The 72089-nt window shown below is 36.6% G+C and overlaps 3 protein-coding genes across 3 annotated transcripts in view; all 3 read left to right on the top strand.

Moving 5' to 3' along the window:
* The window catches only part of LOC140146117 (acid phosphatase type 7-like), an 83537-nt gene extending 74611 nt beyond the window's left edge, over nt 1–8926 (top strand). Inside the window, exons 11-14 of the mRNA XM_072167866.1 lie at nt 430–497; nt 2600–2671; nt 3429–3563; nt 4813–8926. Of these exons, the coding sequence (XP_072023967.1) occupies nt 430–497; nt 2600–2671; nt 3429–3563; nt 4813–4878 (341 nt within the window). The 3' untranslated portion in view covers nt 4879–8926. The remainder of the gene's footprint in view (nt 1–429; nt 498–2599; nt 2672–3428; nt 3564–4812) is intronic.
* A 3254-nt stretch (nt 8927–12180) lies between these two features.
* LOC140146116 (acid phosphatase type 7-like) lies at nt 12181–36258 on the top strand. The gene is made up of 13 exons (XM_072167865.1): nt 12181–12403; nt 13230–13345; nt 17252–17452; nt 18004–18192; nt 19216–19339; nt 21786–21854; nt 23236–23344; nt 24589–24705; nt 27491–27527; nt 32301–32368; nt 32891–32962; nt 33663–33797; nt 35497–36258. Exons 3-13 carry the CDS (start codon nt 17266–17268, stop codon nt 35560–35562), a joined length of 1173 nt encoding a protein of 390 aa, XP_072023966.1. The 5' UTR covers nt 12181–12403; nt 13230–13345; nt 17252–17265; the 3' UTR covers nt 35563–36258.
* Nucleotides 36259–42724: 6466 nt separating this feature from the next.
* On the top strand, nt 42725–69483 carry LOC140146115 (acid phosphatase type 7-like). The gene is made up of 13 exons (XM_072167864.1): nt 42725–42780; nt 44006–44122; nt 47037–47237; nt 51100–51288; nt 52755–52878; nt 56270–56338; nt 57126–57237; nt 59984–60097; nt 61226–61262; nt 63026–63093; nt 66027–66098; nt 68396–68530; nt 69424–69483. Exons 2-13 carry the CDS (start codon nt 44023–44025, stop codon nt 69481–69483), a joined length of 1281 nt encoding a protein of 426 aa, XP_072023965.1. The 5' UTR covers nt 42725–42780; nt 44006–44022.
* Nucleotides 69484–72089: the final 2606 nt, after the last annotated feature.

Below are 72089 nucleotides of genomic sequence, written 5' to 3'. Positions count from 1 at the left end.
CGGTTAGCGTGGTGTAATGGTAAAGTTTTCGCCTGCCACGCATAGGGTCCCGAGATCGAGTCCCACTCTTCTTCACATTCATTTTGAATCCAAAAATATTTATTTTTATGTGAAAATGTACATTCACTGAGAAATATATTTTGTGCGGTTTTTTTTTCTGTAAAGGGGCCAATAGAGCTAAAAACACAACTCGGCACGGGGTGTCCAATGTCCAGGCAGTGTTGCCGTCATATTGTCTGTTTTGTTTACGATATTGGCTGTTGCCACATGAATAATGTCGTCCACCATCGTCTGAGTAGGTGTAGTTACTGAGCAAGTTAGTAATGGTAGTAACTCATTTGTTAACATTTCCGACTTTGGCCTGAGTGGATCAGATCAGGTTTCAGCTATACATTGTGATTATCATTCTTCTTGATTTTGTTTTTTTAGGTGTTGATTTATATATCGGGGCTCATGAACACAACTATGAAAGGATGTGGCCCATATATAATAACAAGGTTAGTCACATTCTTTTTGAATTTATGCAAATTAGCTCATTATTTATGCAATTATACAAATTAGAGGGTGGAACATAATATAACACATAATAAAAACATTTTGACTAAGTTTTAAAGCTAAAGTTAGACTATGCCATAGTCGAATTTGGATTTAAATAAAAATATGTTATTATATATTATTAATCATGATGAACGCATCCTGTTGGAGCTCAAAATTATACTGATGTGTATTATAATTAATAGTAAAATGGTCATAAAGCGTACGGCTGGTGACAAAGCATTTCACGTGGTTGGCCCATATCTTTGGAACCAGCTTCCTGTTGGCATCAGAGAGACGGCGTCCGTCCAAATCTTCAAACGCCATCTGAAAACCCATTTATTCCCTAAAGTTTAGGGATTTGTTTATTATGTGCTTCTTTTTGATTTTTGCTTCTTGGTTTGTTTGTAATTTTGTATTATTGTAAGGCGCTGTGATCTCTGTAGAGCGCCATATAAGTATTCGTTAATAATAATAAAATAATAATAAAAGTAAGTATACTTATGTTATTGAATGCAACATATCTTGAATAATGGCTCACTTTAATACTGAACAATTCTGATTTTGGAATCTACCAGTTTATTCGCGAAGGCCCAATTAAAATATTCGACTATTCGACTATGTGCCTCGGGACTTCGTTCTCTAAAACACACTGTCAATCATACTTGTTTATCAATCAAATCTAACCACAAGCACAAAGGATGGTGGTACAATATGCGCTAGATGCGTACATTCATCCACCAACTTTCGCTACCAGCACAAAAGCGCCAGCATTCCATAGATAGTTGTGTACCATGTATAGTTAATGGTAATGGCACGTGCCCGGAGGATTTAAACAATAACAAGATCTGGGCGACCAATCACAAGCCAGATTCATTTAAAGATGCATTACATCATGACCAATTTTAGTTAGGCCAGAAATTGGCCTAACGCTCCATAGAGTCCTGTATTAAAAATGTTAACCGCAAGTCAAAGTCAGTAGTCCACTTGGGAAGCTAACAAACAGAGGGAGTACGGTGACTGAACTAAAGATCAGATGTGAAAATCTATCAATTGTGCACAAATTAATTAAATCAGAGTTTTAAGCTTAAATGCAATAGCCAGAATATGCACAATGGGCAAGTGGACTACGGAGAAGTCTAAGCTAAAGTATGCAGAATTAAAGTACCCTGAACATTGATGCATTGACATGAGCAAAATATTGGCAAAATTACATATTAGTGACTGTTGCTTTTCAGCTTTCATTTTAGCTCATTTGATTATTGATAAAAAAATGTATCAGGGATGTAGCTACAGTGAGTGGTGGTGGGCGGCACTCAAGTTTTGGAGCCCACCACTCAGCTGCAATTTAAGCACATGAGCCCGCCACTCAGAGGCCAAAATTGCACCATTTTATTGAATTAGTCAAGAATTTGGTCCATTTTGGCAAAAAAATTGCCAAATATGAAAGATTTTCATCAAGTGCCACCCAGCTCTAAAAATATCCTAGCTACAACCATGAAATGTGTTATGAAAATTATGTCCGATTTGCTTGCTTTAAATAAAATTCATATAGATCAGTGTACTTTGCCTTACTCAATTAATCTATTTAAAAACATGCTCAGAGCATTTCGTAATTTCCAGAAATATCCTCATATTACGTTGTACTTCCAAGGTAAACCATTATAATGTAAAGCCATCATTTCTCTGTGTCACAAAATTTAAAATCTATGTTACAAATTGGACGATTTCCGTGATTTTCCGTTTTCCACTATAAAGCACTGAAAAGTTCAAACAAACATGTTTTAGAAGTGTATTTTGTCTTGCATCATAGGCCTAGAATTAATGCTATAATTGATTGTTTAGTGGTTGATTACTGTTAAAAATCACTTTTCTTTTGTTTTATTTTTGTGCCATTTTGTGGCATTTTCAAATTTCCATGACCAAACCCCTAATTCTGTGAATTTTTCTGTTTTTCCGTATCACAGAGAAATCATGGCTTTATTATAATGCTTTAGCGAGGATTCTGTTATGTATATAGTCTTTTTGCCTGAACTGAACTTTTATTTCTCACTCTCTCTCTCAGATTTACAATGGCAGCATGGATGCCCCATACACAAACCCTAAGGCACCTGTGCATATTATCACAGGCTCTGCGGTAAGTCATGTCATGTCCCCATACACGAACCCTACGGCACCTGTGCATATTATCACAGGCTCTGTGCATATTATCACAGGCTCTGCGGTAAGTCTTGTCTTCAATTTTATACATTTTTGGGTGTAAATGATTTATGTTTGTGCTATATGATGTATGTTCGAATGTTCCCATTGCAGATCGAAGAATGTAATTAAGTCTTAATTACACTGTACATTTTTAAAAAAGTGGGTTAATCTACCAGTAATTGTACCACATGCATCCCCCTCCCAAAAAATCATACAAAAACATATCAAAGTCCTGGAAAATACAAGCAGTGCCTAATTTGCATAAATCCAAAATGGCCACTTTTGCAGGGGTGACAATATAAAGTTGGTCAAATCTGGTTCAAATCCATAACAATATACTAGTATTCCTAATTATAAAAATTCAGAAAAAAACATAGTTTTACTATCCTCAACATACAGTTTTTATAGGCAAAAAGGTCAAAGGTCAAATTTTAGGGTCTACAATAGAAAAATGCTGTGATTTTAATCAAAAATTGTCTCAAATTGTTTCAAAATAAGAACAGTTGTATCATTTTCCCAGCTTTCCACTCTATTGATTAAGGCTACACAGTGTGTAGTATACACGCATGATGATTAAGTGTGAATTCCACCAGCATCGATTTTGAACAGGTGTTCAACTTCCAAGGTATGAAAACTTCACTTATCAATTACATTATTCTCTTTTCATCTTCTGTTTGTTCCTCTTTTCACAGGGAAATAAGGAAGGACAACATTTTTTGCTTCCGCCGAAACCATACACTGCATTCCAAACCAGAGACTTTGGTTATACACGCTTCTTTATTTTAAATTCCACTCATATTCATGCAGAACAAGTTTCAGATGATAAGGTAATGTTTGCTGACTTTTTCTTTGTTAATTGTTTCTTTGTTTGTTTCTTTCTTTGTTTCTTTCTTTGTTTCTTTCTTTGTTTCTTTCTTTGTTTCTTTCTTTGTTTCTTTCTTTGTTTCTTCCTTTTTTCCTTTCTTCCTTCATTCATTCATTCCTTCCAATTTCACCCGTGCAAATCCAAAATACATGGCACAATCCTGTTGCAAGGTGCTCTGAGGTGATCTGCAACAGGCAATGCTTGGGAAATTGCATCATGTATTTAATTTTTAGCTTATAGAAAGTACAAGATGACACAAAAACTGGACCACTGACCCATCTCCTACATCTTTAAATGCATTGGGCTATTCCAGTTGAAATCTATACACCTCCATGATATGACCCTCATCTCTCACACAGGGGGTGTAGATAATGTCATATGGAGTCACCCATCCAGGTAACCCCATTTGAAATGCACCCTCCCTGTCTGGTAGATTAAGATCATGTCTTCCATAGTGGGTGTATGGATGTCAACTTTTATAGCCCATTCATGCTGCACATCATCTCTAGTGTACTACTGTTGATGTCAAAATTTCACTTAGGTGCAGTAAATTTGCTTCAGTACATTCTGATCAATTCTTATATTTTTTTTGATAATAATATAATTATCTTTAGTTATCTTTTTATTATTATCTTTATTGTTATCTTTTTGATTATCTTTTTTTGTTTACCTTATTACCGTAAAAGCTTGATGGTTAGCATATGTGCTTACTATTGAGCGCTTTTAAAGCATGCAAACATGAAGTGCCCCATCCACAAAAGTGTTAAGGGTTTTCAGCAAATCATCGATACACATAGTTGTATACGAACAAATAAACCTGCAAATTTGTGTCTCAACCCCATTAGCTCAGTTGGTTAGCTAACTATCAAGTTTTTATGGTATTATCTTATTATTATCTTTATTGTTATCTTTATTTTTATGATTTATATCATATTTTTATTCTGTACTGTTACCTTTATTATTATTATCTTTATTTTTATCTTATTTTTTTCATTATTATTATCTTTGTTGTTATCTTTATTATTATGATTTTTATCTCATTATTATTATCTTTGTTATCTTTATTATTTTTTATCTTTATTGTTATCTTAATTATTATTATCTTTATTGTTTTTTATTATTATTATTATTATCATCTTTATTGTTATCTACCTCATTATTATCTTTATCATTATCTCTATTATTATTATCTTCTTAATTCTTTTTCACAGGGTGGACAAATCATAGATAAATTCACACTCATCAAAAATCTACATGGACCAGAAGCATGGCTCTAGCTGTAAGAGATTGATGACATACTTATCTGAAATATGCAAATGTTTTAAACATTTGTGCGAAGTACTATGGATGGGAGAATAGAACAAAATTAAATTAAAATTGAGTCATAAAAGCTAAAGAAATAAAAAGTGATGAACTTCATTCTTATTCGTATGGTATCTCAGGCAACAACTAACAATGGTTCAAGTCTTATCTCTGAAATATAGGTAACAGAAAATCAATGAATAAAAATTATGTTCTTTCTGATTTTAAAGACATCGAAAATCCACATGGATCAATACTTGTCTTTTGGTAATTTTTTACATTACGTTTTGTTACCTGGAGAGATTTGATCATGTCTCACCTCCTTTTTCAACCAAATCAACGGTAATAACTCTTGTAGTGAGGGATCAACATTTAACCACAAATTGCCTCAGGCAAAACTCACTTCCTGGGGAACCAAATACCACACAAGGTCATTTTTATGTAACTCATTGACCCATTTGTGTTATATATTGCCTCTAGCTATAATGACATCCTTGTGATCTGGTCAACTCATTGACAGATACAAAACCTCAGGAGGGAATTCAATTTTTGATCAATTCTCTCCAGGTAGTGAAACGTAATGACAAATATTTTGACTAGTATATTGTCTGTTTTGTATCCTGGGCAGCAAGGGAGAACAGTGCTGGCCACTGATTGCCTGTACCAGGTTAAAGAAGAAATAAATAAATAATATATTAAGGCAGAATGCCTTTTATTTGTAACAAATAAACATTGTTTAAAGCCATAATGTATGATTTCTGTGAAATTTTAATTTTGTTATTTGCCAACAATTATTACATAATAAATGAAAGAAAACCCGCTTGGCTGTTTAACCATGGAGCTCTATGAGGGAATTGGAGAATAAAATCTGTGGATACTCTTAAATCTGACTGCAATTAAAGCACTACAAACTTAGTCTTTTACAGGGTATTTGTAAAAATACAATCAAGCAAATCACACATTAATGCTTTTAACTTTTTTCAAATGGGATTACCTGAATTTGGGACTTCATTTGAAACCTATACCCCCTGAGTGGGAGATTAAGGTCATGTCTTCCATACAGGGGTGTATGGATTTCAACTGGAACATCCCAGTTGAGAGAGGTAACAAATGTGCAAAACATATTTCCCCCATTGAACTTAATGAATTTCTTAGTATGTGAATTTAAATTTCACATTACGTTTCACTACCTGGAGAGAATTGATCAAAACTTGAGTTCCCTCCTGAGGTTGATCTGTCAATGAGTTGACCAGATCACAAGGATGTCATCATAATTTTATTTGGTTCCCAGGAAATGAGTTTTGCCTGAGGCAATTTGTGGTTAAATGTTGATCCCTCACTACAGGAGTTATTACCGTCGATTTGGTTGAAAAAGGAGGTGAGACATGATCAAACCTCTCCAGGTAACAAAACGTAATGATAAAGATATTATATGATGTGTATAATATGGGTAAGGACCTAGAGTGGTTGATGTTTTTATGGCTCATATTTCTGTTCAGAACCTTGGCATATGGTGTGTGTGTGTGATGTTTGTTAGGGGAGTGAGAGGTTTTGGTGTAATAATTATACTGTAAAAAGTTGATAGTTAGCATATGTGCTACGGAGCGCTTTTGAAAACATGAAATTGTACCACCAAAGTCCGGCGCTTTACCAACTGAGCTAGTGGGGTTGAGACACACATTTGCAGGTTTACTTGTTCGTATACAACTATGTGTATCAATGATTTGCTCAAAACCCTTTGCACCTTTGTGGATGGTGCACTTCATGTTTGCACGTTTTAAAAGCGCTCAATAGTTAAGTTTTTACGGTATGTCATTTGAATATACTTGGAGAGATGTTTTGGTGCAGGTAAAGCCCTGTTACATTTGTCTAGATATGATAATTGAACTTAGTAATCAGTACTTAAAAGTCTTATGGTAACATTTCCATAAGCAATAGAATTGGGTTTTCCCCATCAAATGTTAGTTTTTTACTGTCAGCTATATTTTCTTTTAATTTGAGCCCAAACAGATGAGGCAATACAAAGAAAATTGGCAGTGCATATGTCATCAATGCAAGCCACATACTCCTTCAAACGTGACTCGAGTCGGTTCTTTTAATACAATATGTTATGACTATCCCACACGTTATGTATGTACTGTGTTCCTTGTCATGAACATCATGTACACGTTCCACAAATATTCCATCATAAAAAGGTCTTGTTCAGACGGTTTATTCAAAATCTCGGATTTTGACATAACTACAGCACCTAAAGTCTTGATTTTTGCAGGGTATGTTAGTTTACTAAAGTAAGGTACATTGCAATTGTGTAAAAAACATAATTTTGAACATTGGGCTATTCCATTGAAAATCCATATTACCCCTAGATGTGGAAGATATAGGGGGGGTATGAATTTCAAATGGAATGAACACATTAGGCAGCTCCATTAGAAATGCATCCTCCCTCTGGTTGAATACTCAGAAGGTATATGAAAATAAAACAGAGCTGCCTAATGTGTTCATTCCATTTGAAATTCATACTCCCCCTGTGGAACATATTTTCAAAAACTTCCACAGGGGTAGTGTGGATTTCAAATGGAATAGCCCATTATGAGGACCGCTTAGATACCAAAGGATTTTGGGATATGGTTTATGTTTTGCTATGTAATATGATACATATGTATATATAATTATAATAAGCAACTCATTTATAATTAGCAATATTAAACTTCTACGCTAATCAAAGTTGGTACATGCACTCACCGGAGCCCTTGCACCGGGTCAACTGTCATCTTCAGCGGATGTTATTGCCCTGAATATGTGACACGATCAAGGGAAATGAGTCTGATGTCGCTAATATTGATTTTGAGATATTGGCAAAGAAAATGTTAAGATTCTTTTGTTTTATATTGTTTTCAGCGATTGATAAATTGACGTAACTTCACAAAGAAAAGTTGTATCAACATGGGCTTTTCAGTTTCTGAAAGCTCTAAATGTCCTCTTTAGAAACATGTGTAAAACTCATTTTCGACCAGGGCCGACATGTGACTCATTCCCCTTGATCATGTCACATATATGTATGAATATATCATTATATTATATATTACTGTTAATAAATCTTGCTTATTTGTTTCTTAGCACAAGTATTTCGGGTGACCTAATTAGGGTCTCTCCCCTCATGAGCGCCACCTATTTTTGGAGTTACAATTGTCAAAGCGTCCTCTATTCAGTTGAACTTGTACAACTAAATTCCATCAAATTTATATAAAAAACAGCTTCTAAACTTTCCAGGTTAGGACTATTATTATTTATTATTATTGAGCACATTTCCACAAAGCCCAATGCGCTTTATGAGGATTTTGATTTCAGATACACTTTTAACACTACTGTTTTTGGAATATTTATACATTTTGATTCACTTAATGACTCACTTAAGGGATCGGAAATCAACGTTTGCACAGTATTTTTGCGGGACCTGAGAGCACATCAGAGACACCAAAAGACCTAAAAATGGGAGGTTTTGACGGGGAAAATGTATATCTTCAATACGAAAGGTCAAAATTTTCAAATGATGGTCGGCTTTTCCAGCTACTTACACTTTAAGTACATGTCATTATTTTATAAAGTTTACTTCAAGGACTGTTATATGTCAAAAATATCAATTTTTGATAATTTTCGGCCTTAAAATTTGTTTTATATCCACAAATTTCAAAATACCAAGAATATTTGATATCAGAAGAACATTCCTTGTATTTAGAATGCAATTTGGTGTATCTAATGTGCTCTCAAGTGCCACAAAAATACTGTGCAAAAGTTGCAATCAGATCCCTTTAGCATCCTGGGCACTAATTAATTAAGAGGTCGACATGGTAAAATATGGTACATGCATGGTATATCATGGGAGAAATGAATACAAGAGGTGCAGGGTTTTTGTTTTATTTATAAGTAGTTTTGTAAGTTTAACTTCAAAATAATTCTGTCTATACATGTATTTGTACAAATATTGTCTTTTTGTGTAAATATATTAACAAGTATACAAATAAAGATGTTTTTGTGTTATTTATAAAATCAAAAGTTTTGTAAATTTTACATCAAAATAATTCTGTCTTTTTGTATAAATATATTAGGCTAAAAAAATTGTTATGTCTCAAAGCGCCCGCGCATGTTTGTTTTCCTTAGCGTATCCATGTCGGCTGAAACGGCAAATTTTTTTTTTTTTTTTTGTGCCGTAAAATCATGAAATTCTGAGAAAAATTTGGAAGTAAAGTTACTTGATTCGATACTTGCATTGCTTAGGTATAAAGCAATTGATATTTGTGCTTCAATTGTGTAAATCAACCACAATTTTATGCCGTGTACTTTTGAACACTCGAAAATGACATCTTAGTTCAAAATTTAGTTCTAAAAAAATCTTTAAAAGAAATAGAATAAACTACCATGGGCTTTGAGACATAACAATTTGTTTAGCCTTAACGAGTATACAAATAAACAAGTTTTTTTATGAGGTATGTGTTTGGCAATGGAAAATAAAATAAGAAAATATCAATATTTGTAGAAGATGAGGCTGATTGAGACAATGACCTTACACTCTAAGAAATAAAGGTTCTAAATAGAACCTCTTTTGTCCTCACAGGAGAACCCTCCTCTTGAACCTCTCAAAAGGTTCTTTAATTTTGGAGACCGTTAAAGGTTCTCTAAAGAACCGAAAACAATTCTGTATCATATTTTTGTGGCCATTTTCGACGGTTTTGGAACCATTTTTGGTTCTTCAGAGAACCTCTAAGGGTTCTCCTGAGAGGACAACTTGAGAACCTTTTCAGAACCTTTATTTCTTAGAGTGTACCAAAGAAGTATTTCAGATGGGGAGTCACTCAGGGGACTGTGAAATGAACAGTCTGTGCAGGTTTGTATGTCTTGGCAGTGATATGGCATGTCTTTTTATTTGGGTATCTGACAATTGCTATAAGCGTCATTGGTTTCCCATCTAAGTGCTTTTTCTTCATCTTTACATAATTATTGCAATAAAGGTAGTTTTGGTTTGACAGACAACTACGTACTTGTCAAACCGCCCACTTTTGGTGCATTTCAAGAATGTCAACTTTAAACTGCACATTTCTGTCATATATGTCTGTCTGCATATATGGATGTTTCATTTGCTGTGGTGGCACCAGGACTTTTTTACGGGGCACTTCAGGGGCAAAATCAACAAATTTTGCTCATAATTGCAGGAAAAGGTGGACATTTTTGTAATTTGGGTTTTTTTGCCTTAAAGGGGTATTAAAGGTTTGTATATAGCTGTAAAAGCTTGTGTCTATTTCGTACAACGCATGTATTAGTTGTGTTGTATATTACTGTGGTTACTGGTTATGTATGCAATAAAGGTAAGAATCTCTTTGACAAAATAGTTAACCCTGCATTTGGTAGCTATTTCATGTTCAACGTAAATTAACCCCTTTGCTGATTGTCACCCAAATTGGATCACAGGTAAAGCGTGACAATTTTTTTTTTTTTGGGGGGGGAGGATGTCAAATGTCATGTATATTACTTCAATGGCCATTTAGATCAACTAACTAACTAACTAGCAAATAAAGAACTATAATATAATGGGGACATTCATCATGCATCGGGTAATTACTAATCTACTTTTTAGGATAGTTAATCCAGTTGTGGAAAGTGGAAGAGACATGTATATATCCATATGCCCCCTATGGAATACATTACCTTAATCTTCCACCAAACTTGGGTCATAGCTGCCCTCTGGATACCATATATGGAAAACTTTGGTGCATCTGGCATCTGCTCATGCCACTTTCAAAAGGTCTTTTTAATACAAGACATTTTGATTAAAAAGTCACCTTTTCTACCTATGTTCAACGGATCTTCAAATACTACAGGAAAAAAATTGTTTTAACTTTCTTCCTTCAGTATAAAAACTTTGATATATCTGCTTTCAAATAACATAAATTATAAATTCATTTAGTTTTCGGAAAATGTGGCACTTTTTACTTTAATAATCAGGTGTATATTTTTCAATTTTCAATGGGAAATGGAAGACATTTTTCAAGTTTTTTTGGGCACATTATTTGATAAATAATTTCAGAACATTTCACTGGATCATGCTAAAAATTATTTTCTTCACATTGCAACAGACACTAAGTAGATTTATCTTTATGATGATATAATATTCATGTTTATTAATGGATAGCAAAAGGTGGCACTTTTTGGTCCAAAATAATAAATATCACCAAAACTAATTTTTTTGATGTGCAGGGGAATTCAATGGAACAATGGAAATCGATAATTGATTTTTGTCAATGCACGCAAAATAACATGCAGGATTCCACATATCTACAGAACCGATACTTTAAAACATGATGAAAATGTCATACTTTGATCTCCTCGCTATAAGGCATTAGTATAAAGGCTTACCCTTTTGTCACGAATCCTCCACTCAAATTCAAAATATGAGCTTTACTTTCTTTTTATTTTCATTGAAAAATGCATAATTTTCCACAAAAAAATATAAAGAGCCTTTCCCCAAATTTCAATAATTTTTGGTGCAAATTTCTCAAAGTTGGTCAAACTTCAAAAAATTTGGGTAAAAAAAAAAAAACATTTTGGGGGGATTTTCTCCAAAAATGATCATTTTTGCCCAAATTTGACTCGCAGATGAATTCATCAAGTCTTTATCATTCTATGTATAAGAAAGATGAATATTTTTTTGGGAAATAAGAAAAAAAGGTCCTACACGTCGGACTACCAAAGTGTTACAATTAAACAAGACAACAAATAAACATAAAATTTAGCAGTTATGAGGCCCAAAAATAATTCCAGGGTTAAGACCACCTTTAATTTAAAAGGTTAATTCTTTCAACAAATGCTTAAAAACATTATGTACAGATATTTGATTAAAATTGGGGAAACAAAATTAAATCTCTCAAAGACAAATAACGCATTGCAAAACAAGCATGTGTGTGGCAGTGACACATCTCTTTCTCTAATGAACTTGACTTAGCTATAGTATCCTGTATTGGGCTATTCCAGTTGAAATCCATACACCCCCTAAGGAAGACATCACCTTAATCTTCCACACAGGGATTGTGAATTTCAAATGGAGTCATCCATTCATGCTGTAACTCCATTTGAAATTCACACTCCCTCCGTTGAAGATCAAGGTCATGTCTTATATAGAGGGTGTATGGATTTCAATTGGAATAGCTAGCCCATTTTATATACATGGGTCACTGCATCTTTATTAGTGGTAAAAATACAATGAGCATACCGGAATTTACAGTATTTAATCATTGAGAATATACTAATTGTTAGAGGTGTTCTGTACTGTGTTGACAATGGAAAGGCTATTTACATTGTGACTGTATGTGTGGCAATGAACTTCATATTGCTTAATTGTGCAGTGTGACCTGTATTCATTACTGAATTATTGCATTGAAACAACTGTTCTTGCTTAGTATATAGCATTCAGCATCTGAATAGAAATCATACACCGTGACACAGAATCAGGTACAGTAGATTGACATTGGATCTAAGTGCCATATTATTGTTTGATCATCATGATGTATATAGTTCAGGAACTTCACTGAGAAAATATGATTTGAACGGCCAGACATTTGTGAACTGGGAGGTACTTTTATTAAAATAAGCAACCAAGACTTTTATGCAAACTGTTAATATAATGGCTGCAACAGCTGGATGTGATCTGAATGCGATCATTATTTCAATATACAACACAAACACGCAACCTTGGATACTTAATGAAATATTGGTATATTAAAAGGGCATTTCGTGATCCACAGCCTCATCCCCCCACTTTTCTCAAAAAAATTTGAGATTTTTATACCACTGGAAACCTCTGGAAAATATTTCTTGCAGATTAATCTGTTTAGCAAAAATATTTTCATATTTGAATTTCTTTCTGGTATACCAGAACGAAATTACAACAGTGGCCTATGGAGCAGTTTAAACGCAAAATCAAAATCAACTGAAATTTTGTGAATAAGCTTTTTTCGTGGATACTGAAAAATGTCATAAAAAGAGGATGCTAGTATCACGAAATCCTCCTTTAACAATCACAAGTTACTGACATGGTGTATAATGCAGCCAATTGTCATATTTGTGTAGCAGCTGTGTTCATTCATTCAATGATGAAATTCCAGGAAGAAACCCCCCTCCCATTGTCATGATTTTTTCCGTACCAATTTTATACCTGCAAATGGTGTATGTTCCAAGGCGGCTGTGTGCACCACCCACCCTGTTTATAGGATGTATCTTTTTGTGATTCTATTGTGTAATTACATAAAGTACTTTTTGAATATTTTGTTATTTTCAGGTGTTTGCAAGATAGAAATGAGGTCTGTACTGATATACTTATTGGTGTCGGTTTCCATAGTAACAGCGGGGATCAAATATGGCTGCAATCGGAACAAATACATTTGTCAGCTACTGGTAAGTGAACTTATGTTGAAACTATGGGCTAAATAATCAGCCTCTAATGGGCTGTGCAATAATTATGAGCCCTGGGGAGGGTTGGGGGGACAAGAAATTTTTGTCACCTGATGGGGGGGGGAGCAATTTTTGACAAACCGAGGGTGGGGAAGTGATTTTTGGCACACATTCATAGGGCACCAAGATAAAATGCTCTAAAAATACTAGTATGTAAACATTTAAATATGCCCATTTTCCTGCTTGCTGTGCTCACAATATAATCTATAGACCATTTAAAAGGTTTGCAAATTGGGATTCCAAAAAACTTTTCCCAACCGACCGACCGTCCAAACTTCTGAAAGTGATCTATGGACAAGCCCGAGGGGGGGGGCACTGACATAAATGGTCTGTACGCATGCAGGGTGTTTTTAAGGCAAGATAAGTTACGCGCATGAAACATTTAGGGTCTAAAAAACACTGATTTGCAAGAATAAGGGTAGTTTTCTGAAACTGGACAACTTGTTTAGAGTACCTTTTCAAATTTTTGATAAATTATGAGTCCAAAAAGGGTACATTTGTTGCATTTTTACAAGCCAAAAACTCATTAGGGGGTAAATTTTATATTAAATTACCTTGTTAAGAGGCTAAATTTGCTGGTTGGGTAAAACTCGTTTAGGGGGTGTTTGAAAAAAAAAAATTTGGTCATGCATGCGTACACTGTCATATTTGAGTGATCCCCCACAATTTATGTTTTTGGCCTAATGTTGGTGTTCAAGGTCACTCACTGAGATCATTTGAGGTCAACTTGTAAAATAGGCTGAAAATGGAAAAACAAATCTCATATGAATATTTTACTATGTGTGGTGGGGTTCACTATAGAGGTTATCCATGTTCTATAAGCTGCATATCCTATCAACGACTGCTATACCTTGTTTAGGACATTCTAAAGAAGTACCTGCATGTGCAACCATGACTGTTTCAAAATAGCCCGCCAAAGTCATGCAGGTAACTCCGAGGTCGTGCATTGAATTAGTTTGAATGAGGAATACTATGGGAACCAGTGCCTTTTGTTAGAAGTCACACATGAGTGAAGTGGATAACCTCTATTAATCCCTTAACATGTACGAGGGGGTATCAAAAAGTTTTAGAAATCGCCCAGAAGTGAAAGAGCTATATCAATGAAATTTTGTCAGTGCAATTACTGGTTCTTATGTACACTATGGTGCAAAAATGGTCTCATAAGTATGTTTACTTTTTTTTACAGGCGACGCTAGATGCTAATAACCTGCTGCCCCAGTTACTGCGCATAAACTGCAAGATTGAGAAAATTGAGGCAAGCAGCGTTATTAAGATCCTGCATTTGAAGGGTTGCAGTGCCTAGAAAATCGATGATGAAATGAAAGTTATCTTCGGTGGTGATTGTGATATTGTCACTGTTGCTTTTTGGAAAATGAATTTTTATTTCATCGCAGATTTTTTGGGCACTGTAACCCTTAAAATGGAACTTAATCATGCTACATGCCTCAATTTTCTCCATTTTGCTGGTTATGCGGTTACATAGGCAGGTACTGACATCTAGCGCCTGTAAAAAAAGTAAACGTTCTTATGAGACCATTTTTGCATCATAGTGTACATAAGGACCGGTGATTGCACTGACAAAATTTCATTGATATAGCTCTTTCACTTCTGGGCAATTTCTAAAACTTTTGATACCCCCTCGTATATGGCTCTTTCAGCCAAGTGCAATAAGCGACATTATTTAAAAGCTGTTAAAGTTTGTTTGGCTTAAATATAATGCAAATGGCTTTTGTTACTGAGTACGTCAATAAAGTCCCAAATTCACATAAGTGTGTGCACGGTCACCCCACGCATTACGCAATACACAACTAGTGCCCAGCTGTGTTATGAGTCTTATTTTTTTCCGCTTAGTTATATAAGCCAAACAAAACTTAAACGACATGCCAACAATTTATGTGATTGCTAATGACTTGAAGATGCATCTAACTGGGCTTTTCCATTTGAAATTTGCAGTACCCCTGTGGAAGATTTAAAGTTTTCTGCAGAGGGAGTATGTTTTTCAAATGAAATTGGCTAATAGAGATACATATTTTGAAACCCATACACTCACCCTGTATAGGCCTAGCTATATTATCAACAACTGAAGAAGTATTTCCTACAGGAAACATTGGTCATGGTCAATAGGCCCTATAGGCACCAACTGCAATTGGACCCTTTGGGGTTGGCCTTTATCCCGGGGGGTCACTCTCACACAAAAGTGCTACCCACCCACATCCGACCACTCTGAAATGCACCCTTAATGGTGAATTTTCACATAACCAAATTGCACCCCTTAATGGCGAAACACATGCAAAAACCATACCCTAAGTGGCGTCAACTGAAAAATATCTAATTTATACCCTAAGTGGCGTGAACAGGGAAATGAGCTAATTTGATACCCAAGGTGTCATTTTGATTTTGCAGAACTATAGATACTAAAGAAAACATGCACAAAGGTAACAAGAATGAATTAAAAAGTGGTGATTTTTATCAAATTAGTGCAAACTCACTCAAACAATGATTTACTAAACCATAAACGTCTAAGGATTTGGCTGGAAAATGACCCCTAAATGGCGATGCCTTCTAAAAAAGTACCCCTTTTTCAAAAAGACGTCGCTGACGCTGTGTGGTGAAAAACATACCGTAGCAAGTCAAGTAGTGAGTGACCCCCCGGGGCCTTTATTGCCAGATTTAAAGTATATAAAAGCATTTTACCAGATGACCAAATCTCAAGACGCATTGTTGATTCAAGAGATTTAATGGAGTATTTTGTGATCCTAGCATCCTCTTTTTATGACATTTTTCAGTAGATATCCACGAAAAAGCCTATTCCCAAAATATCAGTTGATTCTGATTTTGTGTTTGCGCATTATGCATGATTATGTGAATTTACACTGCTCCATAGGCCACTGTTTTGTAATTTCATTCTGGTGCGGAACATAATTCAAATTTGAAGATATTTTTGCTAAACGAATTTATCTGCAAGAAATTTTTTGTACATAAACATTATGTAGCCAGATCAAGGTTTCCAGTGGTATAAAAATAACAACTTTTTTGAGAAAAGTGGGGGGATGAGGCTGTAGGTCACGAAATGCCCTTTTAAAATTCAATTGGATTATATTTTATATTGTGGCCTCCTGGTCAATTACATGAGATATTACAATATTAAAAGCATTTAAAATGACATGTTAGGCCTCGTATCCATAGGCTGTTCCTTGTGGCGTGTGCCCTTGTTCGTGTTTACTTTTTTCCCATGTGACCTGCCACACAGACAACGAACCTTTGTTTTGCTTATTGGCCGCCACGGTTCGTTGTCTGTGTGGCAGGTCACATGGGAAAAAAGTAAACACGAACAAGGGCACACGCCACAAGGAACAGCCTATGGATACGAGGCCTAAAAAGTACTATCCACATTCATCCATACACCCCTATGGAAATGGGCAATGGTGTTGCTAGGGGTTGAGGCACCCAGGGCCAAGCATACATATTGGCAGCCCCCCAAATTCTTGAAACAATGCACACAAAAATTTGTACAAATACCACTAATTAATTTTGGTTAATAATGAAGCTGAATTTTGGTCTTAAATTGATCTTTCAAATGACTATTTGTGCTGAATTATGTGCAAAGTCTGCAAAAATTTTAATTTCATCGCTTGGAGGGGGCACAGAATCAATGCTGAACTGGTCAATTCAGCACCCCCAAGATTGCGCCAAGGGCAAGTGCCACCTGCCCCCCCCCCTTCCCTGTGCCATTTGAAATCTACACCCCTAGTGTGAAAATTTGACAAAGTCCCGATTGCCAGTGAAAACAAATACACACACCTCACATGACATTGTAAATAAACAGTCAATTTATTGCTTTTTTGTCAGGTGACCCAACTCAGATGATGGTCACTTGGAACACATTCAGCGACACCAAAGAATCAATGGTAGAATTTGGATTTAAAGTGGAGAACCTGAACATGACAGCATCTGGCAGCAGGACTAAATTTGTTGATGGAGGTTTGGAGAAACATACACAATATATACATAGAGTAACACTGACCAACCTAATCCCTGGATCTCTGTATAGTAAGTGCATGTTTTTCTGTCCAGGCCTTCAGCCAGGATTTTTTTTGGGGGGGTGGTCAGGGTTTTAGCTAGGATTTGACAAGTGCCCATCATTAGTTCACCAACCTGTCCAAATTTGACACTGAGAACATAAACTAGACCTCTGCACCTTCTGATGTTCCGGCAGTTCAAACAGCAATTGGAACAACCTTTATTTATTAGTCTGGTCTTGTTCTGAGTTTACAAAACTTATTCATTCATAATTAATTAATCTTGCCTGTCCCAGGAGCAAACTCACCGTCCAAAATGACGGGTGGCTGGTTAACACATTGGGTGTGGTACATTGACTTGCCTGGAAAAATGTACTTAAACCACTAAAACTTAAGTGAAATTTTGGTGGATTTTGTTTATAAAAAGTACCCTTTTTGAATTATTTCAAATGAGGGTTATTGATTACCGGAGGAAGGGGGACTTGACATTTGGATCAGGCTGAATTATTTTTCTTCTTTGCTGAATTTTTATTTATTATTTTAGTACAAAGGGGAATTTTTCTTTCTTTTCTATCATTACAGTGTATCGATGCGGCAGTTCATACGGTTGGAGTTCTCTATTTTACTTCCGAGCCTTGCCATCTGATCCCACTCCCAAAGGTGGTATTCGCTTTGCAGTATACGGTGACATGGGAAACGAGAATCCTCAAGCACTTGGAAGATTACAGGTCGAGGCCCAAAATGGAATGTATGATGCTATACTACATGTAGGTTAGTACGATTACAGTTACTAAACCTGTAACCCTTCGTAACTCAAGCAACCGTTCATAAAGTTACGAATACCCAATACTAGACGTAACTTTACGAATGGTCCCTGTAGTAAATCTAGTAAGTTTAGTGAAATGGAATTTACGACTCATCATAAGTTACGAACGATTTCAAGACTTACGAAGCTTCGTAAAGTTTAGTGAAATGGACCCCTGATAAAGTTTGAAAATTGTGGAGGAAAGTAAAATACTACAACCAATAAACAGATACATTGAGAAAGCCCATAACAATTAAAAGGATGACAAAACCACAAATTGAAAGCACAAGAGAGAGGGGAGAAGAGGGAGAGGGAATTGAGATTGCAGGTGAAAGGGTGATGATAATGTCCTTGATTTGGAGGGGGGGTCGGAGTAGCCCCCACTGGCGATGTCACTGATACACTGCAGGCGAACAACAACATCCATTGCACTTGTAATTTGTAAATGTCTTTTTTTTTAAAGTGTCACATTAATGTGGTCCAGTGTAACATCAAAGTTAAAAATTTGAGTTTGGACCTAAGTTACGTCTAGTATTGGGTATTCGTAACTTTACTTGGTTGCTTTTGCCGAGATTCAGCTGTTCCATCTCCCCCCCCCTTGGACACAAAGGATACGCTTACCATTGCACTCAATGGGGGAAATCACAAAACATGCCATAAAATACGTCTTGATAAAACAATTCCAAAAGTTTTATTTTTTTTATCTGGGATATCAACTTAAAATAATTATCAAAGATAAGGCAAATTGGTATTTTCTGTGCTGAGAAAATTGACTTGAACTGAAAGGCCCTGTACAACTAATAGGGATTTTGTGACTGGGTGTCCCTTTTGACAGACATGATAAGTGGGTAAGTGCAATAGATAGAACAACCCCAACTGAGAGAACAGACTAACAGAAACTGAAATTAGTGAAAAGATAAAAAGAACCTTTGTACCCAAATGAAGTGTTCTCAGCACACGTACAGCAGTAAATGATTTCATTCTTGCAGGTGATTTTGCATATGACATGGAGCAAGGCAATGGTACTGTTGGTGATGAGTTTATGCGTCAGATTGAGACAGCGGCTGCCTATGTACCTTATATGACATGTCCTGGTAACCATGAAAATGCCTAGTAAGTATAGCAAACAAACAAAAAGACAGACAGATAGACAGATTGTGCCAGGATCGGTGATGAGTTTATGCATCAAATTGAGACAGCAGCTGCCTGCCTGTATATCTTAAGATATGTCCTGACATGCATGCCTAGTAAGTGGAGCAAACAAACATAAAGACAGACAATGTCAGGGATGAGTTTGAGCCTATCCCCCCAGACAATGTAACCACTTACAGACAGACACACGCACAGACATAGAGAGTCTAACATAAAAGACAAGACAAGCCAGTGAGTGACTGGTCCAGGAAATCTTGAAAATGCCAAGCTCAATGCATGGTAACTAATGTTTTGACTACAAATTCAGCAAAATGGTTGCAAATTTGTTGTAAAAGTCATGGACTAGGCATCACAAATCCAAATTAAAGATTTTTCTGTCTTAGATTGAGGCATTAAAACAAGATTTTTCCAAATTTTGAGTTGTATTGCTCCAGCGATTTTGATATTAGAAGCAAAAACATGTATCTCTAAATATGACTCTTTATTATACCACTAAGGGAAACATCAAAGAACACCGCTAACCTGATATATTTTCGTATCTAGTCAGTGAGTGCGTATTTTACGCTTTATATCTAGTCAGTGAGAGCGTATTTCACAAGCCCAATACGCGTGTTTGGCGAGGTACGCGTATAAAGGCGATCCGCGTAAACCGGGTGCGTAAAATGCACGCAATCTGTAATACGCGGAACAGTCATCTGTTTTTTGTAATGATTTTCCTATTTAGCAGCAATTAAAATGTTTAAAAACGTAATTATTTCAATATTTAGAATGACTTAGTGGAGATAAATTCGTTATTGGGTTCAGCGTCGGTATGGTACAGGAAATTATCATGCACTCAGTGTCATACTGGGTTCGGCTGAACCCAGTATGACACTGAGTGCATGATAATTTCCCGTACCATACCTCCGCTTCACCTAATAACTAATATTATCACATAAATCAACAAATTATGTAGATCCAATGATGCATTTTGATGTGGCAATCATGTCCATATCACTGGAACCCACTGATGGGAGCTGATGGGTACCAATCATTTTGATACAACCTGTATCAAATCTTTTACAATTGGGTACTGGTGATTGGCAGCACCCCCTAGCTTGCCCAGTGTTTATGTTACAATGCACTATCACACAGTGACATCGCCCCGATATCTTCATGGTAGAAATCACCATGGTAGGTTGAATCCACAGCCACCCATGGCCATTTTATTCGGACCTTATGAGATGCATAATTAGCGAAGTGACCTGACTAAGGCTACTGACAATAGCCGGGTAATTGATTTCTCGCTGTGTGAGTAAGCTTGTATACGACATTGCGGTCAATGGTTATACTGCCTCCACTTGAGTAGTGAGTGCAGCTATAGCCTGCTGTGCGCTGTAGTCCATACAGGACCAACGCAATATCAAATTAGAGTTTTGGTCAGATTTTGAGTTCAAAGCGCACAGCCAATTTTCAAAGCGCACGCTAGCGACTATCATATCTGTTCAACACATATTTTCAAGTGTATGAGACCACATCTGGTTTCTTGAGACGAAATCATTTATGGGAGGTATTCATCATTTTCTAACCCAGTATCCGAAGATTTTCGTCTGATATCAAAATCGTGCATAGCAATTCATGTGTATCGATCCCGTGTATTCATTTTAGTGTCTCTGTTGCACCAAATAATTATTAGCCAGGCGATGTCGGTGTGTATCATGAGAATCCTGTGAACAACTATTATGATATTTAGTCCTACTTTAGGAGCTTGCAGACCTATTGTACTCTGTTGCCAGGGACTTATATAGGCATTAGAATAAGTGGACGGCCTCAACTGTACAGATTGAGTAAACATGAAAAGCCAGCTTCGTAGTAAACAAAATGATGTGACAGGAAAAGGCCTTGGCTCTCGCACGTCTATAACGTGCAGACACTTGATCAGGATTGTTGGTGCTCGGAATGTAATGTCAATCTCAATGTATGCGACGCAGGTTGTGATCCAATTATGTGATATGCAATTAACGTGGCTTTATACTGACTGCTCAGGTGGCTGCCAACTCCCATATTGGGCTATTCCAGTTGAAATCAACACTACCCCTGTGAAAGATTTTGGAAATACCTGCCACATGGGGAGTATGTATTTCAAATGTAATTGATCAGAGTAAATCCTTTTGACACCCATACTCCCCCTGTATTATGGCTTTACCTATATGTTCCACAACTGGAGTGAGTATTTCAAATGGAAGTTACCCAAATGTGTATTCTATTTGAAACTCATACTCCTTCTGTGGAAGACTTTAGCTAAGTCTTCCACAGGGGTAGTGTGAATTTTGAATGGAATAACCCATATTTGATGCTCACTGTAAACATCCTTTGAGAAAAGAAATGCTCATAGAAGAGTTAATATCAATTTCTGTTTTGTCCACAGCAACTTTTCCAATTACAAGAACCGTTTTACCATGCCAATGTATGAAGAAGTAGAGAGTTTATGGTATAGGTAAGTGTTTCTCAAGAATAAGTCCTGCAGGTTGGGGTGTGTGTGTGGCAGGGGGGGCTATGTATGAAAAAGTAGAGTTTATGGTATAGGTAAGTGTTTCTCAAGAATAAGTCCTGCAGGTTCAGGTGTGTGTGTGTGGGGGGGGCTATGTATGAAGAAGTAGAGAGTTTATGGTATAGGTAAGTGTTTCTCAAGAATAAGCCCTGCAGGGGTGTGTGTGTAGGGGTGGGTAGGGGGGCTATGTATGAAGAAGTAGAGAGTTTATGGTATAGGTAAGTGTTTCTCAAGAATAGATCCTGCAGGTTTGTGTGTGGAGGGCTAGGGGAGGATATTTTAACTGCTTAACCATGTTCACCAACCATGCTAAGAAGTAAATTTCTGAATAAGTTTGTATACACTCAATAGAAAAAAAAAAAAGGGTTCTACACTTACATGGGTTCTCAAAGGAATCACCAAAGGTTCTTAATTAGAGGTTAATGTGAAAAATCTAAACATTTTGCCTTTGGAACCGAGGAATATCCCGATATTCCGAGGTCCAAAGCAAAATGTTTAGATTTTTCACAATGCCCGACATTATAACCGATGCAAAGTTATTAACCTCATTCATAACCGTCACTTTGATCTTTTAACTTTACAAAATAACACAAAATTTTCCTCAAAAGTTTGTAAAAATAAACAACTTTTACATCTTCCCTTTCCCAAAATCGATCAGGCTAAATCAAAGCGACCAATAACAAAAGTGCGATCAGAATCTGTGCAAATATGGTAGCGCGTTAATCCAAATACGGCAGCCAGCCAGCTTCGCAGTTCGTTGGACGTACAACACTGGCGCACGCAGAAGTGAATTGTGTGCGACATTGGAACAATTACGCATTTTGCGGTCAATTGTGAGATATTAATGACCTCGATTTGCGTTCGCGTTTTCACAAATAATAAAATATGATTGGATCGCACACATCGCGTTTATTAATGAGGTTATGAATGCACACTGGGAACCTTTGTAGGTTCTCTGTGCATGCTATAGAACCTTTAGGGGTTCCTAGATTTCCTGGTACCTTTATTGAGGGTTCAAGAGCTAGGGTTCCATATACGGGACAAAAAAGGTTCTAATTGGCACGTATAGATGAGTTGACTTCTGACGTCATTGCCTGGCAGTATGTGCACGCATTATTACAATTTTCCTTTGTTTTTTGCCAGGCAGTATGCATGCGCATCATATTCTGTTCAGGGTCCATGCTTTTAAAAACCCTGCCACATCAGCTTGCCACATCACGATAAAGCGATTGAATAATATAGAGGATTTTAAAATCTTTGAGACAAACTATATTTTGTTTGTTAAATTTCTAATCCTGTTTCTTGTGATGTTTTCTTCTGCACACAGTTGGAATATTGGAACAGCTCACATCATATCATTTTCAACAGAAGCCAATTTTTTCAGTAGTCAAGTAGTGATTAATAATCAGATGGCATGGTTACAAAAAGACCTTGAGGTAAGAAATATCTCTGTAATTTTGAGTTTTTACTAGGGAAACTGGGGGAAACAACTGTTCTGAGTTGACAGACTATAATCACCTCAATCTACCCATACAAAACTTGTCAAGCTGATTCTGGCTCAGATGGTTAAATGTAGGTTAAATAGGGTACTGACTACTACTGTGTCTGTCTTTAGCATATCAAAATCTTTAGTAACATTTCAGAATCAGTGAATCCACGACAGACTTGGCCATTCAAAGCGCAACAGAAAACTGGCTAAAATGGCCAAATTTTTCTTTAAATCGCCGTCAATTTCGAACTAGTGAACTCAGAATTCTATTCCCACGTTTATATTACCTTGAGATATTCCTTAACCCTAAAATTATTTTTTTGAAGCTGAAGGTGCTTCCATGAACCCGTCTGAATTTTTATTTATTCCATGTTTTCACTAAATTGTGTTCCTTTCCCTGCGTGGAATCAAGTTTTTCTGGGTTTTCCTGTCAAACCTGCCCTGTTCCAACATTAACAGTCACTCTACGAAATAGCGCTACGCTATTAAAAAATGTCCTCGGGTTAATCGACTGTATAGACATTTTCCCTAATGGTCATCTAAAAATGGTTATGATAGACCTGAATTTAGTCTACCAAGATACAAAAAACTATGGGTACCCCTAATCAGAAGTCAATTCTAGTCCCTTCGATAACTCGCTGGGTCTGCTAGTCTTAGTCACAGTCTATATGGCACAGCATAATTCGCATTACAGTGAAATGCGACCAAGCGTAGACTATACGATCTATTTTTAGCATGACTCCACAGAGCTCGCGTTGATCAAGGTCACTCTCGCTTTTCATTGTAGAGTGAATATTATTTTGGGTAAAAAACATGTTACTTTTCACATAGAAAGGTTTTAATATGAACTGCACTGTGTCCCAGAACAATGTGGATTTTTGGGACTCATCCTTCATCAAGTGACAGTATTATGTGTTGTGAGGTTCACAGCAATGCAAACATTTTGAACGCGATTTTTGCAATTTTTACAATTTTTATGAATGATTTATCGCATTGACATTAGCACAGAGGGCAGGAAAAATTATTTTGATGTCACATGACCCAAGTGATTCACTTCTGACTCACTTTGTTGTAGGAAGTGTTGAAGCATAAATCAAGGACTAAGAAATTTATCAAAAGCACTCTTCAACTCTCAGCTTTCTTTATTGAGATTTATAAATCATATGAATGTTTCTTTTGTGTCCATTTCAGGAAGCAACCAAACCTGAGAATAGAGCCAAGTATCCCTGGATCATCGCCATGGGTCATAAGCCTATGTATTGCACATGGAACACTGGTGTGGAGGACTGTGCTAAAATAGTTGGCATAGTAAGTGTTGAAAATATTGGAGAAGTTGAAATCTATTTTATACACCCTGTATGGAAGACATGACCTTTACTCATCCCCATTGGTTTGACTAAAGTCTTTGGGAATCATGACATGACAAAGTTTTGTGCCGTAACATTTCGCATGCACACAGCTACCATATTTTAGCATAGCTTGATTTCACTCTGCTGTAATTGGTCTTTAGCGCTCGGAATATCCCTTGGGCTGCACCCCTTGCGTTATTCCTCGCTTCAAAGGTAAAATGTTTAGATTTTTCTCAGTGCACTCCAAACAACTGTTGCTCAGTGAATATTAACCTCTCTAATTATTGCTCTTTAGTTAAGTTGTGATAGCAATTGCAGCTTATAATGCCGAGACAGTTTGATCTGACTTTCCCTTCTTTTCCCACATTTTTTTTTTCAGCCTTATATTTTTATTGATAAAAAAGATGTCTTTTTTGTTCACACCAGTGAACATTAAAACCGTTTGCACCCACATCTCATATGCACAGTTTATCCCTTACACACTGTGTGTCTTGAATAACTATTGTAATCCACCACCCCTGTGGTTAAGAGACTAGGAAATAATTCCTAATATCTCATACCCTCGTTTGTATGCCTTTATCTAATCCTGCTCTCCATGACAATTACAATTTAGCACATTTAATCTCCAGTGAGACTGCTCATGTGTAGGAAATTTTAGCCTTTTTTATTAAACATGTTTTCAATTGGCTTATAGCAATCACATGCTGACAATACGCATAACTGATTGGTTAAGCAGGTCACCATGGTCAGTATAATTAGCTATAATTTTATTTATTTAGTGATAAGGTGCAATAGGCGATTTACTTCAGAATATAACTACAGCGCACAAAATTAAACCCATTCTCTAGAGTTAATTGAACACTGTTAGTTAATTCAAGATGAGTCAAGATGGAAGTATCATTTATGCCTCAATTCATTTATTTATTGTTAAATCAGTGCAGAGTAGGTTAGTATCTGTGGGTTAGTATAATCTATACTATTAAAGAGGAACTTGCCGATAATCGATCACAATATTGGGGGGTGATTTATCCCCCACCCATACCACCGGCATGTATAACTCAACCTTCTTGAAACCCAATGTTGCTATAGGCCTATAGCTACTTGATGAAACAGAAACAAATTTATAAGAAAGAACGAACGAAAGAAAGAAACCACATACATGCGTCAACATGGAGGTGATTGTATAGACCATGCCCTTACCAAAAAATGGGGGGAATTTATTCCCCACTCCAGGATTTATGCGAGGTAAAAAAAAGAGGAAGGAAGGCAAGAAGGAAGGAAGGAAATAAAGAAAGAAATAAAGAAAGACAAAGAAAGAAAGACAGAAAGAAAGACAGACAGAAAGAAAGACAGACAGATAGAAAGAAAGACAGAAAGAAAGACAGACAGAAAGACAGAAAAAGACAAAGATGGACAAAGACAAAAAAAGACAAAGAAAGACAGAAAGAAAGAAAGAAAGAAAGAAAAAAGAAAGAAAAGAAAGAAAGAAAAAGAGAACGAAACAAAAGGGAAAGAAAAAGAGAAAGGGAGAGAGAAACGAAAAGAAAGAAAGGGAAAGACAAAGAAAAGACAGACAGAAAGAAAGAAAGAAAGGGAGGGAGAGAGACAGAAAAAGAGAAAGAAAGGGAACAAGCAAGAAAATTAAAAGGAGAGAAATGGAACAAAATAACGGGAAAGCAAGAAATGGAAAGAGATAGAGAGAGTAACTGAAAAAAAAAGGAAATACAGAGAAAAAATAAGTCAAAAGGGTGTTTGGTACAAAAATTACGCAAAAGATTATATGCTAAAGGAAATCATTTGCAAAATGGAGGCAACACTGACCACGTAATAATTAATTGAGCTGTTAAATCGATACCAATTGCCATGATTACCATTTCCATCGTCTAACCGCTCCCGTTTACTAACCGCTCCTGTTTACTCATCTAGTGGGGGCCCGCGCGGGGCGCGGGTACCGACTACCCGCTAGTAATATTGAAAGTTAGACCAAAGTAGAGTAATATACACCTGATCCGTGAACTTTGTCTTTTTAAAGACAAATTCTTGTTATCAATTGTAGATTGTGGAATCCTATAGTCTGGACTAAGGACTGTCGATATATCAATAATCATCAATTAGTCGACAATCCAAAAATATTGATATAGCCGATATCACTTTCTGAAGAAAATCTTTTTATCCAAGTCCCTGGTAATGAAAAAAAAGTATGGAAAATTTGGGGGAAAAGCTGAAATTGAGGTGTCCTAGGTCATGTGATGATATTGTACTACTGGGGTTCCAAGGAGAAAGGTTTTCCATGCCAGCAACAAATCAAAAAACTGAGAGATGAACTAATAGCAGATGGTAAGTTATGTATCGATGAATGTAGAAAATATGAGTAAAATTGGAAGGAAAATCGATTGATAAGTATGGATATTGAGTGGCCTATATGTGATTTGATCAAGCAAGGTGAGTTGGATGTCGGAAATATTGGTTTTGAGATATAGCCAATAATATTATTCAACTTCCTTTTTAATTTATTGTTCAGAGCAACACTGAAATGGCCATATCTATTGAACTGTATCTATAATTATGATGGGGTTTTCAGCAAAATAAAGCTCTGAGAATGGCTCATGTAATGAAAATGAAAACTGAATTATGATTTTGATTGACATCAGACTCATTTAGCTTGATTGCATCGCATATATTGATTGTTTTAAATCCTGACATTGACAGTCCTTAGCATAACAATTTTATTTTGTTTTATGCAGACAAGAGAAGCATTTGAAGACCTTTTCTACAAATATGGTAAGTATAATAGTATAGTACTCAATGTAATATGTAAATCCTAGAAAAGCCACAATGTGTGATTTGTTCCACAGCAACGCCCTCATTTTTTGCTACTCAAATTGCTACTTTTTGCATGATTGTAATGCCCACTTATTGCCTAGTGGTGTACAGTCAAGTCTAATACCACGTGAAACACCTGAAGTGCTGTAATTACAGTAAAATTTAAGTTTTTATATTAAATCTCGAGATCTCCGGTTTTATTCATGTGTATAGATCATTGAATCAGTGTGTGCATATTGCTATTCGTCTCACGTCTGGACATAATAAACTGTGTGTATATCGCTATTTGTCTTACGTCTTGTTTGTACATCCCAGCTGCTTGAGGCTCCACCAATATTCATGATAATAATACCATCAGCAAGCTAATACAGGCATTGTAAGCACTGGAATGAAATAGCAATTTTCTTTGTTTTACCTCATTTGTTTAGCTCGAAATTAAAAGGGGACAATGTGATCTGCTGAGTGACAACTAACATTTGAATAGGAATCTATTCTTTATGCAAATCATACATTATGCATTTAATTGGCATGCAGTTTCTGATCTCTGATTACATGAGCAACTAAATACTTCCCATTATACAGAAAAATATACAGCACAAATGATTCGGGATTAAAAAAATATTATGAAGTTCTGCCAAATGAAACAGCTCAATTCTAATCATTCATTTAATTCTGACAATTGAGTTACAAAAGTCTTATTAGCATTCAAAATGTTGAGTATGCTGAAATTTTGCTCAAATTTTCACTTTTGTGTGTTACTTTAAAACCTTCCTGTAAATGAGTGTATTTAGTTTATGTATAATATATTGATTTGCTTCAAGTTCGGTAGTGACGTCAGTGTTTTTTCATGTTTGCGCCACAAGCGTGCTGACAAAAACTTATACGCGTGAGTGTATGCTCTGCCATATTAACCTTACATGGGCACTCAGTACTATGCCCAGCGAAATATGCATATACATCACTACCGAACTTGAGGTGAACTAAATTATACCATGTAGATAGTTCCATGACATACATACACAAAATTGATCAAAACCTCTGAACAATTACAGTAATGCAAATCATACAGCTTTAAAGTAGCATTTTGGAACTCCTTCTTTATTATTTTAATTTTGCATGCTGAAGGAATCGAGAAGATTGAGTGTGCGGACTAAATATCAAACTACTGTTGGTTTGACACATAATTTATGGATTATTGATTGTTGTCTTGTGATATACTTGACTGCTTAAAGGCCCTTTCAGTGATTTCACAGGAACATTTAAAAAAATGGAAATTTGTCAGAGTTGCTTAGAAATAAAGAATAAGTCTACAGAATTTCATTAAACCACTTTTCCCCTGAATACATCGACAAATTAGTCAAAAACAGAAGTTTTAGAAAGGTTTTCTACTTCAACTCAGATCGACTCGAGAAAATCGAGATTTTCGTACAGTGCGCCACCAATCGACTGGAAAAACTTCCTAGTCCAGTGTTTCTAACACGGGGAAGTAGAGTCTAAATTGATTTAAAACAGACGCTTAATTTTTGTAGTAGAAAACAAAATAAGCAATTTAAGGTCACCGAGGCAAACTAACGGTCAATTCAAATATGAAAAACAGTTAAAATTGTGTATTTTGTTTAAAATAGTAGCTACTGATGTAATAAGTAGTAGAAACAATACATAACGCGTGTTGGTGCGTGGAGAGTGAGCTTCTTTTCGATCTCGAGTCGGACTTTTGTACTGTCAGTATCAAAAGTCCAGAATCATGCAAATGCTTTATTTTGTCTAAAATACACGGCTTTCGACCGAACCACTAGCAGGCTATGTTAGCACATCTATGCCAATTACAAAGGTAACAAAATCTGAATTTTGATGATTTTTACGATCGTCCGGATGAGCAAATCACTGAATGGGCCTTTAAATGCAGTGAGCATGATGAAATGCTGGTGCTGTATTTAGTTTTGTGTCAAATGCATACCCAGCAAACATAAAAACGTTTTAAAAACGTTTTAATTAAGTTATATTTTGGCTTTTGGTTTAGGTAAAAACGTTTTAATAACATTAAAATGTCGGGTTATATAAAGGTCATGATAACATTTTAAAACGTTTTGTATGAAAACACACAACAACAATATTTTTAAATGTTTTCAAAAATGTTATTGTAAACTATTTTTGCAAACATTTTTGCCAAATATTGTGTCAATACTTAAATAACATTATGTTAAAATGTTTGAACCCAGCAAACACAGAAATGTTCTTAAAATGTTTTTTTCAAAACCTTTTAATAACATTTAAATGTCGGGTTATACAAAGGTCATGAAAACGTTTTTAAAACGTTATTGAAAATATTTTGGGCAAACATTTTTCGCAAAATATTTTTTTCAACCCCTAAGTAACATTCTGTTTAGAATGTTTTGTATCAAGTTTTCAAAAATGTTATTTGAATGTTATTAAAACGTTTTTATACCCTTTATATAACCCGACATTTAAACGTTTTCTGTAAAACATTTTTGTTTGCTGAGCAGTAGATTATCAAAAAATGTTTTTTAAGGTTATTAAAACGTTTTATACTCTTAATATGCCCTTTATATAACCCGACATTTAAACGTTTTCTGACAACCTCTTATAACCTTTTGCGAATGATGTCGAAAACGTCTTGTGTTTGCTGGGTAGTCATGGAAATCAATTGCCTCATTTGGAAGCCCTTATCCCCCCTGAGCACTACCTGCTGATCTAACATTGCCTCTGATTGGTCAATTACTTGATATCTTCACTTTAATCACCAATCAGAATGGAGCTTTGCAAATATAATCACCACAATTTTTTTGGGTGGTGAAATTATTCTAACTTTGCAGATTGGTCCAATTGATAATGAAAACTTCTTTTTGACCAATAGGCACACACTTAAAACTACGGGGTCAAAAAATGACCCAATCGGGGTCATTTTTGACCCCAGCCTAGTTATCAACTAAACACCATACTACGGACGGGGTCATTTTGACCCCATTGGTCAGGGTCATTGCAATGGCTACGTGTTTGGGTCAAATAGTAACCCCATTGGGGTCAAAATATTACCACATTTCGGGGTCAAATGAAATGACCCCTTCAAAAAGGTTGCCTTATTGGGTTACTTAATGACCTCATTTCGGGGTCAAATGAAATGACTCATTTGAAAGGGTTGTTTATAATAGGGTTACTCAACTAACCACATTTAGGGGTTGTTTGGATTTTTTTAGTATGGTCATGATGCTGGTCCCACCAGGACATAAGTGTGTTTCTGCACAGAGCAAGCATTACATAATGATAAACAGCAAAATGTAAAATGCATCAGTGTATCACACTCACACGCAGTCAGTCATCGCCTATGACAGTTCACGCATTATAAGCTTACATGATATAAGCTTATAACAATTGCAGCCAAGACACCTGGCCATGACGGCATGAAATTGGAATGAATCTGCGTGCATGCATCCTTGCAGTCTCACTTTTCAAGTAACTTTTCATATTCCATCATGCAGACAAGTACACACGACAATCCGCTGAGCTGCACAATCAGAACAAATATGGTGCTGATGTGACGTGGGAAGCCGATGCACACTGTGTGATTTGCAGTGTGCAAATAGTTCCGGAATGCAAGTCATTATAAAGTTGAGAAATTGGGCAACTTCGGTCAAAAAAATAGTTTTATTTATTAATCAAAAAACATTAATTGCAGCTCATGTTTAAACTCATTTTATGAATTGAAATTTTCAAAGCGGAAGATTGAAACTGATATCAATGCGCGACGGTATCGGCAAAATGACCACTAAGTTTTTGACCACGTTCGTCGTGGCTAAAATGACCTCGTGAATGTGGTCAAATTAAAACAGTACAACCCCCTTGAAGGGTCAAAACAACCCCAAACGTGGTCAATTCAAAATTACCACAGAAACTATTTTATATAACCCCGTAGTTTTTAGTGTGCAGGTAGTTCTCAAAGGGTTATATGTGACATGATCTGATCTGCTCAGACCAAAAGTCAGTGGGACATTTTGAAAATTGAGTTATTACCATGATTTTCAACATCACATCTAAGGCACACTTGTATTTTTATTGTACTTTTGCTCTATATTTTTGCCTATATCTCAATTTTATTATTGCTGACTTTGGTCTGAATAGATCATATAATTCGTTGCTGTTTTGACATACTGTCGTATGACGATTTTTGTGCAAAATGAGTTATCTAAACTTTCAAAATCTGTGAATGAAACTCTATTATATTTGCAAAGTTTTGAGACCTAAATGTAATTAGTTAATGAGATATGGCACTAATTAGTGTGATACGACATGGTTTTTATGGACGTCGCCATAGGCCACTGTGTAACTGCAGTTGCCTATTATTTTGACATACTGTCGTATCACATGACATATCATTATTAATACATAGGTTGTCAAATTGTGCATTATTTTGGCATACTGTCGTATGAGTTTGCAGATTAATTACTTCTAATTAATGAATGAATAAAAAGTTTGTATTATGTTTAGAACAAAGACAGATATATTATTGATTATATTCTTTGATAATAATAAACACATTTTACTTTGGGACTCTCCAGTGGGTCTTCAAAAATTGGAAAAACTTAAAATGTGATTTTCTCTAAACTGCATTTTTCGTCATACAACAGTTTGTCAAAACAGCGACGAATTTATGTCACATTATGTTAAGCTATACATACACTGTGATTATAAGTATGCTTGAATTTGTTTTCTTAGGTGTTGATTTATATATTGGGGCTCATGAACACAGCTATGAAAGGATGTGGCCTCTATATAATAACAAGGTAAATCATATCCTTATGAATTCTGCAGAGTGCTGAATAACAGGTTACTCTAAACCATCCCTGTATAACCGGTGAATCACATTACAAGATTACAGCAAGCAGTTTTTTTTACCATTTTGAATGAATGCTAAAATGTAAAACAGGTTTTATAGTTTTATCTAAAGAATTCCAAAGATAGGACTTTTAGTACAAATGGCATCATCAGAAAAGCAGTTGTTTTTGGTTAAATAAAGGTATTTGCATTACTTGTCTTGTAAGTTGTAGTCACTGATGTCAGAACGTTTGGTAAAACCTCTCAATCGATTGTCGATGCTTGGTCAATCAGATGACCACGCAGCATAAATTTTGGACACAATAATTCTGTAGAACAAAAAATAATCCAGTTACCGTAACCTCTAAACTACTTTTAGTGTGCTTCATTAGGGCAAAAATTTGAGCAACCGTAACCATTATCATGATTATGCTTGAGTCAAGTTTATTATGGTCACTGTGCCTGAACTCAGTTTTTTTCTTACACTTCAGGTTTACAATGGCAGCATGGATGCCCCATACACAAACCCAAAGGCACCTGTGCATATTATTACAGGATCTGCGGTAAGTCATGTTATATGCCTCATGTACAAATTCTAAGCCACTTTTGCATCACAGGATCTGCGGTAAGTCATATCATGCCCCCATACACAAATCCTAAAGTGCCATTCAAATTCTACATCACAGCGCGATGCAATGCTGCGATGCTTTTAAAACATTACGGCACCTGTGTTACAGGCTCTGTGGTAAGTCATATGAGGCCCCAGGCTCTGTGTTAAGTCATATGAGGCCCCAGGCTCTTCGGTAAGACATAGTTGTCAGACTCTTAAAATGTGTCGTCACAGGTTGGACCATTTTGACGAGGCCTAACTTCACTTATCAATAATATATGGCTTTCTTTTCATCTTGGGAGCCACAATCAAGTCTGCTTCCAAGGAAATCATTCACTGCATTATATGCTACAGGCTTTGGCAATAATACACACTTATCATGCACATATTTTGAGGGGGCTTTGGGGGCGTGAGCCCCCTGGGGTAGGAGCAGCCACCGTACGCTACTGCTTATTCATTTTAAATTCTACCCATATACAGGGTGTATCATATAATAAAGTATACAGTTCGAAAAATGCCACTAGATTGAAAAGTATGACGTATTTGGTCAAAATGACTTAGTTGATAGCTGAATCAACATCTTGTTCTCTTGCGAATCAACATCTTGTCCTCTCGCAACTCTATTTATTGTCTGTTTCTATCTCTTGCTACAGGGAAATCGGGAGCCACAATCAATTCTACTTCCACCGAAATCATTCACTGCATTCCAAACCAGAGACTTTGGCTATACACGCTTCTTCATATTAAATTCTACTCATATACATGCAGAACAAGTTTCAGATGATAAGGTAATGTTTGCTGACTGCTTTTTCTTTTTTCTGTTCTTTTTTCTTTTCTTTTCTTTTCCCTTCCTTCCTGCCTTCCTTCTTTCTTTCTTTATTTCTTTCTTTCTTTCTTTCCTTTTTTCTTTCCTTTTTTCTTTCCTTCCTTCCTTCCTTCCTTCCTTCTTTCTTTCTTTCTTTCTTTCTTTCTTTCTTTCTTTCTTTCTTTCTTTCTTTTTCTTTCTTTCTTTCTTTCTTTCTTTCTTTCTTTCTTTCTTTCTTTCTTTCTTTCTTTCTTTCCTTCTTTCTTTTCTTTTTCCTTCCTTCTTTCTTTCTTAAAGTTTTTTTTTTCTTTTTTGGACTTATGCAGTGCTGCAATCACTGTAAGAAACACAAAAGTAACAGTTCTATGCTGATGAGCACTGCAGTGAACCACTGTACTGGCATTTTTTAAAGACCAGTCAATGTATGCAGCATGTTCTAGGAATGGAACATGTCTGCATAAAAAAACAGTTAATACCGGTATTTAAAACTGGGTGACCCAACCCGATTGACAGTGTCATCACCTACTTATATGTGCTACTAGCATATGTGCTTACTATCGAGCGCTTTTGAAAACATGCAAACATGAAGAGCGCTATCCACAGAAGTGTAAAGGGTTTTGAGCAAATCATTGATACACATAGTTACCCAGCAAACACAAAACGTTTTCGACGTCATTCGCAAAAGGTTATAAAAGGTTGTCAGAAAACGTTTAAATGTCGGGTTTTATAAAGGGTATAATAAGAGTATAAAACGTTTTCATAATCTTAAAAAATATTTTTTGACAATCTACTGCTCAGCAAACAAAAATGTTTTACAGAAAACGTTTAAATGTCGGGTTATATAAAGGGTATAAAAACGTTTTAATAACATTCCAAAAGCATTCTTGAAAACTTGATACAAAACATTCTAAACAGAATGTTATTTTGGGGTTGAAAAAATATTTTGCGAAAAATGTTTGCCCAAAATATTTTCAATAACGTTTTAAAAAGCGTTTTCATAACCTTTATATAACCCGACATTTAAATGTTATTAAAAGGTTTTGAAAAAAACATTTTGAGAACATTTCTGTGTTTGCTGAGTTCAAATATTTTAACATAATGTTATTTTAAGTATTGACACAATATTTGGCAAAAATGTTTGCAAAACTTGTTTACAATAACATTTTTGAAAACATTTAAAAATATTGTTGTAGTGTGTTTTCATACAAAAGCGTTTTAAAACGTTATCATGACCTTTATATAACCCGACATTTTAATGTTATTAAAACGTTTTTACCTAAACCAAAAGCCAAAATATAACTTATTTAAAACGTTTTTTAAAACGTTTTTGTGTTTGCTGGGTATATACGAACAAGTATTAACCTGCAAATCGATGATTTGCTCAAAACCCTTTACACTTTTGTGGATAGCTCACTTCATGTTTGCATGTTTTCAAAATCGCTCGATAATGAGCACATAATTGTTATGCTAACTATAAAATGTTTACGATATTATTATTGTTGTTGTTGTTGTTGTTGTTGTTGTTGTTGTTGTTGTTGTTGTTGTTGTTGTTGTTGTTGTTGTTGTTGTTGTTGTTGTTGATTATTGTTGTTGTTGTTATTGTTGTTATTATTCACTGTTATTGTTATTGTTGTTGTTTTTGTTGCTGTTATTATTTTCCAATTCTAAACTCTTTTTCACAGGGTGGACAAATCATAGATAAATTCACACTCATCAAAAATCAACATGGACCAGAAGCATGGCTCTAGCAGGAAGAGATGAAAATATGCAAATGTGTGTGATATCAGGGAATGAATAAGATCGGGAAATGACTGCTCTTTATAAAAGATAAGCTATGGAAGCCTGCCATTGTGTAAACCTGCAATGCTACTGCAATTTACCCGTGCATCACGCATGATGAGCACACTTTCAAGCACTAAAATTGTCATTTGCTGCACCCACCGTTATGCAGTTTCCAGCCTGCTTTACACAATTTTTTTCAAATGTTGAAAAGGTACTTTATTTTTGTGAATTTTAAATGTTTTTAACACATCTACAATCAGCAGAAACTTAATTTTATTAAACACTTACTGAAAATTGAAAATTTACCTAAGTGCATATCAAAACCTTTAGTAACATTTCAGAATCAGTGAATTCACGGCAGACTTGGCCATTCAAAACGCAACAGAAAACTGGCTAAAAATGACCAAATTTGTCTTTAAATCGCCGTCAATTTCGAACTAGTGAACTCAGAATTCTATACCCACGTTTATATTACCTTGAGATATTCTTTAACCCTAAAATTATTTTTTTGAAGCTGTAGGTGCTTCCATAAACCCGCCTGAATTTTTATTTATTCCATCTTTTCACTCATTTTGTTCCTTTCCCTGCGTGAGATCAAGTTTTTCTGGGTTTTCCTGTCAAACCTGCCCTGTTCCAACAGTCACTTTACTGAAATAGCGCCACGTTATTAAAAATGTTCTCGGGTTAATCGACTGTATAGACATTTTCCTAATGGTCATCTAAAAATGGTTATGATAGACCTGAATTTAGTCTCGCCAAGATACAAAAACTATGGGTACCCCTAATCAGAAGTCAATTCTAGTCCCTTCGATAACTCGCTGGGTCTGCCAGTCTTAGTCACAGCCTATATGGCACAGCATAATTCGCATTACGTGAAATACGACCAAGCGTAGACTTTGCGTGAGACTATACGATCTATTTTAGCATGACTCCACACAGCTCGCGTTCATCAAGGTCACTATTGCTTTTCATTGTGTAGTGAATATTATTTTGGGTAAAAAACATGTTACTTTTCACATAGAAAGCTTTTGATATGCATCCAAGAATACACAGAAAATACTGCTTCATTGAAGAGAAGTTGCTCAAAATTACAATCAAAACATATCCTGCTACGTAAGACTATACAAAACTCGTTGTCAAGCTCACGGTCATTGACATCGGGAACGCGTCTCAAACGATGGCGCTGCAATCTCAGCACCCGGGCTGCACAATCTCAACACCCAAATGTTGGAGGACAGTTCTAAGATGACAGAGGGACAGATCTCTAGACTTTGTTTAAATTTTTTATCTGTCATATCTATAGATGAGTTGACCTCAATGTTTATCAACAAAGGCAAGGGACTGGTATATCGATATGCTTGAGTGAACCCCATGCAACCACTACACTGTTCAATAGCCTTATTGTGATGTGGCGGGAGTTTTAAAAACATGAGCCCTGAACAAAATATGATGCGCGCGCATACTGAAAGGAAAAAAAAAATGGAAATTGTGATGATGCGTGCGCATACTGCCAGGCGTTGACGTCAGAAGTCAACTCATCTGTAGAGATCAAACTACAGGCAGCAAAAGAATTTAGGTACCAGTTATTTTCACCCCTGTATGTCCTAAAAAAAGACAAATATACCAAAAATAAAATCAACAGCCAATACGTGTACCATTTAGCTCCGATTTAAGACCTCAATTCATTGAAATGGGTCAAGAAAACAGTGATCCAAAATCTCAAGGAATATGCAGCTTCAAAAGTTGCATATTGCTCCATTGGATGCCCTCCCAGGGTGGGGCTCCCACTTTGGAGATGACACGTATGTAGGTCTGTTAAGACCCCCCTTTTTCAGCACTGCTGTCACCCAAAGCCCGCCCATAGAGGATACCCTATTGATTTGAACATAAAGCATAATTCTCGAACAAGCGAATTGTAGAACAGTGCCTTCCATCATTAGAACTTTTGATTTTGTTCTTTACTTGAATTTTCAATCTCTGTTTCTTTAATTATCAACCAATTTCAACAAATGAGGTCTTAAATCGGAGTTAAAGGGTATGGGTAATGGCTGCTTGTTTGATTTTGACATGTTTGTCTTTGTTAAGCGTATACAGGGGTGAACATAACTGATACCTTAATTCTTTTACGGTCTGTATTAAATATTTTGCTTTTGCTTAATATATACTTAAGGGCTGGGGTATGAACGTTTGGACAGTATTTATTGTGGGACATTAGAGCACATCAAACATGTCGAATTGCATTCTGAATACGAAGAATGTCATTCTGATATCAAATAATTTTGATTTTTTTGAAATTCGCAATTTAAGACACATTTTATGGCAAATCATTAAAAATTGATATTTTTGATATTTAACAGTACTTGAAGTAAACTTTATAAATCTGATGATTTCTACTTAAAGTGTATGTAGGTGGGATGAAAAGCCGGCGATCAATTGAAAATTTTGACCTTTCGTATTGAAGATATGGATTTTTTTTCCCAAAACATCAAAAAAATTTGGTCTTTTGGGAAAAAATCCATATCTTCAATATGAAAGGTCAAAATTTTCAATTGACCGTCGGCTCTTCCTCCCTGCTACATACACTTTAAGTATAAATCATCAGATTTGTAAAGTTTACTTCGAGGACTGTTATATATCAAAAATTTGAAAAATATCAATTTTTTATAATTTGTCATAAAATTTTTATTATACTGTGATTTAAAAAAATGAAAATTATTTGATATCAGAAAGACATGCTTCAGTATTCAGAATGCAATTCGATAGGTCTGAGGTGCTCTCATGTCCCACAAAAATACTGTCGAAATGCAATAAACGCTCATTTTAGATCCCTTAACATTGCTAAAGATATATTTAGAATGACTTAGTGGTATTATGAATTTGTTACAAGGTACAGTATCAGCATGATCAATAGCATATATTACTACACCTTGTAAAGCTGAGTGAATTTCAAATGGGGTTATCTGAAAATGAGTGACTCCATTTAAAATTTACATGTGGTAGTGACTGCCACATATACATATTCTACATGTACATGAAATAATAGTTATTCTTACACAAGTACGTTGTATGATATAATTTATGTGAAAATAAAATGTGTAGATAAATTATATTTTTATAACAAATGTTAAATTTCAAATAAGGACATATGATTCAGAAGTAACAACGGTTTCAACTATACGCTGGTTGAATAACGTAATAAATTGGATTAATTACCATAGCAATAGGTGAAACAATTTTGAATATATCGCGCTGCACTACAAGCAGGTTGTACTCATCACCTGTGTATGTCTGCAATCATAGTATTGAATACAAAGATACTAATCACAGGTGCGAGTGATCCACATGATAAGGTTCAATGCAGAGTTACTGAAAGGGGATCATAAATATTCTTGAATATGAAGAAATATGATTTATGTGTGTGTAAGAGAGACCCACTGTAAATTCCCATTCCAATTTGCAGCAAAAAAAGGGTTTTTTTTTCATTTGAAGACATGGTTTATAAAAAAAAAAAAAATAAAACGCATTTCGCATTTGACATTTTTGACCTGCTACAGACAACAAACATGTTTTATTCAGCCTTATATCAAATATTTTATGTCAAATTAAAAGTCTGTAGGGTCACTTAAAGTAAAATGCTAATACCTATTTCAATACATCCAGGAGATTAATGCGGTGTCACTGGAGCTGGAATAATTGAAAAGTAATGAGCTATATATAAATTTATATATTGCCTTTGATTTATTATTTTCTTTGTCAAGTGGCTCAGAATAGATTTTGTCTCACCTGAACTTTGCTCATAAAGAGACTTCATAATCAGTATGCTAACATTGTTGAAAGTTAGGGGGAAAAGATAGGAGAGGAGAAGGGAGAGTAGAAGAGGGAGGAATTGGCTGAGGTTCCTAATTTCACTATCACCAAAAGACCCTAGTTTTTTAAACTCATTTCTATTCAGTTTATTTTAGATTTTTTTTTTTCAATTGTTGATCATACTGATGAAGACTATATTGAAATACCACAACCAATAAACAGATAAATTAATGAAGCCATTGAGATGAGGCCATTGTGGTCCATAGGCAGGGTTGTAGCTACAGTGGGCAGTGGTGGGCGGCAGAGCCCACCACTCAGTTTTGGAGCCCACCACTCAACTGCAATTTTGACATTAGAGCTAGAGCCCACCACCCAGAGTCCAAAATTGCACAATTTTGTTGAATTTGTCAAGAATTTGATCAATTTTGACGACAAATGGTCAAATACAGTAAGCCAAAAAATTAAGGTACCAGTTGTGTTCACCCCTGTATATCCTAAATAAAGAAAAATGTGTCAAAATTAAAACACGAAGCTGATACCTGTACTCTCTAGCTCTGATTTAAGACCTCATTTGTTGAAATTGGTTGAGAATTAAAGAAACGGTGGTCTTAAACCTAATAAAGAAACGAAATGAAAAGTTGCACTTTTGTGTTCTAATCAATGAAAGCACGACGCTAGGTTTAACGTGTTAATTAATGGAAGCATGACACTGGTTCTCATGTTCGTGAACGCACTGTGTGCAAATCAATAGGGCACGCAATGGAGCAAACTGCATCTTCCTTGGGTTTTTGGATTGTCATATCTTTATTTCTTGAACAATTTCAACAAATGAGGTCTTAAATTAAAGCTAAAAGATGCAGCTGTTGGCTGCTCGTTCCAATTATGACATATCTGTCTTTGTTTAGTATATGCAAGGGGTGAACATAACTGGTACCTTATTTTTTGGCTTACTGTATGCAAGATTTTCATCAAATGCTGCCCAGCACTAAAAATGTCCTAGCTACAACCCTGTCCATAGTGTGAGGGGAGAGGATCTTGAGATTGCAGAGGAGGGGGTGAAAATAATATCCATGATTTCCAGGGGCACCCCAACTGGCTAGGCCAGTGATACACTGAGTGCCTGCAACACCATCCATGGTATTAAGAGCATGGTGATGTGCAATCTGAAGTGTCACAGTAAAGTGGACCAGTGTAACATCAAAGTTTTGAAGATGGGTTTGGACCTGTTGCAGGCGTATCCTGTCTATTAAAATTTGCCTGCAACATCATCTATGGTATTACAAGCATGGTGATTTGCAAATCTGAAATGTCGCAGTAAAGTAGACCAGTGTAACATTGGCTAAGTTTTAAGGTGGTGTTCGGACATATTGCAGGCCTATCCTGCCTTTTAAAATTTATTACTATGAGAGAAATGAGCATGATGAGTAAGAGGGTTGACCGTTTCAAACACCAGTGTTCCAAATAACTTACCTTATCCAGCCTTTGGGCTATTCCAGTTAAAATCCACAATACCCCTGTGGAAGATTTTGGAAATATCTTCCACAGAGGGAGTATGTTTTTCAAATGTAATTGGTCAGGGTTAATCATTTTGAAACCCATACTCTCCCTGTATTATGGCTTTAGCTATATATTCCACAACTGGAGTGAGCAATGGCGGCGCCAGGAAATTTTTTTCGGGGGGCATTAGGGGGGAAAAGTGAATTTCAGGGGTGGCAAAATCAACAAAATTTGCCCAAAATTACCGCAAAAAGTGGAAATTTTCGTAATTTTGGGTTTTTTCTGGGGGGGCAACAGGGGGGGCATGGGGGACATTTCCTCCCCATGCCCCCCCCCCCCCATGGTGCCGCCACTGGGAGTGAGTATTTTAAATGGAAGTAAAGTTACACCAATGTCTATTCAAGTCAAAACTCATACTCCCACTGTTGAAGACATAAGCTAAATCTTCCACAGGGGAGGTGGATTTTAAATGGAATAGCCCTTTTGACAGACATGAGTAATTGACAACACCCATAATTACCACCCACTTTTATGGAAATAAGATGTATTGATAGACCAAAACTGCTCAATTATTTAACAAAAATCAACACCAAAATGATACTCTGATCATAGGGATTCAGAAAAAGTATAGGCCTATATAACAGCATTAACAGGTTGATCTACCTCCAACTTATCATTCAGGAGTTTATAAGCCAAAAGGTCAAAGGTTAGGGCTAAAGTTAAAATGCTCCAATTTTGATGAAATGTAAGTCCCATTTGACATCATTTTAAGGGGGCTATCATTTTCTTTGGAAGGGGTCCCAAATGGGGGGTCATAAATTTTTGGAAAGAAAAATGGGGGTGGGGAGGTTGAAGTTTTGATGACCAAAATGTAGGGAGTCACAAGATGACCACAGATATTTATTTTATTCAAAAAGACTGATTTCAGTACAATTTTAGCCTATTTTGGGGGTAAGGTGTATCGGTGATGGGGGGGGGGGGGTCATTGACGCCAACTTTTTGTAAATTTACCCCACCCCTTTCCGAAGAAAATGATAGCCTCCTATTAAAGGACACTTTACTTTTTGCCATCCCCATTTTATCCCTGAAAATTTTTTCGGGAGGGGGCAGTTTTCCACTGGCTATATACACCCCAGTGGCAATCTATAATTTGGTTCACTTCAAGTTTGGTAGTGACGTATGTGCGTGTTTTGCTCGCCGCAGTATCGTATCGCTGAGACCAAGTGTGCACGCACGCATACAAGCTCATACAGAGGCGGCTTGTTGGCACGCTTGTGGCGCAACTGCGAAAAACCTTAGATGTCACTACCGAACTTGAGGTGAACCAAATTATAGGTATGTACCCCATCCACCCACCTTTGGTAATACAATGTGTAGGCCTAATATCCAGCACCAGCAGTCCAACACCCAACATATAATAATCCCCTTAGATCCACAACATGCTCATCTAATCTGGGCACAGTTCTTTAACCCCAATACATTTGTACATTCATTGAATGATTTTTGCAAATTTGAGTAAAAAACTCATACTCTGCAACCAGAGGTCAAATTTCAAGTTTGCAATATGATTGTTTAATTGAGGTTATTGAACAATGCCACTGGAATGAGGTCATTGTTGTCCATAGTGATATTAGAGATCAACCTGAACTTGACATTGCAACACCTGCACCTGCAGTAAATCACTTGCCACATCAGTATAACACATCACACCACATAACATAGTACATCCATATGATACAGAATGCTGGTATGTATTGACTCTTTTTTATTAGTCCATCGAATACTGCACAGTACAGTGAAAAAAAAATGAGAGTTTTACAGATGACTTTCCGGTAGTCACTGATGGATATAATCACAGGCCAATGTCACATGCAAATTAGGTAGGTAGCTGGAAGACTATAGCATATTCAATCCATCGTTGGACGTTTTCCCAACAAATCCAGTCATCATGGTCATGCATAGGTTGATATGCATGATCGCCAGGTAGCCTGGATTTGTTTGAAAAACATCTATAAACGATGGGTTGAATATGCTATAATCGAAGTAATCGCTAACTACTACTGGAAAATATATAGTTGGTACCTTTTGGTAGGTGCAGCAGGTAGCGGATTAGGCCCGTCGCACTTGATTATTAGTTTCCTGTTTATTTAGTTTGAACTATTACAAGCAACTATTGACTCGTTTGACTAGAGCGGGCATTTAATTATTTCACAACAATATTTGATTTTATAAATAAGTGAAGGTGGAGTTGTACTCTTTGTTCATTCATCATTATTGTTGATATTATTAAAGTCAGAAAATGACAAGTAGAAGTAGTTGAAAGTTATTTTAAAGGAGAAAATTAGAAATAAAAATGAAATAATTAATTATTTTGAGATTTTCAATTTTGGACGCGGGTGGTAAACAGGAAACTAATAATTAATTGCGAAGGGCCTCTATGCATGACTTTTGAGGAAACTTATTACCGGATTACTTTTTGGGAAACTATATCGGATATGGTAGGGCTACCGGATGACATTCCGGGTACCTATTCAAATTAAATATACTGCACACATATTCTAATTGAAACAGTTTTGGGACTCATCTTGTTTTTATTAATATTACTTGTATCAAGTCTACTATTTGGAAGGTACCTTCTGAAGCTTCTGATAAATTTGAAAAAAGTACCCAAAAGGTTCACCAGGTGGTCATCTGGGATTTTTTTTTTTTGCTATGCTCCTATGAATACCTTTAGAATATAATGTATTATTTGTGATAACACCCAAAAATAAATTGTTTGGTTGACCTTCTAACACTTTTAATTGACTGTACATTTTTTGGACTGAATTTAAATGGAAATACTGCCTGTTTTGATCAAATATGCATTTAGTAAATAAAATGAATGAATAACAAATACAAAATGTCCTTGATACTGTCCAAATTTAAGGTTTCTTCATAAAAACTGATTGAAAAAAAAACCCCAGATTTCTAAATTTTTTTCAGTCGGTCGCTGATGGCAACCAATATTACCTAATGTTACTGCCTAATATTACTTTTGCCTAATATCACTGGTAACATGTGTATGTAATTATATACAATTACATGAATATTTTATATCTTTTTCAGGTGTTTGCAAGATAGAAATGAGGTCTGTAGTGATATGCACATTGGGTTTGGTTTCCGTGGTAACAGCATTGGATTCAATATGGCTGCAACCAGAACAAGTACATTTGTCAGCTACTGGTAAGTTGTTAACTTGTGTTGAAAACTTATGGGGGCACAATATGGGCCGAATTGTCAGCCTCTAAGAACTATTGGTACATGTATAAGAGACTGTATCATCTGAGACGAATATAACTAAAGAGATAGGAAGCAATGTACTTTACTATTTATACCCGTATGCGAAGCATGAATGGGTATATTGCCATCCTATGGTTTCTTCTCCATTTCTTCTTCTTCTTTCTCCTCCTCTTCCTCCATCAAACACAACATTCTGTCAAGGCTAGCGCTAAAACTACAAGGGCCACAGGGCCCATATGTGGTACACTTATGGGCCCTACCCCATACATAAAACTACAAGGGCACTAGAGCTCATATGTGGCACATGTATGGGCCCTAAGTTGTAAATTGTCTTTTGCCCATTTTGGCCCCAGATGTTTAAGGCTAGGGGCCCCAGAGGCCCAAATGTTAAAACAAAGGGCCGGTCGTTTCTTAGCAAATAAAGGAGCTACAGGGTTTAGATTTGGTACACTAATAGGTCTTCAGCATTATATTGTTATATATATATATGAACCCCATGTGTCACATAATATGGGCCCCAGGGCCCCAAACGCTAAAGCATAGGGCCGGCCGTTACTCCGCAAAGAAAGCAGCTACAATGTCCAGCTTGAGTCTGCTGATAGCACTTGAGTATTATATTTCAACATATGCACATGAGCCCCATAAGTCAAATATTATGGGCCCCAGGGCCCCAAATGTTAAAGCAAAGGGCCGGCCATTTTTCATCAAATAAAGCAGCTTTAGAGCTCAGAGTTTGTACACCGATTGCACTTGAGAATTATATTGTTATATGTACATATGAGCCCCATATGTCACATAATATGACCCAAAATCTAAATCATAGGTCCGGTCGTTGTTCCAGAAAGAAAGCAGCTACAATGTCCAGCTTGAGTCTGCTGATAGCACTTGAGAATTATATTTCAACATATGCACATGAGCCCCGTAAGTCAAATATTATGGGTCCCGGGGCCCCAAATGTTAAAGCAAAGGCTTGGCCGTTTTTCATCAAATAAAGCAACTTTAGAGCTCAGAGTTTGTACACAGATTGCACCTGAGAATTATATTGTTATATGTACATATGAGCCCCATATGTCACACCATTGGCCCCAGGGCCCAAAACGCTAAAACATAGGGCCAGCCGTTACTCAGTCAATAAAGCAGCTACAGTGCCCATCCAGCTTGAGTCTACTGATAGCACTTGAGAATTATACTTCAACATATGTGCATGAGCCTCATAAGTCAAATATTATGGGCCCTAGGGCCCCAAATGTTAAAAAGGGCCGTCCGTTTATCATCAAATAAAGCAGCTTCAGGGCTCAGAGTTTGTACACAGATTGCACCTGAGAATTATATTGTTAATAACACTCATCCCATCCCACCCCATACACGTAGGACTAAACAGATTCACAGACAATAGCGTAATTATAATATAGATAACATAAACGTTAAGGTTGTTCCAGTTAAGTTATATACCCATTGGCTGTTCTATTTAATTTACATACTCCCTCTGGAATGGCCACAAAATAGGCTATTCCATTTAATTTACATACTCCCTCTGAAATGGCTGTTCCATTTAATTTACATACTCCCTCTGGAATAGCTTTTCCCTAATCAAATTGCATATTGTGAATTTCAATAGTGTATTATAATAATTATAGATGATGATAATTGGAAATACTATGTGTGAAGCGTTAAGACTGTTCCATTTAAATTACATACCTTTGGCTGTTCCATTTAATTTACATACTCTCTCTCTGAAATGGTCCCAAAATAGCTGTTCCATTTAATTTACATACTCCCTCTGAAATGGCTGTTCCATTTAATTTACATACTCCCTCTGGAATAGCTTTCCCTAATCAAATTGCGTATTGTGAATTTCAATCCATCAAATTGCATAGCTTCACTGTGAATTAGAGAGACTGACAACAGCAACCTAAGTCCTCAGCAAATAAGGACTGTAAGTTTGTGTACACCGATAACATGCGGGTATAGCCGTATTTGTGTACAAATATATAGCCTTCTAGTCGTCCACTGTGAACCATGTCATATGTGGCATCATTATACAAATGCCTCAATCAATTTGGGCTGGGGAATGGACACTTGGACAGTATTTTTTATGTGAGCATATCAGACATCAAATTGCATTCTGAATACTAAGAATGTCCTTCAAATTCTTGAATTGACTAACCAATTCAGGCACCTTGGCGGCTGCTTCCGGTTGAAGCTGATGTAGGTGGGGCTGTTAAGAGTTGGAGAAGAAAGTAGCTCCCTTCATCTCTGTTGATTGTTTTGCCCCCCCCCCCCCCCCCGTCTTTCTTATCATCCCTCAGCTGACTGACAAAAGTTTGAGAAAGTGCTAAGTCTTAGCAGAAACCTGTCATTGAGGTACGTAACATCAACCCAAATTTTGAATTTGTATACCAGAATCTCTGAATTTTATTGACAAAACCTGAATTTAATGTATACTCAGTATATAATTGTTTCAAGATTTCATAATGGTTTTATTCGCGGCGTCATTGGGCCAAGTGTTTAGGGTTAGTGTTGGATACAGCCCGATAGTCAGAAAAAAATCGGAGTAGGGGGACTTTTACATAAAATATAACAAAAAGCCCACTATTCAGAAGGTCTGTTATTTAGAAGGCCCGCTACTCAGAAAATTTTGACTAGCGGGCCTTCTGAATAATGGGTTTTCTGAATAGCTGGTCTTCTAAATACGTACCGAGTCTTCTGAGTGTCGGGGCTGAGCTGCACCCTTACTAAATGTTGCTATATATGTATGGCAGGATGAGTGGGCACACTCATCTTGAATTACTGGCTTTGGCATGTGTAAGAAATATTTATGAGATGCAATAATTTAATTTACTTGCTTTTTTGTCAGGTGATCCAACTCAGACGATGGTGACATGGAGCACATTCAACGACACCAAAGAATCAACGGTAGAATTTGGATTCCAGGTGGAGAACATGACCATGACGGCATCTGGTAGCAGGACTAAGTTTGTTGATGGAGGGTCCGAGAAACATACACAATATATACATAGAGTAATACTGACCAAATTAAAGCCTGGATCTGTGTATAGTAAGTACTTCTTGTGTCTGTGTAGTGAAATAGGATTTCATTTGGGTTTAGGAGCTGAGAAGATATACATTTCCCATAATGCATTTCACCCATTTTATTTTCCTGTACTGATTTGTTATCTAATGCAACATTGATAGTGACGAAAGCTACCAAAGCAGTCCGGTCCGACTGCCTGATCAGGAAATACTGCTGAATCAGGTAACATGTTGCAGAGTCAGGCAACATAGTATCCCACAATGCAATGCTCTATTTCAAATAGAGCATCTTTTAATATACCGTTTATTTCTTGGTTTAGAGTAAAGAAGTAGGTAAAATATATAAAATTATCAATGGATGTACAATTAGTGGTATTTTTTCATGAATTTTAGTTAAAATAAAGTTAATTTGCATATTTAAATCAAATTTTTAAATTAAAAACCGTTAGAAATTGTTTTGTTATTTAAATTATTTAATACCCAACATGAATACTATTATAGTCTTCAAATACTCTTCAAATAATATTCGAAGGGTATTATACTGGTTTTATACCATTCAACACCATTCAAGCTGAAATACTATTCGGTTCAGTTATCTCGAATAGTGTTGAATAGTGTTGAATAGTATCATGTACTTGTTGAATGGTATTATAGTATTCAATATATCCCTTACCCAACATGAATGCTATTATAGTCTTCAAATACTCTTCAAATACCATACAGGATGTAGGAATGATTATAGGTCATGGCCAGGTCAAACTATTTCAAATCTAAAATGGCAGTTGAGTGGAAGTGCACTGGCTGCATACTTATAGAGGAAATATTGGTATTTTTTCATCATTTTGGGTATTGTACATTGTATGTACATGTTTAAATGGTTTGTGTGAACTTATAATGTGCTGTAATCATCAGGTAAGTCATTTGGACCTTCAGCTGTGCACAAAAAAGGAGTAAAAATGTAAGCTTATATATATATAGTATATGCATATGTATTCCACATACATTTCCAATTTTGCAGTTTGCACATACAACACCATGGTCCTTGTTCTTGTTTTCATACAGTCAAGCATAAATATGTAAGGACTTGCAGTCATTCATTTGATTGATAATTTAAGTATATTGTTATTGCTAGATAATCAAATGTTAAGAATGTGATCTGATATGCAACATAAATATAATCCATGTTATTCAAGGGATGATATTTACATGCATGTATTAGCACCAATTGCAATCTCCGCCCCCAGGGACCTGGGAAATAGCAGGGACTTAGCCGGGGATCGATGTAACCACTTATTTGGTCCCCACACTATACCTGGACATAGCCGGGACGTATATGCGGATGTACTGCAAAGAAAGGGCCGTGGGATCTACCCAGGATGTTATTAAAGAGTTCTTCAGACTGGATGCAGGGTCGTAAGTGCATGGCCCGGGGTGCATGGGGAAATGCTGATCTGTACCCATTTACCTGGTCATTTTACCAGGCGAATCTATAGGTTAATTCTTTGATATTATTATTTGAGTCTCAGAATTCATGCATGTGATCTATTCCGGTGGTTGCTCCGGGATCATGGGGCAGGGACTAGTTGCCTGGGGATGTACAAGAAAATATTGGCTGCCCCGCCAGGACTTAGCTGGGACAGTTTCCAAAATTACGTCCCCATTAGCCCCGGGAGGCAGGGATCCGCAAATAACAGCTGCATTAACCCCAACTGAATTATAAGCAGGGGCTTTTTGGCGAGGGGAAAGGAAATTTAGTAAGAAAGGAGAGAAAACTTTTTTATCAGGTGCGGTTTTGAATCACGGACCTCTTGGGAACTGCAGACAAGCGCGTGACAGGGATCACTAATTGCCACAGGAGTTTACCTTGGCCGGCCAAGCTTTTCGTGCCCCGGGCCCGGGCCGTGTCCATATGTGTTCTCGCATGATGATGCAATTGCATCACATGGCATGTGCTTTTATTTTTGCTGTAGGTATAAGCATGAAAATTTCCATTGTAATTATATGTTGGGAATGCCCTGGCTGATGTGGTAGCCTTCATTAATCTTCAGATCTACACATTCAACTGCCTGCAACAATCTTCAATCAAAATCCTTCCGAATACTATTCATATAGCCTTCGGATACTATTCATCGTATAGTCTTCGAATACTATTCAGTATAGCCTTCAAATAGTCTTCAACTCATTTACATATTTCGCCTCTATAGAGACTATGCGAAGACTATGCGAAGACTAAATAGTATTCGAAGACTATTCTATAATATTTGAATACTATTTGCTGTATTCAACTGCATTGTAATGATTTGAAGGCTATTATATGTATAGTATTCAAACAGCATTTGAAGGCTATAATATGAAAGACTATGTGAAGGTTATTTGAAGGGTATGTATTTAGGTAAGGGAATTTCCTCCCGGTGGAATTTTTTTTCGCCCGGTGAAAAATTGTCAACTTACATGTAGCTCATGTGTGTTAAAGTAAAATTTCCACCGATCTTTTATAAAATCACCATGAACAATTTAGTCCTTAGTCTGTCAAATTCGGAAGGGTTACCAAAGCCTGTGTTGCCTGACTCGGCAACATGCTGCCTGATTCGGCAGTACTTCCTGATCAGGCAGTCGGACCGGAAGAGAGCACATCCAGATCTTGCAGAATATGTTCCTTATATATATATATATTTCTTGACTATCGACCCATGTTCAACCAATCTATTCTCAAAATGAAAACAAATGGAACCAATACAAAGTTGATGAAATGAGGTGCGATATCATGTTGCAAAGGATTCTGGGAAGGGTAGGATATCTTCTCAGGGGTAGGGTGTCGGTACTTATAAAATTGGAAGCCTTTTTCAAAAAACAATCAGCTTGCATGTAAAATGTGTACTTTTAACAACTAAAAGTGGACTTTTGGTCCCATTTTTACATTTTCACACAAAAAGAATCTGTAAGGCCAAGTAAAGTAAATAACATGTATATCGTCCGAACTTTCTTAAACTTTGGTGAGGGGTGCACTCGCATATATTGGCACCCGTCATGTGCCTAGCGCCTGTAAATAGACCCCATTTTTTCAGCAAATGTGCCACCCAATCATCGGACCCCCTTTTTTCATCAGCTTACCCCCAATGACCCCCTTTTTTAAGAAATTGACACAAAATATGTAAAAAAATATTGCGTGTACATTTGTAACAATTTTTACATTGTAGCAAATTTAGCTTCAAAATGGCAAGTTTTTGCCAAGAAAGTTATTTGTCATGGTCAATGACAGACAACCAATTTTTAGCATTTCCACACAAAATGACCCCTATTTTCTTGGAGCCGCCACTGAATGACCCCTTTTTTGACAAAAATCACCAACGATAGATCCCTAGTGTCATACTCCAGCATGTCCAGTATGCACAGGTACATCACTTTCATATTCTAATCCCCCAGGCCCTTATTATTTGTTATTTTGTTAATAATTGACCATTCAGTTCTCTGTAAAATTGCTCGCTACAAGGTCTAGCATACTTGGTTCTAAAGTTATGAAGGTTTTTGATGCCTACTTTCTTATGTATTTTATTGTTTTTTTACTCCATATTTTATTACCTTTATCTCAGTTTCAAATTTGCTGCCTTTTGCCCCCATGGACCAGATCGTGTCACATATGAAACATTTATGTGGCAATTTTAGCTTCACAATTACACATTTTTGCAAAAGTTTAGCTAAAAAAAGACATTTCACTGTCAATGACACACAATTTTTAGCTGTCCCATACTGAATGACCCCTTTTTTTTCGAAAAGAAATCCTACACTGATAGGCCCCTAGTGTCATACTCTGTTAGGCATGTCAATGTCAACTTCCCCCCCCATCATTTTGTAGCAATAATGAATTTTGTTTTTTGTTATCATTCCAGTGTATCGGTGCGGCAGTTCATACGTTTGGAGTTCTCAATTCTACTTTCGTGCCTTGCCATCTGATCCTACTCCCAAAGGCGGTATACGTCTTGCAGTATACGGTGACATGGGAAAGGACAATGCACAATCACTTGGAAGACTACAGGTAGAGGCACAAGATGGAGTCTATGATGCTATACTTCATTTAGGTTAGTAATGATATTTTCTTTAAACCCACCTGAATTCGGAACTTAGGTCCAGTGGTGTTATTTATTTGAAGACAAGACACCGTGACCTAGTGGCACACTGAGGTTCTTACTCAGAGGGTTGCACTAAAATCCCAGCAATGGCGCTATTGTGTTGTGCCCTATAATCCAAGCCTCAAAAATCATTAGACTTCCACAAACAAGTCCCAAGTTTAAACAGTCAGAATTAATAGGTAGATTTTCACGGGAAAATTTTCTGGACATGTGACACCCATGGGCGCAGACATATTAGCATTATGGAATGTGACCCCGAGCATAGCGGGTGGTACTAATGTATTTGAATAGGAAGAATTCCTCATTTGATGCAAAATAAGCAACTTGTCGCAAGTTGATAATATTATGGTAAGAGTTTCCGTAGATAAATATTTTTTTCCGTAGGTAGATAGTTTTGAAATTACCTTTTGATGATATTGTGAAGAAATTAAGATTGCATGATATTCAATAAATTTGCAATGCACGAATTTCTATCGAAATTGTGGCCAAGAATGCTATTCCAGTTGAAAATTACTAAGACTTGAATAGCGAGGTCACCGCCAGGGGTCAGAGATCAGGCTCGAGGTTACACTCACATTGATACGCATTGGTCACGTGTCCAGAAAATTTTCCCGTGAAAATATACCTATTAATGTTGACTGTAAAAGATATTTTCTCAAAATACCAAGAGCTATCTCAAGAACTAATGTAACAAACCAATTAGGGGTGTGATATTCGGCTAATTTTGTGCCCGGGTACCCGGCACATTTTTCGGGTGGGTAACCGGGTACCCAAAATGGGCATTTAATTGTTGCTAACTTGAAGTCAAAGTTAGTGACCAAGTTCTACTACATAGTTAAAATTATCAAAAATATAATTAATATAACAAACGTTAATATATATATTATATATTGTTGTTGAATCTATGTACTTATCAGGTATTTATATTATCTGCTGGTTATTAACCCCATGATAACTACCTGCTGATTGGTCAAAAAGACGTTTTCATTGTCAATTGGACCAATCAGCAACATTGTTAAAATAATTTCACCACGCAAAAAAAAATTGGGGTGAATTATTTTCAAAGCCCCATTGTGATTGGTGATTAAAATGAAGATATCATGTTATTGACCAATCAGAGACAATGTTAGATTGGCAGGTAGTGCTCAGGGGGTTAACAAAGTAGTTTTATACTTGGGACAGCAGGCATGGTAACATCAATTAGAGGTTAATAACTGCGTAGCGCTTATTTGGAGGGCATTGTTAAAAATCAAAACATTTTGCTTTTGGAACCGAGGAATATCCGGATGCGCCCTGAGGGATATTCCGAGGTCCAAAACAAATTGTTTAGATTTTTCACAATGCCCGACATATTACTGATGCAAACTTCATTAAAAGCATAAGCATGATGATCCTAAATTTTATTCTTCTTGTAGGTGATTTTGCATATGACATGAGGGATAAAAATGGCATGGTCGGTGATGAGTTTATGCGTCAGATTGAAACAGTGGCTGCCTATGTACCTTATATGACATGTCCTGGTAACCATGAAATTGCCTAGTAAGTATACCAGGGTGGATATATGAGTTCAGGAATCCTGTGAAATGTCCAGGAATCTTGAGAAATGTCCAGGAATCTTGAGAAATGTCCAGGAATCTTGAGAAATGTCCAGGAATCTTGAGAAATGTCCAGGAATCTTGAGAAATGTCCAGGAATCTTGAGAAATGTCCAGAAATCCTGTGAAATGTCAAAGAATCCTGCCTGAGAAATGTCCTGGATTCCTTAGAAATGTCCAGGAATCCTGAGAAACATCCTGGAATCCAGTGAAAAGTCCAGGAATAAGTAGCTATTTCCAGAAATCCTGAGAAATGTCCAGGAATCTTGAGAAATGTCCAAAAATCCTGCCTGAGAAATGTCCTGGATTCCTTAGAAATATGTCCAGGAATCCTGAGAAACATCCTGGAATCCAGTGAAAAGTCCAGGAATAAGTAGCTATTTCCAGAAATCCTGAGAAATGTCCAGGAATCTTGAGAAATGTCCAAAAATCCTGCCTGAGAAATGTCCTGGAATACTTAGAAATGACCTGGAATCCTTTTAAATGTCCTGGAATCTTGAAAAATGTCCTGGAATCCTGCAAAATGTCCAGGAATCCTGAGAAATGTCCAGGACTCTTGCAAAATGTCCAGGAATCCTGAGAAATGTCCAGGACTCTTGCAAAATGTCCTGGAATCATGTGAAATGTCCTGGAATCCTGAGAAATGTCCATGATTCCGTAGCAATGTCCAGGAATCATGTGAAATGTCCTGGAATCCTGAGAAATGTCCATGATTCCGTAGCAATGTCCAGGAATCATGTGAAATGTCCTGGAATCCTGAGAAATGTCCATGATTCCGTAGCAATGACCAGGAATCATGTGAAATGTCCTGGAATCCTGAGAAATGTCCATGATTCCGTAGCAATGACCAGGAATCATGTGAAATGTCCTGGAATCCTGAGAAATGTCCATGATTCCGTAGCAATGACCAGGAATCATGTGAAATGTCCTGGAATCCTGAGAAATGTCCATGATTCCGTAGCAATGTCCAGGAATCGTGTGAAATGTCCAGGAATTGTGAGAAATGTCCTGGAATCTTGAGAAATGTCCAGGAAGCAATCCGGAGCAATGTCCAGGAATCCTGTGAAATGTCCTGGAATCATGTGAAATATTCTGGAATCTTGAGAAATGTCCAGGAATCCGTAGCTATGTCTAGGAATCCTGAATGTCCAGGAATCCCTATGTACCTTATATGACATGTCCTGGTAACCATGAAATTGCCTAGTAAGTATACCAGGGTGGATATATGAGTTCAGGAATCCTGAGAAATGTCCTGGAATCCTGTGAAATGTCCAGGAATCTTGAGAAATGTCCAGGAATCTTGAGAAATGTCCAGGAATCTTGAGAAATGTCCAGGAATCTTGAGAAATGTCCAGAAATCCTGTGAAATGTCAAAGAATCCTGCCTGAGAAATGTCCTGGATTCCTTAGAAATGTCCAGGAATCCTGAGAAACATCCTGGAATCCAGTGAAAAGTCCAGGAATAAGTAGCTATTTCCAGAAATCCTGAGAAATGTCCAGGAATCTTGAGAAATGTCCAAAAAATCCTGCCTGAGAAATGTCCTGGATTCCTTAGAAATGTCCAGGAATCCTGAGAAACATCCTGGAATCCAGTGAAAAGTCCAGGAATAAGTAGCTATTTCCAGAAATCCTGAGAAATGTCCAGGAATCTTGAGAAATGTCCAAAAATCCTGCCTGAGAAATGTCCTGGAATACTTAGAAATGACCTGGAATCCTTTTAAATGTCCTGGAATCTTGAAAAATGTCCTGGAATCCTGCAAAATGTCCAAGAATCCTGAGAAATGTCCAGGACTCTTGCAAAATGTTCAGGAATCCTGAGAAATGTCCAGGACTCTTGCAAAATGTCCTGGAATCATGTGAAATGTCCTGGAATCCTGAGAAATGTCCATGATTCCGTAGCAATGTCCAGGAATCGTGTGAAATGTCCAGGAATTGTGAGAAATGTCCTGGAATCTTGAGAAATGTCCAGGAAGCAATCCGTAGCAATGTCCAGGAATCCTGTGAAATGTCCTGGAATCATGTGAAATATTCTGGAATCTTGAGAAATGTCCAGGAATCCGTAGCTATGTCTAGGAATCCTGAATGTCCAGGAATCCCTATGTACCTTATATGACATGTCCTGGTAACCATGAAATTGCCTAGTAAGTATACCAGGGTGGATATATGAGTTCAGGAATCCTGAGAAATGTCCTGGAATCCTGTGAAATGTCCAGGAATCTTGAGAAATGTCCAGGAATCTTGAGAAATGTCCAGGAATCTTGAGAAATGTCCAGGAATCTTGAGAAATGTCCAGAAATCCTGTGAAATGTCAAAGAATCCTGCCTGAGAAATGTCCTGGATTCCTTAGAAATGTCCAGGAATCCTGAGAAACATCCTGGAATCCAGTGAAAAGTCCAGGAATAAGTAGCTATTTCCAGAAATCCTGAGAAATGTCCAGGAATCTTGAGAAATGTCCAAAAATCCTGCCTGAGAAATGTCCTGGATTCCTTAGAAATGTCCAGGAATCCTGAGAAACATCCTGGAATCCAGTGAAAAGTCCAGGAATAAGTAGCTATTTCCAGAAATCCTGAGAAATGTCCAGGAATCTTGAGAAATGTCCAAAAATCCTGCCTGAGAAATGTCCTGGAATACTTAGAAATGACCTGGAATCCTTTTAAATGTCCTGGAATCTTGAAAATGTCCTGAATCCTGCAAAATGTCCAAGAATCCTGAGAAATGTCCAGGACTCTTGCAAAATGTTCAGGAATCCTGAGAAATGTCCAGGACTCTTGCAAAATGTCCTGGAATCATGTGAAATGTCCTGGAATCCTGAGAAATGTCCATGATTCCGTAGCAATGTCCAGGAATCGTGAGAAATGTCCAGGAATCGTGAGAAATGTCCTGGAATCTTGAGAAATGTCCAGGAAGCAATCCGTAGCAATGTCCAGGAATCCTGTGAAATGTCCTGGAATCATGTGAAATATTCTGGAATCTTGAGAAATGTCCAGGAATCCGTAGCTATGTCTAGGAATCCTGAATGTCCAGGAATCCCAGGAATCCTGAGAAATGTCCAGTAATCCTGAGAAATGTCCTGGAATCCTTAAAAATTTCCTGGAATCATGAGAAATGTACTGGAATTTTGTAAAATGTCCAGTAATCCTTAGAAATGTCCAGGAATCTTGAGAAATGTCCAGGAATGCTGAGAAATGTCCAGGAATCCTTAGAAATGTCTAGGAATCTCGAGAAATATCCACGAATGCTGAAAAATGAGGAATTCTTGAGAAATGTCCACAAATGCACATAGAATAGTTACTGTCCAATTTCTTTTTCTTTCTTTTTTTTTTTGCTCTGTACACAGCAATTTTTCCAATTACAAGAACCGTTTTACCATGCCTATGTATGAAGAAGTGGAGAGTTTATGGTATAGGTAAGTGTTTCTCAAGAATAAGTTCTGCTGGGGTGTGTGTGTCCCGGGGGTGTGTGTGGTGGGGGGGTCATTCAGAGGGGGTGCTTATATGCATGTTTGTAAACACCTGGACAAATAAATAGGAAATCACTGTGTTACAGGGGCCGAACAAATGTGTGCTCAGTTAATTGTTAGCATTTGGATGGTGAAAAGTACTCCTCTTTTCACCATACGCCAAGTGTTTCTAGAATGCTGCTAAAATAAGAAAAATTTTAGGGATATAGCTGAGTGGGAGGGTTTTCAATGAAATATTTTAATATATGAATATTAACTGCACAACATATATAACGCTTCATGATACGTACCCAATCCTGCTAAAGTTTATCTGGTTTAGGAGGAAGAGAATTCAACAATATTAATAATGGTAGCTCTGTTATAATACACATTAATGTTTTTAAGCAGATAAAATAACAAAATATGGTACGTTTTCTGTCTTTCCTTGTCAAGTGGTATGTTGAAGTAATGATCTTGCGATTATATGTTCAAATTTTCAAGATGGCACCAACAATTCAGGTGGCCAAGCGGTAAAGACGCTGGTAATAATGGTGATACTGTATACATGATAGCGGTGCAGTGTGAGTTTGAGCCCCACCTCTGCCAAACTAAATTTCCTTCTTCTTTTTAATTTCATAATTATTATGTTAGGGAAATGTGGCTGGGAGAATTTATGTATGACAAAGAATGGTGTGGGTGAAAACATGTCCATGCATATGAACATGCTCATTGTAATATTTTCTCCTACACACAGTTGGAATATTGGCAGAGCTCATATCATATCGTTTTCTACAGAAGTCCATTTCTCACAATACGGGCAAGATGTGATTAAAAATCAGATGGCATGGCTGCAAAATGACCTCATGGTAAGAATGATCTCTCTATTGTATATACTTAGTTCAACACATAATAGGCAAGGTACATAAAAAACGGATACACCTCTTCAGTCCGAAACCCCATCAGTCCGAACCACTGCTAGTCCGAATTTTAAGTTTACCTAACGCTAACCCTAAACCAGGGGTCGCATTTAAGGAGTCTGCGCGTCCAGGAACTCCTTGTTTTTTTATTTAGGCCATTTTGGACTCCTTATATCACAAGTTGTAAGTGATCAAAGGGTCCTATAAAACTGTAAGGACTCCTTAATTTTACGATGCACGGAGGCGTAAATCAGAATTTCGGACAGATGGACTCAGTAAATTCTCATTGGACCCCTTAAGGGCTGGGGTATGAACGTTTGGACAGTATTTATTTTGGGACATTAGAGCACATCAGACATATCGAATTGCATTCACGGTTGTTTGATGTATATCCAATTAGCGTCATTATTAAGAAAATGCAAACTATAGATGGCGCTATTTATCATAAATTATATTTCGTAATTTGCAAGGGGTAGGTAATCAATACTGCCTTTTAAACAGGTGGAATAGGTGAAACAACCAACAAAGAAATTTTGTAAACATATTTCATCAAAAAATAAATGGAATTATTATTTATATTATAAGCCTGAAAGAGTAATTTCCAGAATTAAATAGCGCCACCAATCTTGTCATAAATAGATACATTTTATATCCAAAAAAGCTTTAAAAAATGCTGTGAAAGTGAATAATATTGTAAATAAGGGGAAATTTAAGTTGAAAATGACTCAAAAGCATCCCTATACATTAATATTGACCGCTTTAAGCTGTTTAAGCCTAAAAATTGGGTTGTACATGATGTTTTGTTTAAAAATCTAATAAATGATCACATCAAACAACCGTGCATTCTGCTAACCCTAAACCAGGGGTCGCATTTAAGGAGTCTGCGCATCCAGGAACTCCTTGTTTTTTTATTTAGGCCATTTTGGACTCCTTATATCACAAGTTGTAAGTGATCAAAGGGTCCTATAAAAACTGTAAGGACTCCTTAATTTTACGATGCACGGAGGCGTAAATCAGAATTTCGGACAGATGGACTCCAGAATTCTCATTGGACCCCTTAAGGGCTGGGGTATGAACGTTTGGACAGTATTTATTTTGGGACATTAGAGCACATCAGACATATCGAATTGCATTCTGCTAACCCTAAACCAGGGGTCGCATTTAAGGAGTCTGCGCGTCCAGGAACTCCTTGTTTTTTTTATTTAGGCCATTTTGGACTCCTTATATCACAAGTTGTAAGTGATCAAAGGGTCCTATAAAAACTGTAAGGACTCCTTAATTTTACGATGCACGGAGGCGTAAATCAGAATTTCGGACAGATGGACTCCGTAAATTCTCATTGGACCCCTTAAGGGCTGGGGTATGAACGTTTGGACAGTATTTATTTTGGGACATTAGAGCACATCAGACATATCGAATTGCATTCTGAATACGAAGAATGTCATTCTGATATCAAATAATTTGGATTTTTTGAAATTTGCAATTTAATACACATTTTATGGCAAATCATTAAAAATTGATATTTTTGAAATTTAAAAGTACTTGAAGTAAACTTTATAAATCTGATGATTTATACTTAAAGTGTATGTAGGTGGGATGAAAAGTCGACGATCAATTGAAAATTTTGACCTTTTCAGTATTGAAGATATGGATTTTTTTCCCAAAACACCAAAAAAAATTAGGTCTTTTTTTTTTAAACAATCCATATCTTCCATAATGAAAGGTCAAAATTTTTCAATTGACCGTCGGCTTTTCCTCCCTCCTACATACACTTTAAGAATATATCATTAGATTTGTATATACTGTTATATACCAAAAATTTGAAAAATATCAAATTTTTATAATTTGTCATAAAATTTGTATTATGATTTTCAAAAAATGAAAATTATTTGGTATCAGAAAGACATGCTTCGTATTCAGAATGCAATTCGATAGGTCTGAGGTGCTCTTATGTCCCACAAAAAATACTGTCGAAACGCAATAAACGCTCATTTTAGATCCCTTAAGGTTATTAATTATTTTAAGCTGTTGTGATTTGGTAGTTCACAGCATCTTACGAATGGTAGTGAGCTTTGGCAAAAACTGCATTGCTCAATTCATAGCGAGTGTGTAGAAGAATTAAAATATCACAGATATACTTTTATAGGTGCTGCGATTCTTGAGTTACGTTGTAAAGAGGGCTGAAACAACAACACTTTTGTAAAACGTACATAACTCATTAACAACAATAAATTAAGCAAGTTTGCAAAGTATATGATTTGTAGAATGAACTTTTGCAAAATATCAAGGTGTTATTTTTCAATAATATATTGATTTTTAGGTTGCTTCGACCAACAATACCTCGTCTACCCTTAAATCTTGGTTTTGTAGGTACCAAAGGGTCCAGAAAAATTTAATTGGACCCCTTGATTTTTTGTGCTCGCACTACCCCTGCCCTAAACCTAATCCTAACCCTATAACCATAAACCTAACCCTAACCCCAAACCTAACCCTAACCCTAAAAATTCGGACTGATGGTGTTTTGGACTGACGGGGATATCCCATAAAAACTGTTTTTGCCGAGTGGAAAAAACATGGTTAAAACCATGGTTTTTTCCACCTGCGGCAAAACCCCCGAAAACCCTTCATTTCAACCAAATATGTAATTTAAACTGTAAATCACACTTTTGATTCTTTCCTTTTTTTCTGTTTTCAGGAAGCTACCAAACCTGAGAACAGAACCAGGTATCCCTGGATCATTGCCATGGCTCATAGGCCTATGTATTGCACTAAATTCCATTGGGACGACTGCAGAGCTCTATTTGGCACGGTAAGTAGTGAGCCCATCCCCGGAGGGGGCACTCAAATTTGGAAGTGACGGGGATGTGCGGACAGCATTTCGAAACTAGGGGTCTTTGGGTGAGAGCCTAGACATCGAAAAAGGGGGGGTCTTTCAGTGAGAAGATTCCAAAAAAAGAGGGTCTTTCCGTGAGATGGGGAAATTCTGACCCAAAAAGGGGTCATTCAGTGAGACTGGGAAAAATTTTGGGTCAAGATATAAAAGTTGATTAAAATTTCTCAAAAATTTGAAATTTGTTGAAAAATAATTAAAAAATTGGGTCATTCAGTGAGAGATTATCAGAATTTTCCCAATATTTTTGAAAAAATGGGGTCTTAAATGCAGAGGTTGTTATGGGTTATTATATATTCTATCATTTCTCTGTCAAATTCAAAGCTGTATACCGTATTCAATCTCTGTTCGTCTTTCTGTCTTTAAGCCTATCAAAAATACCATTCACATGCTGAATCATTAGCTCCTACAGTTATTTTTACAATTCGGATCCTGATTGATTGAGAACGAAAGCTATACAATAAGGTACAATATAATATTCTCAACACCACGGTTAAGCCCCCAAATTATGCTAGTTCAGTTTATAGCATAAAATTGTTTACCACGGCTTTGCTGAAATATATGACTATTTAACTTTAGATCCTGGTTTTGGATGTTGTATAAAAGTAGGGGGCCTGTGTTGTCGGGGAGTCTGGGAGGTCAATTGCTGATTTGCCATGGCTTTGTGCTTTCACTGCTTATAAGACATCGGCAACACTGACTGACATGGAGATGGGTTCAAATCAGGTTTTATTGTGAGGTCAAACAGACATCAGTTATGTACTTCTAAATGCTTCTGTACATGAAATCAAGTTCTCATGGCATTAAGCGGATATGCGTCATTGGCCCTTGAACATGTTTAAAGCAAAACCTTGTATGTAACCTGTTGGCAATTTTGTTTTAAACATGTTCAGGGGCCAAAAACACATAAAGCCTTAAAGCTTTATCCTGCCCAACAACTTTTTTTTTCTATAAAGATCACATGTACATTGTCAAAAAGGTTACTTACTATGTATAATATTCTATTTATTTCTTTATTCCTTATTTATTTTCTATCTTTTTCTTCAGACGAAAAAAGCATTTGAAAAGCTCTTCTATAAATATGGTAAGTACCAGTCTCTGCAGGTAGTAATAGAGGTTGTGCATATGACGTATCATACCATAAATATGACAGACTACTCAAATGCATTCAACAAAAGCAATTTGCAATCTAATGTGACATTTCGTCTCACACACGTAACAAATGCATTACTTCATGATGTTTCATGAAGCATTGTGCCTTCCAAAATGGACACCTCTACATAGATACACATGGTGTGTGAAGTGGATGTGCCCCCACAGTATTTTGTTAAGAATCTAAACACATATAGTCCCAAATGACGCCATTTTGAGAACCATATTGACACTATTGTTGTTATCATTGCTTAAAACAAAAAGTGTACAGGTGTCCATAACAGAAGCCAATTCGGACCCCTTTTTATCCTAACACAACAATGGTGTGGGGGATGTACCCCCTCCCTCCAGTATTTTGTCAAAAACCTATAAACAAATGACACCATTTTGTGAACCATTTGATGTGATTTGGTCGACTATTTTGACAATATTGTTATCATTGCTTACTGAAAACAAAACGTGTAGGGATGTCCAAAAGAAAAGCCAAAACGGACACCTCTTTATCTACACGTAATGTGTGAGGGGGGATGTACCCCTCTCAGTATTTGTTAAATTTTAATGAAGTCCCGAATGACGCCATTTTGTGGACTATTTGACAATATTGTTATCATTGCTAAAAACAAAAAGTGTAGGGGTGTCCAAAACAGAAGCCAAAAGGGACACCTCTTTATCTACATGTGATGTGTGACGGGGATGTACCCCTCGCTGTATTTTTTTTTTTTTTTAAATGAAGTCCTAAATGACGCCATTTTGTGGACCATTTTGACAATATTGTTGTTATCATTGCTTAAAATAAAAGTTATATGGGTGTCCAACAGTGAAGTCAAAACGGACACCCCTTTATCTACATGTGATGTGTGAGGGGGATGTGCCCCCTCAGTATCCCAAATGATGTCATTTTGTAGACCACTATGATACTATTGTTATCATTGCTTAAAATAAGAAGTGTACGGGTGGCCAAAGCAGAAGCCAAAACGGTCACCTCTTTTTCCATACATGGGAGGGTGTGTCTGAGGGATCTGAGAAATGAGAAAACAGGTAACATTAATGATCCATGGATCTACTTGTATCATTTTCATGGTTGAGGTTATCATGATCAGTTCAGTAACTTATGGATCTTGTAATCTTTTTATTTGCTGAGGGCCAGTTGATTAACACCAAACCTGCATTAAAATGCTTATTGTTCACAAGCAGATTTATTTCCAGTAAATCATGTTAACTTTAAAACATTTTTACTAAAAAAGTTACCAATAAAAAAGAAGAAAAAAAAAGAAAATCAATATATTCCCCGAGTACCCTAATGTGATATTTAGTCACCTGTGTAGGAACAACCTCTTGCGCATAAAAAAGGGAAAGGATTTAGCATAACAAGATACAGCATAAAAGCCACAGAGTGTGAAATTGTCGGATTTTAATACATACCATAACTTTTTTTTAGAGCCAACGCCCTGTATAACAATTTAGTGCAGTTCTGGTTTCTTATGGTGTCAGAACCCCTAAAAAGCGAGTGGGGATGTTAAACATTGTATTTTGCCTAAATTTTAAACATTCATGGGCTATTCCATTTGAAATCCACACTACCCCTGTGGAAGATTTTGAAAATATCTTCCCTGTGGAAGATATTTCCAAAATCTTCCACAGGGGTAGTGTGTATTTGAAATGGTAATTATTCTGCTTGAATTTTGTTTTTCTTAGGTGTTGATTTATATTTTGGGGCTCATATACACTGCTATGGAAGAATGTGGCCTGTATATAATAACACGGTAATTTTTATGAATTCTGCAGAGTGCCAAATAACAGTTTACTCGAAACCATTCTCAGTCAATTCACGGGAAAATTTTCTGGACACGTGACCAATGGGTATCAATGTAAGTGTGACCTCGAGCCTGATCTCTGACCCCTGGCGGTGACCTCGCTATTCAAGTCTTAGTAATTTTGAATTGGAATAGTATTCTTGGCTGCAATTTCGATAGAAATTTGTGTCTTGCAAATTTATTAAATATCATGCAATCCTAATTTCTTCACAATATCATCAAAATGTAATTTCAAAAATATCTATCTACGGAAACTCTTACCATAATATTATTAACTTGCGACAAGTTACTTATTTTGCATCAAAGGAGGAATTCTTCCTATTCAAATACATTGGAAGACCACCCGCTGTGCTCGGGGTCACATTCGATAATGCTAATATGTCTGCGCCCATGGGTGTCACGTGTCCAGAAACTTTTCCTGTGAAAATTTACCTATTCTGACTGATTCTTAACCAATGGGTAATTTTCACAAGTGTGGATGGCAACCAGGGCAAAAGCCATAATGTACGATTTCTGCCCAATTTTAATTTTGTTATTGTTTACCCAAAATGCTGAAATAATAGTAGTAATAACTGCCGTGAAGGCTTTCTGTCCAGCTTTCTGTTTAAGTGAAAGAAACTCCACTGGCTATTTTGGTTCTTTAACATGGAGTTCTATCGCAGACATAAAGTCATATAACTTTATATAAGATGCAAACAAGATTTCAGATAAATAGCACCATCAGTGTTCAACTTTGCTTACAAATGAATCAGTTCAATATGCCATCCAACAACCATGGGTAGGTGAGGGAGTGTGACCTATCAGTGTTTACACTCAAATATTGAGACAAATAAAGCTGATACAAAAGAGGGATGGTATGCATTCTATAAAGAAGATCCCGGGCAGGATCGTAAATGGAGAAATAGCCAAAAATCTTCCCGGGTTGATTTTTTCACAATTTGGGTTTGTTGCGAATTTGTGATGTTATTAATGTTAAAAATATTGTCTGATAGTTTCAAACCGGAATATAACTGACATCTTGTATTTTTTGAGCCATTTTTCAAGGTAATTCCTACTAGACTCTCAACATTGTCAATACTATTTTTAAAGGCTGATATCTCAATTTCCAATTTTATAATACCATAACTTACGAACTCAATATCTTCGCTTAGGAATGTCAGATTTCATTGGGGAAAATGGCGTTGTAGCGCAAAATATCTCTATATTTAAGATATATAAAAACCTCAAAATTGATAACCTGCCCAAAAGTGTCTCCTTTTGACATGATACGTCACATATTGGCCTTAACTCAAAAACCATAAGAGTGAAGACCTATGAAAATATAAGTGCAATCTGGCTTTCCTGCCCGGTACCCCAGGTCAACATAAAAAGTGGTAACCATGTGTGTTCTTCCTTTTTCAAAACCCCCCTTTTCACTGATTTTTCATTGATTTTACCCCCCTTTTTTTGCCAAATCACTGACAAAATCAGGGTAAAAAATACCCCCCTTTTTCAAGGTTTTCAATGAGAAGATTTCCAGACACCCCTTTTCAATGACTCCAAATATTTTAATATATTAAGTACAAAATGTGCAAGTATGAACATTACTTTGTGTCTGTTGTACTCCCAGATGATCCTGTGTTATTAACTGGGGTAATTACAATGCCTGTATACTGATTTTAATTGAAAATGAACCAAAGAGGAACAATCCCTCGAAAATATCACTCGGTCGGTCGTAGAATTCGCTCCAATCACTGCCAATGTTTCCCGCAATGTTTTCAATTCACCACATGGAAAAGTGTATACGGCAGCCAAAACGGTTACATCTGACACCATCGATGTTCGCGCTCGCTCATTCAGCTCTCTTCAAAGCGTCGGGAGCATACGTGCAACACCCACTAGACAACTATATCGGAAACCGCCGTGCCAATAGTAAAAAGCTGCCTTCTGACGCTCTCGCTGTGACGATTGAGGGCGGAATCAATGAAATGCCAGAGGATGGAGGCTGAAGACTCGGGCTGAAGACATCGATCGAACGAACCTGTGAAATACCCCTTTTTTTTTTAATTTCGCGGAGACAATGCTCAGAATACCCCTTTTTTCGCGTTTTCGCAGTCCGCGATTTCAGTCAACAAAATACCCCTTTTCCGCGAAATTTAGAACACACATGGTTACCACTTTTTATGTTGACCTGGGGTACCGGGCTTTCCTGACTCATTTCCTATAATATCACAGTGTATTAACAATGTTAAAAAGCACACTGCAATTTTTAGTTAGAGCGAGTTGGCGCAGCATTCGTTCCCTCGCCTTGCACCACTGAAGTCCTAGGTTCAAGCCCCGGCACGGCCCAAGGACTCCTGTGCACTTGGTTTATCCCAATTCCATGCTCGCTCTCACAGGTTTTTTCCAGAATCTCCGGTTTCCTCCTGCTTTCAAAAAATCGGTTGTTTGGTTATCAAAAACTGCCTTCACCCAATGTATTTTTTTTTAATCCATGCCTTGAAATGAAAAAAAAAACCAAAAACACTTTTTACTGCAAATTGAATAATAATTTACAGTGGGTCTCTCCCACACCCACAAAAAACATATTTCTTCATATTCAAGAATATTTATGATCCCCCTTTCAACCTGCCAATTAAAAAAGGTATTTGAAACAAATGTGTGATGTTTTCTCCAGTAGTTTTTCACTACGCTCGTTTGTGTAATGTGAAATGTTTTCTCCAGTAGTGACTTATATAATTTTTTGCTATTTTCCAGTTTTTTTCCCCTTTGTAAGTGCACTGTAAGTGAAAAAAATTACATTTGAAAAACATACTCCCTCAGGGGTAGTGTGGATTTCAACTGGAATAGCCATTGCCCGAACTCAATTTGATTTTGATTTTTCATTTCACCGTTCACTTCAGGTTTACAACGGCAGCATGGATGCCCCATACACAAACCCAAAGGCAACTGTACATATTATCACGGGTTGTGCGGTAAGTCAAGGAAGCCCCATACACAAAAATCCTAAGGCACCTGTGCATATTTATCACAGGCTGTGCGGTAAGTCAAGGAAGCCCCATGCACAAACCCAAAGGCAACTGTGCATATTATCACAGGCTATGCGGTAAGTCAAGGAAGCCCCATACACAAACCCAAAGGCAACTGTGCATATTGTCACGGGTTGTGCGGTAAGTCAAGGAAGCCCCATGCACAAACCCAAAGGCAACTGTGCATATTATCACGGGTTGTGCGGTAAGTCAAGGAAGCCCCATACACAAATCCTAAGGCAACTGTGCATATTATCACAGGCTATGCGGTAAGTCAAGGAAGCCCCATACACAAACCCAAAGGCAACTGTGCATATTGTCACGGGTTGTGCGGTAAGTCAAGGAAGCCCATATACAAACCCAAAGGCAACTGTACATATTATCACGGGTTGTGCGGTAAGTCAAGGAAGCCCCATACACAAACCCTAAGGCAACTGTACATATTATCACGGGTTGTGCGGTTAAGTCAAGGAAGCCCCATATACAAACCCAAAGGCAACTGTGCATATTATCACAGGTTGTGCGGTAAGTCAAGGAAGCCCCATGCACAAACCCAAAGGCAACTGTGCATATTATCACGGGTTGTGCGGTAAGTCAAGGAAGCCCCATATACAAACCCAAAGGCAACTGTGCATATTATCACAGGCTCTGCGGTAAGTCATGTTATGCCCCATACACAAATCCTAAGGCACCTGTGCATATTATCACAGGTTGTGCGGTAAGTCAAGGAAGTCCCATGCACAAACCCAAAGGCAACTGTGCATATTATCACGGGTTGTGCGGTAAGTCAAGGAAGCTTTGTGAAAAATATGGACGATGTATTGATTTTGTAACATATTACGGTGTTATAAATAGTTTACCAAGGGAATGGAAATTAGAAATAAAGAAACTTTCTGAAACAGATATGGGAAAACTTAAAAGTATTGAAAAAACATTTCGTTAGAAGTAAAGAAGTTAACAACTCGTGATGTATCTAAACAATTTAACATGTCACAATCAACAAAACCAGTCAATCAGAATTATTATGATCGTTTGTTTGATCATTTGGGTAATCTAAATTGGGAATACATTTGGACATTACCTTTTCAAATTACCACTGAAGAAAGAATGAGATTTTTTCAATATAAAATCCTTCATCGAATTATTCCAAGCAATAGTTATTTAAAGCTTATTAATCTGAAAGAGAATGAAAATTGTCATTTATGTCAAAATAAAGAAACAATTGATCACATGTTCTGGGAATGCCATCAAATAAACTCTTTTGGAAGGAGATAGAGACATGGTTAAATGGAAAGATACAGACTCGAATACATCTATGTTACAAAGATATAATTTTGGGACTGGAAGGACATTCAAGGTTCAAAGTGCTTAACTATATTATTCTGAGTGCTAAGTATTATTTATTTAGGAACAGGTTTTCAAATGAGAAACCATATATCGCTACGTTCTCACATTTTTAAGTAAAAAATTGAAGAAGAAAAAGCTTGTTTTCAGAGAATAAATAAATTGAATATCTTTCGTATGAAATGGGAAGGTTTTGTGTAAGAAAATAATGTAACAACAAAGTAATTATATATAAATATAACATATTAATTATTATTGTCTTTCTCATGTGCCCACGGACAAACAAAGTATTTAAACGAATTTAAAAATATGTATAATATTGTATCGTACTAGTGATATAAGAGATGCTTTAGTATTTGTGTGTGTTGTTTTTATTCTTTCTATCTTTTATTTATTTATTTTTCCTCAAGTTATTTGTCTTTTGTCCTGTTTAATCTAAAAGCAAAATGAAAAAAAAAAAAAAAAAAAAAAAAAAAGGAAGCCCCATACACAAATCCTAAGGCAACTGCATATTATCACAGGCTATGCGGTAAGTCAAGGAAGCCCCATACACAAACCCCGTAGTCCCGTAAAGTAAATGTCTCAAGTTGAACTCTGAGTGTGTAATTTGAGTGCTATATAATCAAATGTTAGCCATGGAAGAAAGAAAGTGCATGGAAACAGATACTAGTATGTTGAGGTTCAATTCAAATTTATTCTGTGCCAAAAAAAGTATCCTTACACTTGAAAAAAATCCTAATTTTAAAAGTAAAACTATATTTGGGAAATTTACTTTTTAGTAGATGCACTATCTACAACAAAGGTATGAAAACTTATTGATAATCAGAAGAAGGTATGAAAACTTCACGTATCAATTTTAAAACTCTCTTTTCACCTTGTGTTTCTTCCTCATGTAACAGGGAAATAAGGAAGGACAACAACTCATAACTCCACGGGAATCGTTCACTGCATTCCAAGCTTCAGACATCGGTTATACGCGTTTCTTCATTTTAAATTCCACCCATATACACGCAGAGCAAGTTTCAAATGATAAGGTAAGGGGAGGGGGCTATCATTTTCTTCGGAAGGAGGTCCCAAATTTACAAAGAGTCGGCATCAATAAAATTGCGACCCCCACCCATTTTGGCAACAAAAATTTTATGAACCCCCCAACACAGATTCACTTTACCACTAAACAGGCTAAAATTATATTGAAATCAGTCTTTTTTAATAAAATAAACACACTATCTGTGGTCATCTTATGACTCCCTAAATTTTATGAACCCCTTATTTTTCTTTCCAAAAATTTTTGAACCCCTGCCCAGTATATTTGGGACTCCCTTCCGAAGAAAATGATAGCCCCTAAATGTACAAATTTTGGTCACTTTTAGAGTCATTGCTATTAAACGGTGTTTTTTACACAAACATATTCTTTATGCTAATATTGCAATTTATTCCAAAAATGTTATGTTAATTTATTGATATATGACTATCTGTAGCAGAATAAATGTCAGGGCTGTTCTGACCATTAGGCCAGGTAAGGCGATCGCCTAGGGCGGCAAATGCAGAGGGGCGCCAAAAAAAGGGCGAAAAAAGAAAAAATGGGAATGGAAAAAGAAAAGGGAAGAAAAAAATGAAGGCGGAAAGAAAAATGGGAGGAAAATAAGAAGGGGGCAGTATACAAATAGGTCAAAACTGATGAGTTTTCAAGGGGGTAACCCCCCTTAACACTTTTTTAGGTATGCTTTGGTACGTGGGGCGGCAGGGAGAGTCTTTGCCTAGGGTGGCAAAATCCCTAGGAACAGCCCTGATAAATGTGCATGTTAATCAGCATATGTGAATAATTTAATTTCCCTGAAGTGATTATTATCATTATAATTATTATCATCATTGTTACTGTTGTTGTTTTTGTTGTTATTATTGTCATTAATATTATTATTTTTCACAGGATGGACAAATCATCGATAAATTCACAATTATCAAAGATCATCCAGAAGCATGGCTGTAAGTGATAACATCTGAAATGGGGAAATAAAATATCTTGGAAAATGTGTGTAAAATATGGGAGGGGTCACGGTGGTTTGAATTTGTTTGTTTGTTTGTTTAAACGGTCGCTCCGTATGGAGACACGCTTGGGTCCTGATGGGACCAGGCTCAAACAAAAATGCTCAAGCAAGGCTAAAAAGCCTATATAATCATGCTGGCCTGATGGCACATACAACTGTATTCATTTTTAAGCAAAGTTGAAAACTGATGGTGCTATATTTATCTTAAATCTTGTTCATATCTTTACATGGGTTAGACACTCATGACACTTGTATAATGGTATTAAAATATCATGAAAATGAGTAACACATAAAACATTTTTTTACTACTTTTTATCATGAAATAAAAGTCAGAATAATTTAGATAAAGAAAGGAAAATCTATGTTACTTAAAAATAGCTCAAATATATGTGTATTAGTCCGGGGGGAGGGGTTCTCAGTACAAATGACCATACGGGGACGTGCCGCAAATATGGGTAGCATTTTCAGCCTTTTGGTATATCAATGACCCCTTTTTCAAAGCCTATTTTGGTATATAAATGGGTCCTTTTTCAAAATTTTCTCAATTTTTTGAAAAATATCCCAATTTTTCCTTAATCTAGCCAAAATTTTCAAAATTTTCCCAAAATTTTGGGAAAATTTGTAAAAACTAAGACAATTTGGGTTAAATTCGGCCGAAAATTTTGACTTTTGGTATATAAATGGGTCCAAATTTCTTGAAAAATTGATATATTTATGGGTCCACTTTCAAATTCTCAGCAGCACGTCCCTACCAAAACCAAACTTGAGTACCCCCCCGGGGTATTAGTGTGGTAGCTGTTAGTATTGTAAAGGTCTAGAATTGAAAATTATGTAATGGTCCCGGGGTAATGGTTTGTCATATTAATAAATAATCACATAAAACACTCTGTAAAACAACCATAGCAATAAGAAATATTATAATTAACCAAAAATATTAGTAATAACTATCAGGAAGCAGGGCGTAGCAAGCGGGTGGACAGGCAGGTGAAGACCAGGGGCCCGGACCAGGGGCCCCCAGTATGGTTCAGAGACGGGATAGGGTTGATATTAAGGAGATGTTAAAAGGGCCCATACTACCAATATTTCACAAAAAGCACCCACTTTTGTTCAAATTGGGCGCATTGCACTGAAAACCCATCCATTGATATACCAAAATCGCTGAAAAGGTACCCCAAATCGGTAGCGTATACCTTCAACCATGAGACCCCCCCTTGGTTTGATGTTATTAAAACCATTGATTGACAGCAGTGGCAGCGCCATAGAGGGAGAGTGCAAATGCCCCCCAAAATTAAGAAAATTTCAACATTTTGTGCATTTTGCCCCCCCTGAAATTCACTATGCCCCCCCAAAAAAAAAAAAATTCCTGGTGCCGCCACTGATTGGCAGGAACATGCTCTATTATAATCACGATATAATTATTAATATCCAAGATATGGTACAGTCCCAGCAAAAAACATTTTCAACATTATTTGCAAAAGGTTAGAAAGATTGCCAGAAAACATTTTAACAAAACGTTTTAACATCTTGTTTTTTATCTTTCTATAACCCGACATGCAATGTTATTAACACATTTTTAGTACCAAAAATCCAAAATATAATGTTAAAAAACACTTTTAAAAATGTTTTGTGTTTGCTGGGGTGCTCAATCATAAGGGAAGCTTGACAACATATTAAACTTGGCCATGTTGGCTGATAGTACATATTTTCTGGACCGTGCTGACAGTACTGTTTGCAAATAATTCTGGTATACTTTGAGCACAAGTATAACCAGTGGCGACACCAGGAATTTTTTTCGGGGGGCATTGGGGGGGCAAAGTGAATTTCAGGGGACACAATTGGCCAATTTTGTGCAAAATTGCCGCAAAAAGTGGAAATTTATGTGATTTGGGGTTTTTTGCCTCAAAAGCGGGGGGGGGGGGAAGAAAAATATTTGGGGCAGCAAATGTCCCCTTGCCCCCACCCCCCACCCCCGTAGCGCCGCCACTGAGTATAACCCTAATCCTATCCCTAACCCTAAAACACAGGGTGTGCAGGGTAAACCAGAATTGTACCAAAATGTGTGTCTATTAGGTAAAATTGCCATTCTGTATTGAGTTTCTGATGAGCGAGGTCATATGGGCCTTACAAAACAGTATTGTCATGTATCATCAGCCAATTTTAATATTTCATTTATGATTTTATCTTGTGATATAATTGTATGTACAGAAATATTTCGCTTTAATACTATTTTGTTAAACTATCTCAGCAAGAAACTAGTTTTATCAGTCAGATAATACTTTTTTTAAACCAACTTATGTAATAAATAGTGTACACTCTTTGTTCAAATGAATTGTCAAAATAATATTATTAAAGCACAAAAATTAACTTCTCTAAAACAGATATCGGCAAGCTCCATACCAGACCAGGGCCAAAAGGAGTGATAAAAGAGGAAGAAAAGGAGAGATGAAATATGGGTGAGCACAGATTTTTACTTTTTTTATCTTGAAAAGGCCAAATTGGCATTGAAATTTGCAATGCATTGTGGGACAGTTTTTGCAGTTTTGGGACA

This window comes from Amphiura filiformis, chromosome 2, assembly GCF_039555335.1.
Source record: "Amphiura filiformis chromosome 2, Afil_fr2py, whole genome shotgun sequence".
NCBI classification, from domain to species: Eukaryota; Metazoa; Echinodermata; class Ophiuroidea; order Amphilepidida; family Amphiuridae; genus Amphiura; species Amphiura filiformis.
Note: the sequence above shows the minus strand (reverse complement) of the source record. Positions and strands in the feature narration are given on the sequence as shown.

Bases quoted from the DNA above. Each gene is read 5' to 3' on its own strand.
- LOC140146115 (XM_072167864.1), top strand. From the start codon at position 44,023: ATGAGGTCTGTAGTGATATGCACATTGGGTTTGGTTTCCGTGGTAACA. The intron at 44,123-47,036 runs GTAAGTTGTTAA...CTTTTTTGTCAG, and splicing joins AGTACATTTGTCAGCTACTG to GTGATCCAACTCAGACGATG. The intron at 61,263-63,025 runs GTAAGTACCAGT...TGTTTTTCTTAG, and splicing joins AAAGCTCTTCTATAAATATG to GTGTTGATTTATATTTTGGG.
- LOC140146116 (XM_072167865.1), top strand. From the start codon at position 17,266: ATGATGGTCACTTGGAACACATTCAGCGACACCAAAGAATCAATGGTA. The intron at 18,193-19,215 runs GTTAGTACGATT...TCATTCTTGCAG, and splicing joins TGATGCTATACTACATGTAG to GTGATTTTGCATATGACATG. The intron at 23,345-24,588 runs GTAAGAAATATC...TGTCCATTTCAG, and splicing joins GGTTACAAAAAGACCTTGAG to GAAGCAACCAAACCTGAGAA.